General features: G+C 33.8%; 3 protein-coding genes across 5 annotated transcripts in view; 1 reads left to right on the forward strand and 2 right to left on the reverse strand.

Moving 5' to 3' along the window:
* Positions 1–2,784, reverse strand: part of LOC145260319 (mitochondrial ribonuclease P catalytic subunit-like) — a 47,743-nt gene extending 44,959 nt beyond the window's left edge. Inside the window, exon 1 of one of the 2 annotated variants that reach the window (XM_080118207.1) lies at positions 2,654–2,784. The gene's annotated coding sequence lies outside the window, so the exon portion shown is untranslated. The remainder of the gene's footprint in view (positions 1–2,653) is intronic. The other variant, XM_080118208.1, reaches the window with a different exon arrangement.
* Positions 2,785–6,602: 3,818 nt separating this feature from the next.
* LOC145260322 (ESF1 homolog) lies at positions 6,603–55,236 on the reverse strand. Of its 2 annotated transcripts, none has more exons than XM_080118210.1 (15): positions 55,204–55,236; positions 52,369–52,967; positions 46,706–46,828; positions 43,549–43,626; positions 36,776–36,972; positions 32,380–32,515; positions 31,483–31,642; positions 26,207–26,324; positions 25,219–25,363; positions 20,125–20,289; positions 18,851–18,972; positions 17,086–17,209; positions 14,048–14,160; positions 11,523–11,663; positions 6,603–7,013 (listed from the first exon to the last, which is right to left on the reverse strand). In XM_080118210.1, exons 2-15 carry the CDS (start codon positions 52,937–52,939, stop codon positions 6,675–6,677), a joined length of 2,532 nt encoding a protein of 843 aa, XP_079974336.1. In that variant the 5' UTR covers positions 52,940–52,967; positions 55,204–55,236; the 3' UTR covers positions 6,603–6,674. The 2 variants fall into 2 exon arrangements, with proteins under 2 accessions (XP_079974336.1, XP_079974337.1); XM_080118211.1 differs by lacking the exon at positions 55,204–55,236 and adding an exon at positions 55,002–55,117.
* Positions 55,237–65,280: 10,044 nt separating this feature from the next.
* Positions 65,281–72,089, forward strand: part of LOC145260323 (GRIP and coiled-coil domain-containing protein 1-like) — a 49,265-nt gene continuing 42,456 nt past the window's right edge. Inside the window, exon 1 of the mRNA XM_080118212.1 lies at positions 65,281–65,353. The gene's annotated coding sequence lies outside the window, so the exon portion shown is untranslated. The remainder of the gene's footprint in view (positions 65,354–72,089) is intronic.

The following is a 72,089-nucleotide window of genomic DNA, read 5'->3' on the forward strand; positions in this document are numbered from 1 at the left end:
GTAGTAAAAGGCACATCGGCTCCGGCGTCAAAATGGCCGTCGTATTTTTTATTTGTGTTTGTTTCTCGTGCTTTAATGGATTGTAGAGAATTATCTGTTTGGTGTGTGTATGCATGTGTTATATCGATTTAAAGCTGAGAAAGTTGTGAATGTAACCTAGTCGGTGTCGTATTGTTGGGGTGTTTTGTGGAATCATTATTTGCGTTTTTATGCTATCTGAGTTGCGTTTACGGTAGTGTCTGTGATTTTTTATTTAGGTTTTTCTTTGCTGTGCAACTTTCTCTGGAGGTTTTCTATGTTGAAGTAAGGTGCGAGTTATTTTAATGATGTGTGTATTTAAAGAGATGGGATTTGAAATTGTCCTGTGTATTTATTGTGTTTGACTACGTTGTAACGGCGAACAGATTTGTCTTAGGGTCGCCATTGTTGCTGCCATCATTGCCTTGCTGATTTCCGGTTTATTCATGGAAATGTGGAGAGATATGCGAATATAACACTGTTAATATCATCGATTACAAACTTAAGTTTCCGATTATAAAAAAATTGAAAAAAAAAAATGTTTTTTTCATAACTTTGCATGTGGGGGTTCAGTTTTCAATTATAACGTTTTACTAAATTTAACATGGACTTTGTGATCACGATGAAAAAAAAAAATGGCAACTATGTGACCTGAAGGTGGGGTTAAAACGGAGGGGTTAAAAAAAGAAAAGGAAGATTTCTTTACTCCTCCTCTTCCCTCCTCCCACTCTCATCTATGTATCTATCTATTCCTCGTGGTCACAAAGTTCGTGTTCAACTTAGTACAACGTTATAATTGAAAACTGAACCCCCACGTGAAAAGTTATAAAAATTTATTTTTTCAATCTTTTTTTTATAATTTGAAACTTAAGTCTGTAATCGATGATATTAACAGAAAAAAAAGTAAAAAGAAAGTGAAAATTGTGGAATTTAGAGGGGGGGCACTCTCGACAACGTCCGCCATCCAAAATACTGGTAGAACATTACATTTTCGAACGAATAGTGACATTTATTAGGTGGGTTTCTACTAATATTTTGTTTAATTTTCAATTTTTGAGCAATTATCGAGGGTCCAAAGGAACATAGCAAGATCACCATTTTTTTCTCTAATTGACACAACTTTTGGTTTCAAGGTAAATAAACGCTTTAAAACAAGGGTACTACTACTTCTACAGTTTATCGCCGAAAATGGAGACGCCATTTTTTTTCGGGCACATGTCGTCAAACTAGGAATCAGAGAAATAAATAACAAAAAAATTAGCGCTTCTTCGCCGCTTCTACACTAATTTCGGAAATCGTAATACTGAATTTCACATGAAAACAATGGTTTCTATGTATTCCTCGTATTTTTCACATGATTATATCTAAAAATTACGAAAATCGATAAGGTAGAAAATTATTTATTAAAAACAAACAAAAACAAAATTGATGAAAACGATCGTAAGACAAAGGGAGGTAATTTTCCGTTTCGATTTAAACAAGATGGCCGTAATTTTTCACCTACTAACACGATTAAAGTTTTTTTTTTTTTTTTTAATAATTCAGTAATATTCCGGTAATTTCGACTGCGTAATTTGGAAGCTACTATTGTAAGTTATTTGAATTGACAAAAAAAAATCAGTTGAAACCATTGTTTTTTTTGTTTTTTTTTTATCTGAAAACTCCATATATCGACTACAAAATTTCGTCCCAATAGTGTATAAGCGGCAAAAATTAACTAGATTATTACTTCCGGAAATAACTAATTACTACGTGCCTCAGCGTAGTATAAACACCCTCAACTTCCCCACCTTAAGAAGGGGTTTCGGAATAAACACCCCTGAACATTGAAAGCCGTTCTTAACATGCGGAGGTTGAGGGGCGTTTACACTACGCTGTAGTAAATAGTTCTTTCCGGAAGTAATCATTATCTAGTTTAATTTTTTTTGTTATTAATTTCATGCTTTCGGTCATAGTTTGAAAAACTGATTTCTCCCTCTCATTTTGAGGACAGGTGCCCGAAAAAAATGGCGTCTCCAGGTACTCATCATGCAGAGAGTGATCCGTGCTGAAATAATAACGCCATTCTTAACATGGTGAGGGGAGGGTGTTTTGTACCTATTCTGTACTTTAACCTTACAATTGAATAAAAAAAAACATAAAACTTTAATTAAACTTGGAAATACGATTTAAAAAATAGCGCGGATCCGGATCAGTAAAGTGTACTAGCACCAGTTTTTTTTTTTTTTGTTTTGTTTTTGTTATTATTGTTTCGTTAACTATTGTTAAAAAAAAAAAAAGAAAAAAAAGCCAATATTTTTTTAAGGCGCCGAGTAAGTAGAGATAATGCTATATAATTAGAAAATAATTTCCAGTCACGAATTTGACAAAATTAGAAACATTTTTTACTAATTACGAGTAGTTTTGCTACGTTGAGAAAACCAGATTAGACAGACTCTCTTTCTCCGTCGGTCGCTAATCACAAGGTTTTATTTTTATTTTCGAATTAACTAAAGTGAGTCAAAGTTATAAGTAACAGTTTAACCTTTACGCCAGTAATTGTACGTTTTGTTTGCTTTCTTTAAGAGTAAGCTGGTCTGATTAACTAATAATCAATGCTTAAGTAAAAAAACGCAAAAAGAGGAAATGTACATACATGTGCTCCTTGGAAGGAGGACGCCATTTACGAACGGTTTTATTAAAGGGAGATAATTTTAATACTTTTTGTCGACACTAACAATGAATGTGTATCCAACGGAAACGTTACCTTAAGCGTTTAGCGATGTGGTGACCTTTAAAGGTCACTGTGGTGTTCTAGGTGTATCAGGATTTTTGTAGGAATTTTTGACACCCCTAACACGAAACTGCGAATAAAATATAAAAATCTCGTAATTTCTCTGTTAAAAGTGGGTTATTTATTTTCTTTATAGATTATACTTCCAAAATAAACTATTAAAGTTGTTTTAAAAGTGATAGAAATATTTTTTTTTGTTTTTTAAAACAGTAATGAATTTTCCGCACTCAATATTTTTCAATTTTTAAACTTTAAAAATCTATCAAAATTTTTCTATTGATTCTATTTTTACGATATTTTCAGTGTCAATGTGAAATTTTATGTTCTTTCCAATAAACTGAATATAATATTTTAGACAAACGTTTTTGTTTTTTTTAATTCACGCCCCCCCCCCATTTTCAAGTGTCTATTAAAAAGTAAATAATTAATTTACTCACCGAAAAGTAAATAATTAATTTACTCACAAATTGAAGAGAAAAGGTCACTAAATAATATATTCAAATTTAAAACAAAAAAAAAAAACGTAGTGTTTTTTTGAATTTTACCTGTAAAGTTTGAAGTTTAAAACTTTTTTTAAAACGACGTTATTTGTCTTTTCTTTTTTTTTAATGGAACCTTGGTCCTTGCTCCTTTAATTGAAAAAAAATTAGGGCTTGAATTACATTTTTCGAGGAGTTATAAGCTTGGAAAGATGGCGGGTGGAATTATTCAATATTTTCACGAAATTTCTGACACACCTAGTGGTGTTCACATGCGTTAACATTTCTCGACTCTGAAAATACATCTGAGCAGAGGAAAATGTTAAAAAATAAATAAATAATATTAATAATAATTAGAGCTGTGACAACAGAATATTCTTTTCATTCTTTGGACACTCGGGTATATATCCCACACAGTTAGACGCACTTAATCAACCGAGAACCACATCAGCCTATATAAAAACATATAAGATATTAATGGATATATATTCAAGAGTCAAAACAGTGAAAAGAATATGCTGTTGTCACAGCCCTAATAATAATACCTCCCTGAGAATTCTTCCTTCAAACTCCTTGGCCTAACATTCACAGGCAATATGAACTGAAACAAATATATTGAAGACATTGCAAAGGCTGCTGAAAAGAAGGTGGGTTCCCTCTATTGAGCTAGAAGACCATTCACACCTGAGAGTATCCTGTATCTTTCAAAGCCACCATTTGCCATGGAGTATTGTTGCAACATCTGGGCTGGTGCATCTACCACTAGTCTCTCCCTCTTGAATAGGGTTCAAAAAAAAAAGTTTTTCAATCTAATAGGTCCCACTTTGTCAACTAAGCTCCAACCCCTGTCCCATCGCCGCAATTTTGCATCTCTGCCTGTTTTACAAATATTTTAATGGAATGTGCTCTGATGAACTTGTTGTACTTGTGCCCCCTTGACATATATATCCCTAACAAACCTATTTAGCAACAAAATCTCACCCCTTCACTGTTAAGGTCCCTAAATGCCAGAAAGCTTTCTATTCTAATAGTTTCTTCCCTTAAACAGCTAGACTTTGGAATTCTCTTCTTGCTACCTCCTTTCCTGATTGTACTGATATGCAGATGTTTAAATGTAATGTAAACAAACATCTTGTTAATCTATCCTAGACATGATTCCAAAGTGGCGATATGCCTTGTTGGTGGTGAACGTGAATAAAAAATAAATAAATAAAAATAATAAAAACTTTGTCACTAGAAATTGGACACTAGACAAAACACTGGACAAAACAGAGGAGGGTAGAGCGGTAGCCCTCGATATATCTAAGGCTTTTGACAGGGTATGGCATGATGGTCTTCTATGGAGAATTAGATCATGTGGTATCACTGGAAGAATTCATAATGTAACTAAATCCTTCTTAAGTAAGAGAAAAATCCAAGTTATCCTCAACGGTCGTACATATAAACAATATGATATAAATGCAGGAGTACCTCCGGGGTTTATCCTTGGACCTTTATTATTCCGGATATTCATAAATGACCTCCCTGATAAAATTGTTTCGGAAATGGTTATATTTGCTGATGACACCACTCTCTATAACAGGCATGAGGGGAAAACAAATGAACACATATCTAAGGACATGGTAGAAACACTAGAGGATGACCTCCAATCTATAGTGGATTGGGGACATAAATGGATGGTCACATTCAATGCTGCCAAGACTAAACTCGTTTCCTTCAATTACAAGAAACCTTCTCTACCACCAATAGCAATGGTCAAGAATACATTACCTGAAAGTACTTCTTTTAAACTCCTCGGCCTAACGTTTACAGGGAACATGAACTAGAATAGATACATTGAGAGCATTGCCAAGGCTGCTGCAAAGGTGGGCTCTCTCTATCGTGCTAGAAAATTACTTACGCCTGAAAGTATCCTGTACCTCTATAAGGCCACCATTCGCCCATGTATGGAGTATTGCTGTCACATTTGGACTGGTGCATCTGCTGCTTGTCTCTCACTCCTGGACAGGGTTCAAAAGAGAGTCGCCAACCTGATAAGTCCTGAACTGTCATCTAGGCTTCAGCCTCTGTCCCATCGACGAAATGTTGCATCACTCTACCTGTTCTACAAATACTTTAATGGTGACTGCTCTGACAAACTACAAGCACTTGTACCTCCTCGACGTGACTACCCTTGACAAACCTGACAAGCAACTAAGTCCCACTCCTTTACAGTGGAGATCCCTAGGTGTAAGAAAGCCTTTTACTCCAATAGTTTCTTCCCCAGAACTACTAGACACTGTCCTCAAGTGTCTGAGGTCTCTATGTACAGAGGATTGTCAGGGCAATCTGGTATGAGGAAATTTTCCCTACAAGTAAACCGTGACTAAATATTCAAAATCACAAAGTATTTGCAACCCAAATAAGATCTCTTTGCTATGACTTATCCACTCTGGCTTTTACGAGGAATGGTGCACCTTCTCCAAGTGATGTTACCTAAAGTATCAACATGAAGATGGATACTCCACTAGATTAGATGAATTCTTGTCCTGGAATCCAGTAAAACCAAGAGACCACAAGAAAGATATACTACAACGTATAAAAATGGTTAATTGGGGAGAGGAAAATTATGTTCTCAACTTCTTTATTAACTCAGTGTTTGAGAGGTGAAAGAGAACTTTCATGGAATTTTTGAATATTTACGGATTTCATACAGAGATCAAGTATTAGCCTCAGGAAGGGAGCAACTTAGTTTCTGAGAACTTCAACTGAAGGAAACGAAAGCAAAAGTGTAAAAATCTGTTTGGAATTTTATTTTATTTTGATTCGTTCGACTATTGTTCTCATCTTGGGTTTTATCTTGGGTTTTATTCGCACAATGTTTCGGTTGATGTAACCTCTGACTTTCTTCAGGTATATTTTGTTGAACTTGGGAATGTTTTTGTCAAACTCAGGAATTTGGACAGAATTTTGAATGGAACCCTTTATTTATTTCACAGGGGTAGCATATTCTTTGTTTCATCAACCATGACTGGATAAAGGTCCTAAGTAATTTACACTTGTATTTTTGGGTTACCCATACTGAGATTTCAACGATCAGGAGAATATCACTTTTACAATTGTTTTTTCCAAGTACTCTTAACCACTGCACTAGGGGTCCTTGCGGACAATTCTAGTGAAGATTTTGGGAGCCTTAAAAATACCCTTGAAGATTGTCAGAGGTTACATTGACCGAAATGTGTAAATGACACTCAAGATGAGAACAGTAGTCTGATGAATCCAAATACGAATTTCATTTTACTTGTCTGTAATTCAATAGAAAAATAAAAAAAATAAAAATGAAAAACAATCAATTAAAACATGTCGACCATCTTTATTCAGTTTCATTTTTATTTTTCATTAAAATAGAAAATATTTTGTTTTTATCATAAATCTTTTGGCAATTTTTTCCAAATCTGACTTTTTATATTTGGTTTTGTTTTGGAAAAATTAAAATTTTTTGTCTTTGTTTTGATCGAACGGACAAGACTATTTACAGACTGATCGACACTTGTTGACGGCCGAGAAGCGACCGGCTCGTCAACAGGCAATTTTGAAGATTTCGGTTCTTTCTCTGGAAATTCTTTCTCAATGTAGCGGCGACGCAGTTTTTCTTCAATCAGAGCTTCCATTGCTGCACTCTTTTTGTATTCAGGAGCCGAGCGATCGATGTTGAATGCACTTGACGTATAAATAGAACTGAAACGTTCATCATTCAACTCGAGCTGAAAAAAAAATGAAAGAAATATTTTCATTCCAATGCAAGAAAAAAAAAAACAAGTGCTTATTTAGAATCATACTTATTTAAAAAACAAAAAAAATGACCGAAGGTGTTGCCATGCCGAAAAAAATACAGATGCTTTCATAATACCATACATGTGTATATGATTAGAAAAATAAATTAGTTATTAATTGTAAAATATTATTTTTTAATTTATTTTATATTTATTATTTTATTAATTATTAAATGTTTATTATTTTTTAATTAAAATTTTTTATTTATTATTTTATTAATCATAAAATGTTTATTATTTTTCATTTATTTTTATATTTATTATTATATTTATTGTAGAATTTTTATTATTTTATATTTATTATTTTTTTTATTGTAAAATGTTTTTTGATGCTTATTATATTCCAAAATTCAAGTAAATTGATCAAGAAGATTTTTTTATAACTAAAAAGACAAATTTTACTACTAAACGAATCATAGTTTTTATTGGCCATGATAAAATAAATAACGGTGGACAACTCAATTCGAAGTATCAAGATCAAATTCAGTCTTATACTTAATACAGTTTAGTATTTACATTGTTAAACTTCATAAAATCTGATTTTCTTAGTTAAAAAAACTACTTGATCAATTTATGTAATTTTTGGAATATGACATCTTCATTCCGTGACAAGTACGTACATCATAAAGATTTTTCTGTATTTTTATTTTTTTTAAATAAATGTAATTTTAAATAAGCACCAAAAAACATTTTCCAGTTAATATAAAAATAAATATAAAAATAATAAACATTTTACAATTAATAAATAATTTATTTTTCTAAGAGAATGGTGTTGTACTTTGCTTGAAGCATTGCGTGTAGTGAGAAAACATTTGTATTTGCAATTCGTAGGAAACACCGTGGACATGAGTTTGCATATAAAAGAATAATGGCAATATTAGAAGAAATTTTCAATAATTTTCAATTATATTATGTTTATTTACAAACATAATGTGCTGTACAAGATGGTAGGTGTTGACGTCCCTAATTTTCGAGAGTAGTATCTCTTCTTTTGAGGGGAAAAGGAAAAGAAATGAATGTAACTGTTTGGTGAATAAAATTGTCTCCAAGACGGGTATATTTGCTGATGACACCACGCTCTATAGCAGGCACGTGGGGACAACTAATGAGCACATATCTAAGGTAATGGATGAAACCCTAGAGGAAGACCTTCAGTCTGTAGTGGAATGGGGTATAAATGGATGGTAATGTTCAACGCTGCCAAGACAAAGCTCGTTTCCTTTAATAATTACATGAAACCTTACCAACCATCAATAGTTATGGCTAGAGATACTTTACCTGAGAGCACTTCGTTCAGGCTCCTTGGCTTAACGTTCACAGGAAACATGAGTTGGAATAGATACATCGAGATCATTACTAAGGCTGCTGCAAAGAAGGTGAGCTTTCTCTACCGTGTTAGAAAACTACTTACACCTGAAAGTAGCCTGTACCTCTACAAAGCCACCATTCGCCCATGTATGAAGTACTGCTGTCGCATGTGGGCTGATGCATCTGCTACAAGTCTCTCGCTCCTCAACAGGGTCCAAAAGAGAGTTGCCAACCTAATAGGTCCCAAACTGTCATCTAAACTTCAGCCCCTGTCCTACTGACGAAATGTTGCATCCCTCTGCCTGTTTTACAAGTATTTTAATGGTGGATGCTCTGACAAACTACAAGACCTTGTACCCCCTCAACGAAAATACTCCCGACAAACCTGACAAGCAGCGAAGTCCCACCCCTATACAGTTGAGATCCCTAGATGTAAGAAAGCCTTTTACTCTAATAGTTTCTTTCTCAGAACTGCAGGACTTTGGAATTCTCTTCTGGTTTCCTGCTTCCCCAATTGTACTGACATGCAGAAGTTCAAGTGTAATGTAAACAAACATCTTGCTGCTAAACTCCCTACATAGTATCCCTACAACATAGGTCCCGGATAATAGCCCCCTACATCAAAGTGGCAATGTGCCTTGTTTGGGGTGAAAATGTGATAAAAACAAAAAAACACTTTCTTTGTTTTATTTATTTCCGGAAATCAGTGTCGCAAACTGACTGTCAAATCAATTTTCCAGGATACGAGTTGTGATGAATATTAAGTATTGTTGGAAATTATTGTAGTTTTCTTTTTTTTTTAATGTATATAAATAATTAATTATTTTTCTAATTTTGTTTTAATTTTCTTATCACTTTGTTTTTGCTGGGGATGGAGCATTCTACTGGATGCTAAAAATTCTCCCATTAGTTTAGTTACTCCAACCGAAAGATCTCTTTAAGATTCTAACCGCCCCTTTAAGTGTATTTGTTTGTATTTCTCTTGCACTTGGTTCACTGGGTGTACTCACCAGATAGTTTTTGAAATTCTTTTTCATTAGCCTGGTTGTTCCTATAACAACTCGTATGATTGATATCTTCTGAAGATTCCAGTTTCTTTTCATGTCGTACATAAGCCCTTGGTGTTTTGTTATTTTCTCCCTCTCTGCTCTGTTAAGGCCAGCATCATTAGGGACGCTTACTAATTATATGCACATGTGCGGTACTATGAAAGCATCTTTGTTTTTTACGACATGGAAACTCCTTGGGTCATTTTATGCCAAGTACTTATGAGTTCAGGGCAAAGCAATCCTTAATACAGGCATACACATTTATTTTCTGACTGAAGGCAAATGTTATTTTTGATATTCTGTTACACTCAACGTGATTTTTGAAATTTAAAAAAAAATTTGTCTAAATTTTTTTTTTTAAATTTGTCTAAAAATTTTTTTTTAAATTTGTCTAAAAATTTTTTTTTTAAATTTGTCTAAAAATATATTTTAAATTTGTCTAAAATTTGTGCATTTAGTTCTTTTATATTCTCGTTTTTTTTTATTTTTACATTTGTCTTTATAGAAATAAATCACTAATTGTAAGCGACTTCCTAATATGTATAGCTGATAATTAACTAATTACTGGAAATTAATAAGAAATTCTGGTGCTTCTTTGTTATAATAGCAAGATTCGAAAATCGAAATACTGAATTTCAAGTAAAACCAATAAAATGCAGTAATAAACAAATCCAAAAAAATAAAACACAGAAAAAATCCAAAAACATTACAAAAAAAAGATAAGGTAGAAAATTAATTATTAATGAAAACAGTTTTCGAAGACAGTTAGCGAAAATTAAGTTTTGCTATATTGGACAAAGATTTTGAGTTTTCAGAAAATAATTACCTCCCTTGCTATGGTTAGAATTCCCTAGTTTCTATTTTTAGCAAAACTCAATTTTAAGCTTCAGCCTCTGTCCCATCGATGAAATTTGTATCCCTCTTCTGCCTGTTCTACAAGTACTTTATTGGTGAATGCTCTGACGAACTACAAGCACTTGTACCCCCTCGACATGAATACCCCCAACAAACCTGACAAGCAACTAAATCCCACCCCTTCACAGTAGAAATCCTTAGGTGTAAGAAACCATTCTACGTCAATAATTTCTTCCCCAGAACTGCTAGACTTTGGAACTCCCTTACGGGATTCTGCTTTCCCAACTGTACTGACATGCAGAAGTTCAAGTGTAATGTGAACAAACATCTTGCTACTCATCTCCCCTCATAATACCTCTGCAACTTGTGTCCCCGATAGTAGCCCCCCACTTCAAAGTGGCACTGTGCCTGGTTTGGGGTGAAAATTGAATAAAAGAGTAAAAATAAAAAATTGTCGTTGAAAACTATTTTCATTGACAATTAATTTTCTACCTTATTATTTTTCGTAATTTTTGGATATGTTCATTACTGTGACATGACAATTGAGTAGATACTTCATTTGGTTTTATTTGAAATTCGATATTTCGATTTTTAAATTCCGCTATTAAAACGAAGAAGCACCAAAATATTTTACTAAAACTTTTCTCCGTAATTATTATTTTGTAAATGAAAAATCCTAGGACTGTATAGATGCACAGAATAATTAAGAGTCTATGTGAGAAAGGCATGTCTACAAGAAATGGTGGAAGAGTGCAGAAAAAGAGATTTTGCCACGATGGCATATAATCTGAAACTTTCCCATCGATCATCAATCAGATAAACAAAGTAGCGAAACTGTTATGGGTTTTAATATGTGGATTGTCTATGAAATAACCACATAAAAAATGATACAAGAATTAAGTGAAACGTTTAACAGATTTATTTAACAAGTTATGATGGAAATTTTGATAACTTTAACCATTGGATGACCGATAATAAAAAGTCTCATACTTTGGAGCTGCATGTGTGAATCTCAAAGTGTCATGGCCGACCCTGGACTTTTCAATCCAAGGGCGATCACTTCTTTTTCTGTCCAAGGGATGTAACTATCTTAGGTTAGGATGTTTTGGAAACGATTAAGACATGATAGATCGGATTCTGCAGATGATGATGTTGATTGACAGATGATAGTCACTAAAATAAGAGTAGGGGGAGGAAGGAGAGGGACAAATAGAGAAGGAAGACTAACCTTAAAATCATCTTTCTCTTTTGCAGCCTTTATATTTTTCTTTGACTTCTTTTTGTTTTCTTTTTTCATGATTTTCTCATAATCAAAGTGAGCCTTCGGATTAATATCATCCTCGTCGGCCATCAGCAGAGCCAGCTCCGCCTGAAAAACAAAAACACAAAAAGGTAAATCAGAGCCCCCCCAAAAAAAAAAAAAAAAAAAGAAACTAGGCTTAGATGAGCAAATTTTTTCAACTTAAAAATAAATGAAAAAGGTAAAGTAAAACTCGTTATTCTTCCTTAATCTATAAAAATTAAAATAAAACTCAACTATCCAAGGTCCACCATAACTAATCATCACGGTTTTGTCTCACAGTGTACCCGATGCTAATCAACCTTTATCATTGAATGGCTTTTGGGTTTTGATAAGCAGTGACTCCCAATCCCCTCTCACCTAGTTAAAAAAAAAGAAAAAAAAAAGAAAAAAGAACTAGGCTTAGATTCCTAAAATTCATAGTGTACAAAGTACTTGGGAAAATTCAGTTGTGACAAAAGTCTTGTTGAAGGTTTCTGATTCAATCCTCTGTGATACTATAAAGCGGATCCGAGGTGGACTTGAGTCACGAAGTGCTGAGAGGGGGGGAGGCAATAGACAATGAAATAGGAAGTAGCAAACAATGAATCTGTAGGTATTTTTAGATCGAGCCTTTTTAGATTTGACAATGACAATAGAAACCTACAGATAAAACAGCTTCCAGTAGCCAGAGTGCGGTGGGGTGGACTTCAGATACAAACGCAGAGGCGACAGTTAGTTGACAACTAGATGCCGTTCATGGTGGATGGGAGTTGATAATGACAACAGTTTGACAGTTTTTAGAGTTGACTGCAAAACAGAAATAGAGACGAATTGCGATCGACAGATGAACATAACATGTATAGAACGGGGAGAAGACACAACCGTCAAATATACGTGAAACATTGGCGTTTGTGTTTTTCCTTTGTTTCACGATTTATTTTATTTCTACTTTTGTGAACCCACATGCATTCCCATCAACAGTCACCAGCGAGAAAATGACGATCCGGCCATAAGAGGAATAGTTGAACGAAAAATCCACGGCATACGACGTTGGGAATCGGCGATCTGTCGGGGCCGCACATGTCAGGGTACACCTCAATGCATGCAATACTTAGAATAAAATTGAGAATTACTTAAGACTTATACTCAATCATATTTAAATTCCTGAGTTTGACAGAAAGATCCCTGAGCTTGACAAAAGAGACCTAAAGAAGGTTACATCGACTGAAACGTTGAAAAAATGACAAGATGAGAACAGTAGTCCAAAGAATGAAAAGAATACATTCGATGCCTCTGTTCAGTCTCGAAAAACAAAGGATACCCCCTGTAGGGGCAGTTGCGCGTGTAATTGTGAGGAAAGGTTGCACAATCTTCAACCACACCTGAATCGGCATCGTTTTGAATTCGGTGGCAAGGAGAAGTCCAGGATGACTGGAAACAATGCCGAGATAAGCAGAGAGCATATACAACAACTGTAATTCCCAAATGGTCACCCATTTTAGTACTGACCAGGTTCAACATTGCTTAACTTTTGTGATCCATCAGGAACCGGTGTGTCAACGTGAATATGCTGTACAACGTTACATAGGTCTCTACTTACGTCAGAATAGAATACATAAAATCCAATAAATTAGTCAACTTTAACTCTTATCTTAGTCTTTGGGTTTTGATAAGTGGTTCCACTATTATTATCTGACCGACACTAATTACGCTCATCCTAGAGTAGCCTTTGGCCTTTGATAAGCAGTGATTTCCTCACCATCAGATAAAAAAAAAATAAAAATAGTCTTAGACTCCACAAATTCATGGTGTAACAGAAAAGTAGGTACTTGTACAGTTTAGTCAAGACATTAAAAAATGAAAATATCGAAAATAGGTTATATTGCACGTATCCTTATGGAACGAAGTTCTCCGAAAAAAAAATTTCACTTAATTTCATCAAGTAGTTTTTATTTTTTTTTTTTTTTTTACAGTGAAAAAACAATTTGTTATGATACCGAGCAAAAGGTTCGATTTTTAGGAAGAAAAGCTAGTATTAAAGATGGGGAGGGAGTGTCGGCGCTTTACATTGAGTTATCTCCCCCTAGCGTGTTGTTCAGCTTCACCAAATTTCACAATGGCTGACTTCAACGCACTCTTATAAGAACGTGTTTTTCCGCTGTAAAAAAAAACCTACTCGATCAAATTAAATGAATTTTTTTTGGGGGGATCTTCAGTCCAAAACGGATATGTACAATATAACCTTTTTTTGATATTTTCATTTTTGAATGTCTTCACTAAACTGTACAAGTGCTGAAAAGTAATTGTCAAAAATTCTTTGGAAAGTTGTAGCGCCACATCTGCATTTTTGATGCTCACATAAATTAAGTCTGTAACAAATCGCAATTCCTTCTCATGCATGTGCGATCTAGAAATAAAATGAAGAATATTTTTTCAAATAAAAAAAATAAAAATAAGAAATTTTTTTTTACCATTTCTTGTTTTCTCCGTTCTTTTTCTTCTGTTGTCAAACCAGAATCGGTTTCTCCTTTTAGTTTCTTTAAACGCTTTGCTTTCTTTTCTTTCTTTTTCTGTGTTTTTGATTCTGAAAAAAATTTTTTAAATAAATTTTTTTTATAAATTATATTAAAATACATTTTCTTACAAATCATATTTTGTGTGTTATGATCTTGTACTAAATAAATTGTTGACATTGATTCTTTTTTTTACACGTAAATAACTGCTTGACATACATAATTTTGTCAGAAAACATAACAAAGCAAAGGCCTAAACTAGTATTCGAGATGTTGTTACTAGTAGAAACTATGTAACGTTGACTGGGAACCAACACATTGTGGCCTCAGTCGCAAAGCAGACAAAGAACAGAAAAGAACTTCAACTTGCTTTTTTTTTGTTGTACAGCAACATTTATTTCCTCATTCTTTTGTTACTGCTGTGATTGCGTTCTCGGACGTCATCCACGCCTCGAACGTGATCTTGAACATTTATCCCTGTCTCTAACGTGATCTATTTTTACAAATCTATTATTTTTCCCTAATAGTGGCATCATTTCGCACGCATTTGTCTACATGCGTCTACACCAGTAAGTAGTAATTAAGTTAGCTTAGTGTGAATTTTAGTAAGGGTCATTGTTAGTGGATGTCGAGATAACTTAGATCTGTAAAACAGAACCATTTTCAAGGTTGAACAAAAGATGACAAAACAAGGACAATGATCAAACTTCATAAAGAAAGTTGAATGATGAGATGACATCACGTTTTCAAAAAACAAAAGGTTTAAGTTCTGTCTTCCTCAGAAAGTAATACGAACAGGAAGTGATACAAACGAGACACGTTCAAACAATGACTTCAACTGAACATTACTGATGTCGGTTGCATCAGTCATTTCTTAAGTTTGTAAAATAAATAATTTATTATATAATCTCTCCCTCTCTCTCTCCATGAAGCCATTCTCTCCAATAAAACCTTGAATAAATCAGCAAATGTCTTTCTTGTGTATTTTTCCTACTATTATCTACGTAAAAAACAGACAAGGCAATCAATAACAATAAGATGCCACAGTCATACATGAAATGACGATAAGAAGTGACTATAAAAAAGAAACTTACTAAAAACACTGCACCTATCTTAACATAAGTAAACATATCTAGAAAAAGATTTTTATTTCATTTGGATTGAACTCATCACACTTATGCCCCTGTGACATACATACTCCCGATTAACCTAACAGCAGCAAAATCCTACCCCTTCACTGTTGAGGTCCCTAGATGTCGGAAAGCTTTCTACTCTAATAGTTTCTTCCCTCTAACTGCTAGACTTTGGAATTCCCCCCTGTTTCCTGCTTCTCTAACTGGCCTAATCTGCAGAAGTTTAAATGTGATGTGAACAGGCATCACGCTACTCAACTCCCCACAGTCTCACAATCCCAAATAATTGCCCCTTACATTCCATGTGGCAATGCGCCTTGTTTGAGGAGAAAAAGAGTAAAAGAGGCAAAATAAAAATGAAAATTTTTTTATTTTGTATAAAAAATATATAAACATCATCATCATCAGTTTAACATCTGTTTTATACGTTGGCATGTGTTGGACGACTTTTAGAAATTAATTTCCAAACTAACCTATCTCTGGCCAGATCTTTATTTATCCCTCTTTCTCTCTAGTTCGTTTTTATCACTTACACAAAGGTTTTCTTTATTTCTTTCTCTGTAATCTGAACCTGCTACCTCAACTGTTTTACATTTACTAAGCTAAACTCTCATTTCATTTTTTCAACAGTGAACACATTCATATGTAATATATTGATGTTGGCATTCTGTAGATGTTCAGTGTAAACGGAGATGCCTTTTTTGTTAAAACTGCAAAAGTATTTATCTAAGCTAGCACAAACACCCGGCAAAGACCGGTCGTATAATACACCTAAATATGATATTTTAATTCTTGCTGATTTTGTATATATTATTATAGAGTTAATGTTCTATCGATTTTTATATCTTATAAAGTTGCGATTTCAAAAATAAAAAAATATATCCATATGACTTGGGTGCATCAGCTTGAATCCAAACCGAAACCAAAACTTATGAAGAATTCTTGATTGAATTATTTATTACAAGAAATGAAAGTACATAACAATTAAACGACTCGGATGTAAGCGTGATACAGAAAATAAGACACACGCTATCGTATTAATATATAGATAATAAATTAATGAGAAATAGATGAACCATAATCGAAGGTTAAAAAAATAATAATAGTAATATTTCTATAATAATAACTAATGGTAGGAGGGGGCTTTGCCCGGACGTAAAATATGCTTAAATATATTTTAATTTGTCCAGAATTTGTATACATTATTATAGAGTTGTGATTTCAAAAGTTTATAATAAAAAAAAAAAAAAAAAAAAAAAACATTTCGGTGCCATCAGCTAGAATCGAAACTGAAACTGTAGCATCCAAAGCTGGTGACGTTAACACTATAATGCAAACTGATTAAAAATGAAAAATAAACTAAATGTTTAACGATTTTTACAATTTTTACCCATTTTTGACCCTTTAAAACTATTTTAAAAACGGCTAAAGACCCATAAAAGAACGGTCTGTAAAAAATACAATCATCTGAGACCCCTAGCGCCGCTTTGCGACTTTTAGTTTCAGAAAGATAGAGTTTGAAAATATAGAAACAGACCAACCGACAGACAGAGACATAAAACCGTTTATATATTAGATTATAATAAAGTGAGTATAAAAATAAGAGCCATTATTTTTGGTCGTTAGTTACTTGCCACCCCACGAGGGCAGAGTAGGACAAAAGGTCATTTTTTAAGGTTGGGAAAATTTAGCTTGTCAAAAAGTCATAAATCAGGCAAGCAGAATGTCTTAAAAGTATACCATAGTTTAATAATTTTCAAAGGAAATAAAAGCAGAACAAATAGTAGTAATTGTTCTGACCCAATGGGTCATGGGCACATCTTATACATTTATATATTAGATAATAAAGAAAAGGATAATTACTTTGATTTGGATCCGATATTAATTCACTTTTAAAATATGGATCATTGAAGTCAACATCTGATGGAATGTCATCGTCACTGAATGTTGGTTGAGGTTCTTGCGATTCAGCATTTTTCTTTAAGGCCTGGAAAAACAAAAGCAAAAAAATAAATAAATAAATGAATAAATACATAAGTAAACCTGTTAGATGAAACAGATTCTATGTACGAAATAATATTTTTAGTTATTTTATATTAAAAGGGAAATAATTCTCCCTGTAGCAAAACAGCATTTTGGAAAACAGTTATCTGCCCATTATTTGCCAGCTGGCAATGAGAAAATACAATTCAATGAGCGTTTTTTTCAAACATAGAAAGTACAATTCTACATTTTTTTTTTTAACTCAATATTTTAACATTTATTCAAACAAGCCAAGCATGCAAGGTCCCCTCTCCACAAGTGAAAAATTTACTTTTATCATGACTAATGTTTGTGCAAAATTTTTAAAAAATCCAAGGCGTTTTTTATTGAGAAAAATGCAAACGGATGAACAATTTGAGGGCAATTTTACCCCAATAATGGCCCCTAGAAGGGGGGGGGGCAACCACAGTTATCCCGGAAAATCCGTTCTGGTAAATACTTACATTCACCATGACTAATGTTTGCGCAAAATCTTTTAAAAATCCAAGGTGTGGTTATTGAGAAAAGTGCGAACAGACGAACAAGAGTGAATTACTAGGTCCAATCCCTTCTTTGTCGGACGACCAAAAATTATTTTTATACAAAAAAGAACCATCAAATGTTATTTATCCCTTTTGCTTAAAAATGACCTTTGCTCGTTCAGCGATACAACTCTGATGACAAATACCGCACGATTATACTAGATAATGCGAAGTGACTGATAATCTGACATAATGAGATTCTTCAATATTTTCGATCTTTATCAAGATGATAACTTTTTCATGAGCAGATACCAGATAACCCGCTTTAGAACTCAGGAAACAGTCAAAGTTGAGAACATCACCACGAAGGGGAGAAGTAGGGTACATTCATAGTATGTAGTTTGGTTGTTTCTTAGAGGAAAAATTTGTTGTTTTTGTTTTTGACTTTGCAGAACATAATTGAGGTTTTCAAAGAGAAAAAAAAATATTAATGTTTGGTGAATTTAAGTCAGGAGGCCGATATATTCAGATCGTCTGATTTATTAGCACCTAAGCCCAAGATTGAATGCCAGTCTCCCGTCCCATTAGCAAACACTAACCATTATGACAAATACCAAGGGAGATAATAAATAACAAATCAAAAACTTTTTTACAAAACATTTGATTCCTCTTCATCATTGTAGCAAAATTCAAAAATGGAAATATTGAATTTCAAGTCAAATCAATGGTATCTACTGAATTGTCATATCACAGTAATGAACATATCCAAAAATTATGAAAAACGATGAGGCAGAAAATTAATTTTTAATGAAAATAGTTTTCAAAGACAATTAATGAAAATTTAGTTTTGCAAGAAAAAAAAACGGGAGAGTTCGATTGATAACCAAAATATTTTCTGAAAACTGAAAATCTTTGACCAGTTTAGTAAAACTTAATTTTTGCTAATTGTTTTCGAAAACTGTTTTTATTAATAATTAATTTTCTACCTTAACGTTTTTCGGAATTTTTGGATATTTTCATTACTGCAATAACAAGGAAAAACCAAAAATTAAAAAAATTATTTTATTTAAACATTGTTGTCTGATATTGTATTAAAGAAAAACAAAAAAAAAATGTGATTATACCTTCACTTTTGCTTTCCGTTTCTTCTTCTTTTCTTTCACTTTGTCCAAAAACTCATTCCAAGGTGAAGCACTTTTCTTTTTCTCTTTAGTTTTAAGAGCTTCTTCAGTTTTCTCTTTCAAACCTACAAATGCAAATGAAAGTTGAGGAGTTCGAATGAGCAAATTTATATTTTATTCAACAGTAATGCAAAAAGCTCTAATCAAGATGAATTTCTCGTGTTTGGGACGGGGGGGGGGTTGAAGCTAGGTCATGAGCTCCTTTGGTTGTGTATGTGTGTTGGTGTGGAGAGAGCAGTGTAAAAAAAACAACTAAAAACAATTTAGGCCCATCATCTGATACAAACATTATTTTTGAAAAAACTAAAATGGATTATAATCAGAGCATAGAACCTTGTATCCAAGCAAACATTATTATTTCAAAATGTCAATCAATTGCTTGGTAATCTCTTTTTCCACAAAGGCCTGCCATCTGTAGCATGCATATATGCACCCAATTAAACGTGCATGTGCAACACTGCGCATGTTTATACAAGCAGAGCCGCCTTTTATTTTGAAGTTAAACATCTTGGTAACTGGTCATGCCCAAATTGTGAAAAGAGATTGGATTGTGGGGGTGGGAGTCATCTGGGATGATTGTAACTTTCCAAAAGTCTCAAATGGATTATAACCACAGCATGCAAATTAGGCACGGCCAAAAAAAAAAATGGAAGAAAAACCAAGTTGTTTTTTTTTAAAAACAAGTTAAAATCCATTAAAATCCATTTTTAAATTTTTATTTATTTGTTTGTTATCTACAATCCTCACCCTCCCCACGGTACAATATATTTTGTTCAGTTTCGGCTGATTATTTTAAGCATATTTGTAACCACAAATAAAGGGGGTTTGTAGGCAAAAAAAAGGAAATATATATATATATATATATATATATAAATCAATTACGAAAAAAAAAAAGTACACTGTTAAAAAGTTCATTCTTCACTTAATAATCAGTGAAAATTTCGTATTGATTGGATAATTGATTTTTGGTAGATTTTTAAAGAAAGACTCCATCAAAAAATACTTACTTCATCCTTCCATTTTGGCCGTCCCTAATGTAAATCTAAGAAGATATTATTCTAGAGAACCAGTTGATTTTCTGGGTAGTCTCTCTTCTTATAAGTAAATATTTTTCACTCTACCGTCCATAGCATGCACCTATGCACCCGATTAAACATGTTTTCATGATTGTGCAGATCTTTGGAGATTTTAAGATGAAAAAAAGAAGTTTTTCTTACCAATATCCCACGTTACTTCTAACTGTTTATCTTCTTTTTTTCTTTCAGTCTCTTCAATCCCTTCAAGTAATTTTTTGTATTTGTTAATTGATTTGACACCTTCATCATTACTGTCGCCATCCTCATCACTGAGTTCGCTGTCAGAAATCAAAGAAGCATCTGATCCTTTGAAAACAAAATAAAAATAATAAATCAATACGTAGATATTTTGAAATTGATTCAATGTGAAGAAGCTTACCTGTAGAAAGGTAGGGAAAGTAATTCTTCTACTACTACTAATGATAGTAATGATATTAATTTGGAGCAGCTATGAAGATTAAGCCGAGTCCTTGCTTTATTATTATTACTAGTGAGGGGTACCCAGCGTTGCCCGGGTGTTTGGAGGTGTGTGTGGAAACTCCGGGGGTGGGGAAAAAAAAAAAAAAAAAAAAGTCAGTATGAAGATCGAACCCGAACCATTGAGGCAAAGTTGTAAATTAAAGTGTGAAAAAAAAAAAACGTGCGATGTTAACGATTGCCTCACCGCGAGATGCTAACGGAAACACGTTTGAATTTATTTAATTACTTGGATTTGGCAGGTGCCCGTTTTAATGAGGTCAAGTTTGACTGTGGGATAGTATTTCATTTACTGTGGAACGCTTTTTTTTTCCCCCAAGATGTTATAGGAAAAAGACTAACCCACATGCGGCGAACGACAAATGTTGAATATTTATCTTCTCGAAATCGAGCAAATTAAATAGACAGACGAGCTTCGTTGTTAACTGTGAGATATTACGATTTATATGTGATATAAAAAGTTTTAAAAAGTTGTGAAGCGACCGACCGCTCCTCTGAAAAAAAGCCTTTTGTAAACATACAGAAAAAGCGAACACACATACAAACATACATACATTTTCGCTTTTATATTTATAGATTATAAGTGGAAATAAAGGGAAATAACTCTTCAAAAGTAGGATTGTGACCCCTTGCATCAAGCAGACATTATTAACATCTATAATATAAATCTCACCTGTCTGTTTAAAGTTCTGTTTAAATGTCTGTTTGTATGTATGTATGTTTGTTTGTTGTATGCATATATACACATACATGCATACATGATGATGGCAACGTCTTATCAGACGAGTGCCATTCCCTCAGACACTTAAAGTCCATAAGCCCAAACATGAATTTTCTTCTTTTTTTTTTAGTCCTACCGGCGAATTCACACGCTCAAGCAGACATGACACTGAAGACGGCCATTGCTATATATACATATATATACATATATATGCATATATATACATATATATGCATACATGCACACACATATAAACATGCATACATACAAATATAAACACACACATATACAAATACAAACACACATACATATATATGCATTTATACACATACATACACATACAAACATATATATATACACAAACATATATACATACATATATACACACACACAAACATATATACATACATACACATACACACACATACATATATACACACACATACATACCTACATATACACACACACACAAACATATATACATACATACATACATATATACGCACACACACAAACATATATACATACATATATATATATATATACACACATAGATATATGTACATATGTATGTATATATATAAACATACATGCACATGTACATATATAAACATACATACATACATACACACAGATACATATAATGATGGCAGATCAATTATTACATGCTTCCAGTATTTCAAGCCTACACGCGTCACAACTTTTCCATTGCTATAGGACTATTTTTTATGATGATGTTACAGAGTTTTAGTTTTGTACGACAGCTAAATCTCTCTCTCGGTTCAAAATGTTGAAATCCAGCAACAAGCAAGAGCAAGATAGACAGCAACAAGTTAAACTGCAGACCAGCTTAGTGCGGGTACTGGTCTCCCGCTATATGGTTTTTTAAATCAGAGATTTGCTTCTCCTAGAGGGGTTGCCTTCACCACAGCTTACAGAAGCCCTCTCCACTCCACATACACATGGAAATAAACACATGCATGCACACATACGTGCATACAAACATACACACATAGAGGGATGTACTTACATATGAATACGTACACATACATATACATGTAAAATACACATGAACGAGCGTTCCAAAAGTCATATATCCTCAATGATCAGGATGAAGATGATGGGTACAATTCAATGAGTTTGACATTAAAAAAAAAAAATTCTAGGATACTTCAATAAAAATTCAAATATGAACAGGTAAAATTATTAAAAAAAAATACTAGGATACTTCAATAAAAATTCAAATATGAACAGGTAAAATTATAAAAAAAAAAAATACTAGGATACTTCAATAAAAATTCAAATATGAACAGGTAAAATTAAAAAAAAAAATACTAGGATACTTCAATAAAAATTCAAATATGAACAGGTAAAATTAAAAAAAAAAAAATACTAGGATACTTCAATAAAAATTCAAATATGAGCAGGTAAAATTATATATATAAAAAAAAACAATTTGTAAAAGAGACAGTCACTTGTTGAAGAGTTTGTGCAACTTTACAAAGGAATGGATGTAGGAATCAGATGAGAACAAAATCCAACAGATCAGTACTAAAACGCCTGGACATTTTTTTTTTTAAATAAAATGTTTGTACACAAAAACTCACAAGGGCAGACAACGATGACGATCTTCACACATTACTTTACAACTAAATATATACATACATTTTTCCGAATTACAAAATAGTGGAAAATTCATATCCCTGTATAAATACAAAGTTACTTGTGCAGTTTACACACCATGCTGAAATAATAACATTATTTAGAAACACATTCTTAAAACAAGGAGGGCAGGGCATTTTGTAACCTTTATTTTCACGTAACAACTTAATAAATAAAAGATACAGTTAAACTTTAACTTGAACATCACACCCCAACTGAAATGAATAGCTCTCGTATTGGGGAAGCTCCATGTCTTGACCTTCACTCCTGATCTGAAATGGAACACATATATCAAATCTGTTGCTAAGATCACTGGAAAAATGGTTGGATCACTCTTACTGCCAATGCAATCCTCTATCCGTATAAGAGCCAGGTATGCCCTAAAATGGAATATTGTTGTCACATCTGGGCAGGAAGTGCTCGGCATATCCTATCCAGCATTGATAACGTTCAAAACTGGCTTCGAAATCTAGTAGGTGATGCCCTTTTCTCTTGCTGCAACCTCTTTCTCACAGAAGTGACATTGCGAGCCAGTCTGCTCTATCGTTATTTTCATTGCACATGCTCAATTGAACTCCAATTTATGGTTCCTCCTTGCCAAACTTTCACAAAAACTCAACTAGCTACAACCACTATAAACAATTTTCCCCCACTCTCTATCTGTGCCTAAATCTAAACGCAGATTCCATGAACAACGCTTCTTTTCCCGAACTACCTGCCTATGGAAAACTGTCCTGCTGACTTGCTTCCTGGTTGCATACAACATGGTATCTTTCAAATTCAATGTAAACAAGTTCTTGTTGAATCTTCCCCATAAATAATCAAATGCTACCAAATTTATACCATTAATGATTATTACACTGCCACCTTAAATTCATTAACCCTTATCCTCGAGTGGCCTTCAGGCCTTGATAAGTGGTGACTTCCAAATAAAAAAAAAAATCCCATCAAAAAAATAGCATGATCTGTAAATTGCATAAGTGGATAAATCTCTTTAAAGCCACAATTAGCCGATGTATGGAGTATTGTTGCCACATCTGGGCTGGTGCATCTACCACTAGTTTCTCTCTCTCTTAGGGTTCAAATAAAGAGTCTTAAAATCTAATAGGTCCCGCACTATCGGCCAAGCTCCAATCACTATCCCAATGTTGCCTGTTTACAAGTATTTTAACAGAAAGTACTCTGATGAACTCATAACACTTGTGCCCCTCGACATACATACTCTTGACTCACGTGACAAGCAGCAAAATTGTATTCCTTCACTGTAGAGATACCTAGATACCGGAAAGTCTTTTATTGTAATAGTTTCTTCCCTTGGTCTGCTAGACTCTGGAATTCCCTCCCTATTTCCTTCCTCCCTCATTGTACAAACATGCTGAAGCTTAAATGAACAGATATCTCATTGCTCCACTTCCTACAGTCACCCGTAGACATGATCCCAAATAGTACCGCTCTTGGCATAGAAGTATATAATAATTCATTAATTATAATTTTGCACAACTGGGCAACCTCATCAGCACATAGAAAAATAATTTGTCAAAAAATTAACATTCCATGAACAGGAATCTCTTATTAACATTGCAGGTATTCAGTCTTTTTTTTCCCCCACAACATACAGGGTGAGTCACAGGAAGCGGATGTTTTTAGAATGCTCCTTGCCATCTTTGAGTGTGAGGAAGGTACTCTTTAAACCTACTTGAGATGCTGTGTAGTTTGTTGTTATTTGTCTTTTATGTTAAATTTTGTTTTAGTCATTGATTTTGAATTGCTTTTCTTCTCAGTTCATTGCCCTCATGCTACCGTGGAGTCGTGAACAGTGTGTTTGCTTATGACACTTACGTAAAAAGTGGTGAATCAGTGACAAAAACCCAACGTCTCTTCAAACCAAGATTCAATATTGGTCGTCACAGTAATGCAGCAAGCCGCAATACCATTTGTTTTTGAAATCACACATCTATACTGGGAAACCTTGCACACTTGGAGCATTGAAGATTGCAATATATGTAAATATCCAAAAAAAAATAGGTGAGGAAACTTCAGTGAAAATGGAGGCTAACTTTAAAAAGTGAAAATGGAGGCTAACTTTAAAAAGCGGCTTCAAATTGTTGCTTGTGAAAATGCCCATCATTTGTCAGACATAATTTTTCGCTTCTAAATATTCCATAATGGTACAGTAAATGTTTTTTATGTACATTATAAAATTTTTGTTGAAATATTCACAAAGTTTTGTTTTCCTTAAAAACATCCGTTTCCCGTGACTAACTTTGTATATCTAATGCATTAAGCAGACATTATTAGCAAATGGCAATGTCTTATTTGGGACAAAAAAAAAAAAAGAGTTAAAAAAAGAAAAAAAAAAAAGAAATTATACATACCATTTTTTTCTGCATCTTCTTCCTCTTCAGAACTTAACGCTAAATAATCTTTGAAATCTTCTAATTTAATTTCACTTTTCTTGTTATAATTTTTTGTCGTTGTTTCCAAACGCTTCTTGTCTGTTTCATCCCAAGTAAGAGCAACCTGGAAGAAGGGGAGGGAAAAAAAGTAACAGAAGTTAATAGCCAATAGATTATCTACTTTCAAAATGCTTTAAAAGACAATTAATGATAGCATATTTGCATTTATTTACAGAGAAATAGAGAAAAAGGTGATTACACATGAATGGATAGTCTGGTGGAAGATAAATATTCCAGTGATGATAATATATATATATATATACATATATATATATATATATATATATATATATATATATATATATATTGTGATGAAAATTATTTTCAGTAAGAATAGCTGAAACTTTAGCACTTACTCAATAGCAATATCACCTGAAGAGGTTTCTAATTACTTGTAACTGGCTGACTAAAACATGCTAATGAATGTCTCGTGATATATTAATATGCAAAAGAAATAAAAAGTATATCTTGCCCTACTTCGGTATTGAGCACTTTTGTATTAACCTTGTTAAAGCTTCATTTTTTACTTTGCTTCTGGAAAATATTAACCTGGAAATATATATATATATATATATATAGGGAGAGAGAGAGAGAGAGAGAGAGACATCGAACAACATACTGTGAGAGAGAGTGAGAGTAATAGGCATCCTATAGGTGAGTTATTTGCAAATTAAAAACTAATTCAAACTATTTTTTCTTAAATATAATTCAATCCCGAAACTGAGAAATATTTTAACAAGTATTTTGCGTGATTAAAATATATAAGGTAAAAACCTTAAAGAAACAAACATTGATTAACTAAACTTAAGCATAATAGACATTTTAATTCACTATTTAAACATTTGACAATAATTATAAATATTTCCCATAATTTCACCAGTTTGAATGCAAGTCAAATGGTTTTTACCTCAGCTTCACTCAATGCCGTATTGAGAAATTGATTCGGTTTATACAAGTCTTTGCTGGGTAATTGTGTACAAATGTCTTTGGCTTCGTCTTCAAATTCCATATCATCTGGAATAAATCTGCAAATAAAACAAAAACAAATCATAAGAGACTTTTATTCATTACTTTTAGATGTACTAGTGAACTGGTGTTGCCCAGGAGCCATTACATTCAAATTTGTTTTGCAAATATTTATATGCGCTATGATGGCCTCTCCCATCGATTTTGACGTAGAAGGTTTTACCACAACAACTAAGTTGCTCAGAAATTCACACAGATGATTTATTTATAGTGGTGTAGGCTTTATGTAGAACCAACCACACTTTTTGGTATTATTGCTAACCTTTGTCAGTGCAGATGACTGGCACAGGACAGAATAAACAGTAAACTGCAGGCTTTTACATCACAGTATGCGCTTCAATCACACTTTATTTGTTAAGTTCCGTGCTGAAGCTAAATAGCAAATAAAGGACCCTAACTCTTACTAAAAGAATAAGTATTATTCCCGTTAGTCGATCTTCTTTTTGAAGGGCTTAAGAAAGTTTTGATATTAACAAACTGCCAAATCAGATAAACTAATATCTTTATAAATTGTAGTGAAGTACATTAGTTTATTGCCAATAACATAGTACAATAATGACAAATGAAAATTGGCTAGTTAGAATCAAATTTTGATCTGTCAGCTTAAATGCTATTTAGGTCTAACTTTTAAAATACAGCTGACATAATTTTATATATTAAATGTATAGATTGTATTTTTTCTTTTGCAAATATATTTATAAATTCTAAAGATACAGAAAACAAATATTTTCTAAAATAAAAAAGGTATTCCAATATTTTTAGTTTTTCTATCTATAGTTTTTTTCTTGCTCTGACATTTATATTAAAAGCCTACTTTTTTCTATTTAAAAATTATTACAACATGCTTCTTAATATACTCAGTCATGGATATGCAAGTGACTACATGAAGGTTAACTCATTTTCATATTTCTTTGAAAAACCAACATTAATTAATTATTCATTTTTCATGTTTTCTCATTAAATGATTGGTTTAATTTAACTATTTCACTTAATTCTATTTATGCATAGTTTCTACAGTCTGCATAATTGCATAGAATTTAAGATGAAAATGTTCTAGCACATGGAACTGTTTTTATATATACCTATATATAGAGAAATAAAATGGAACAAACCGTATTATGTGTTCATCAATGTTTCGTCTTTATTTCTAGACTTCTAGACTAATACTATTTCCATTATTTTCATCATACCTATATATATATATATATATATATATATATATATTTAAAAATTATTTTATCAGTGTGTGTGTGCAAAAAGTCTCTATCAAACTTCTCTCTGAATATTTGGTCTACAGACTTGAAACTTGATATAAAGGATATTTGGACCTGCAGCGCACTTTTGATTTGGTTCTTAAGTAAAAATTGCTGCTAAAGAGGTCAAATTTAAAAACAAAACAGCCGACCTTCACAGGAGTAGTCGACTAAAGCTGTTTACATGCATAAATTTGCAATCATTATTTTTTAATGATTTTTATGTGTATGGGTGTGGCTCAAAGGCTCAGAAATAAGTCTGGAGAGTCATATGTTTTGGGTTCAATTCCAGCCAATGGTACCCAAGTCATTCTTTTTTTATTTTCAAAATCACTACGATATATTGGATATAATACAATAATTGATAGAGAATTATCTGTATAATAATGAATATGAAAATTGCATAAATTGAAATATCATATTTAAGTGTATTTTATGACCGGGCAATGCTGGGTAGCCTGCTAGTGTTCTTCTTTAAAATCTTCTATTGCATTTATTTATTTTTTTGTCACAAGTGTGAATTGCACATCAAGATCTCATAACAAGTTAATCAAAATTTGGGATAAAATATGTAAAAATATGAACGTTTAGAAATTATCAAAAAAAGAAATTATTTGTACATTTAAAATCACCCCCCTCAATGAGATTCTACTTTTTTAAGCAATTATATGTGAATACACTAAAAAAGAAAACAAATAATTATTGTAGAATTCAGAGTGAGTTCAGTTGCACATATAAATCTAGCGTAAAACTATCCCCCTTTTCTGGACCATTCTAACTTTTAGGGCAGTTAACCAAATTTTTTACCCCTTATCTTAAGTCTGACTGACTGTGTTATAAAATCACTCGTATTTGCTTTATTTTTCACATTACCACCCAGACTTAAGGTTAGTACTATGAAAAAAGGCATATTTTGTATAACTATTCGCAATGACATATTTTATACGAAATTTTGATCAGGAATATTAACATGACTAAGATTTTAAAATGAACAAAACTGACTACATCCTTAAAACGTTGCCTGGTCTGAAAGAGCGATCATTTTCCGCTAAACTTTATATTTAAAACAGATTTTTGTTGTTTTCTTTATTTTTATTTTTTCAGGCCATTTACATGTAATCGCCTGAAAAACGAAGAATCACATTTTTATTTTCTCGTGGATTAGTAGAATTCTAATGAGAACTTTATTTCTCTCAAAACAAAATGTCATAATTGCAAATTTGGCAAAAGAAAAAAAAAAAAAAAGAAAGAAAAAAGAAAACAAGTTGCAATAATTCGCTCAAAGTTTTCAAAGTAATCCCCTAAAAAAAAATTCACTGTAATCGCCTAAAAAAAGTATAATCTTATTTTTTGGGGGTGGGCTAAAGATTTTAACCTACACATTTGCTATCATTATTATCATTATTATTATTGTCATCATTATTATTAGTAGTAGTAGTAGCATTTCTGCATTATGTTTTTCTTTTACAGTAAAACAAATGAACGTAATAACCAATTAAATTTAATAATTAGGATAAGAAATATAAACATTTTTTGACAGAGAGAAATCACAGAATCGTTCGCCCCAACCCCACCTCGAAATTCCCATGTTAAGAATGGTTTTCTAGGAAATTATTTTAATAGGGAAAGAAGGATTTTGTAAACTATTCTCTGTTTACACTGTCCTCTAATTATGCATAAAAATCGTCGACTATTTTCAATTATGAAAAACATTTAAATAACATTAGAACAAACCTTGTAGACCAGCTTTGTTTTAAAAGAAATATAAATCTTTGTTTCTCGTAACTTTCAATCCATTACAATGAAAACATTTGAGAAAAATATTTAGAGAGATTTACCCATGTAATATATTAAATTATATTTTAAAGTAATCACTTAAAAAGTAGAATCTTATTTTTTGAGGTGGGCTTTTAAAGTAATCACCTAAAAAGTAGAATCTTATTTTTTGAGGTGGGCTTTTAAAGTAATCACCTAAAAAGTAGAATCTTATTTTTTGAGGTGGGCTTTTAAAGTAATCACCTAAAAAGTAGAATCTTATTTTTTGAGGTGGGCTTTTAAAGTAATCACTTAAAAAGTAGAATCTTATTTTTTGAGGTGGGCTTTTAAAGTAATCACCTAAAAAGTAGAATCTTATTTTTTGAGGTGGGCTTTTAAAGTAATCACCTAAAAAGTAGAATCTTATTTTTTGAGGTGGGCTTTTAAAGTAATCACCTAAAAAGTAGAATCTTATTTTTTGAGATGGGCTTTTAAAGTAATCACCTAAAAAGTAGAATCTTATTTTTTGAGGTGGGCTTTTAAAGTAATCACCTAAAAAGTAGAATCTTATTTTTTGAGGTGGGCTTTTAAAGTAATCACCTAAAAAGTAGAATCTTATTTTTTGAGGTGGGCTTTTAAAGTAATCACCTAAAAAGTAGAATCTTATTTTTTGAGGTGGGCTTTTAAAGTAATCACCTAAAAAGTAGAATCTTATTTTTTGAGGTGGGCTTTTAAAGTAATTACCTAAAAAGTAGAATCTTATTTTTTAGAGTGATCTTAATCTACACATTTGCTATTAGTAGTAGTAGTAGCATTTCTGCATTATGTTTTTCTTTTACAGTAAAACAAATGAACGTAATAACCAATTAAATTTAATAATTAGGATAAGAAATATAAACATTTTTTGACAGAGAGAAATCACAGAATAGTTCGCCCCAACCCCACCTCGAAATTCCCATGTTAAGAATGGTTTTCTAGGAAATTATTTTAATAGGGGAAGAAGGTTGATTGGTTGTTTTTGTTTTATGGCATATCAACCCTTTTCGGGTTATTTAATGCCGAATCCAAAGATTTTGAAGAAAAATTTTTTTAATAGAATATATTTGTTGTTTTCACATTGGTTTCTATTTAACCCATAGTTGGGACCCTAACAGGTACTACCACTCCGGGTCAGAGTGAACCTGGGAGCAATGGTAATTAAAGGGTGGCTCCACACTCCCCAAAACCCACAAGCTGGGGCCTCATCATTGGATATAGATTAAGGTCATATCCAGGATCCCCATTGAGGGACTTTTACCCTCTGCAAGGGGGCAGTCAGTGTATTCGAATGCCGCACCGACAGGGCCATTGTGTGTGTATATATATATATATATATATATATATATATACACACACAATAATAGGGACGAAAGATTCTCTTTTTACACTGTCCTCTAATTGTGCATAAAAATCGTCGACTATTTTCAATTATGAAAAAATTCAAATAACATTAAGAAAACTAGCTTTGTTTTAAAAGAAATATAAATCTTTGTGCCTCATAACTTTCAATCAATTACAAGAGAAACATTTGAGAAAAATATGTAATATATGCCCCCCCCCACCACCACCACCACCTACCCCAGTGTACATTTTATATTTTATAAAAATAAATACGGACATTACACAGGATTTTACAGCAATTAAACACCATTTTTATTTCAAGCAACAAATCTTTAATTGGATATTGAGAAAGTTTAAAAGAATCAGTATTCGTATTGGAATCGGGAATTTAGAACAGAATCGGTAATTATATTGGAATGAAGAAAAAAGAATTTGGAATTGTCCCATCACTAAAATATACAAATATTTTTTTTAAATAAAAACATGTTATCCAATATTTTTTTAGTTTTTCTATTTGATACAAAACTAAATACAAAAAGACATTTTTGCCTCAAAATAAATCAATAATGAAACATTCACATTTCTGGGTTGGATTCCTAAAAGTCTACAAGCTTAAAAAAATAAAAACAAACAACGTAAACGAGATTAGGTCTTTTTAATGTTCAGATTCCTGAAAAATGTTAAAAAAAAAACCCAAAAAAACAAAATAAAATCAAACAAACAAACAATGGGAGTAAATTATAATGACAAGATTAGGAAAGAAACTGACCGTAAGTCGAAACAGGTCTTACTACTTTCATACTCGGCACCATCAAGTTCACTGTAAATCCGATTGGCTGTTTCTACCGTATCACATTCTATAACAGCGTAATAATACTTCATACGTTTCAGTTGGTATTCGCGCAATTTCTCATTGTGAAAGCTGTTGCCTAGAACAGAAAAACAAAATTTAATCAGTTTGAAAAAAAGAAAAAAAAAATCAATAATGTCCGCTTTATTTGTTAATACTATGTCAACAATGACCCAAGAATTATTGGACTGACCAACTGCGCTTGTGATATTTAATATTATCCTGCCATCAGAAAGGACGATGTGATGAGCATCAAAATAAAGTTGATAACTTTGAATTTCATCATCATATTTAGTTTAACATTTGTTTGGATATGTGTTTAACGGGCTTAAGAAATTGATTTTTTTTTTTTTTTTTACAAAGGAGTCACCACTTACCAAGGCCCAGAAGCCACTCGACACAATAAGCTAATGATTACACTCTGACATGATCATAGTTGAAATCGATGTCTCTGTTCAGTCTTAAGAAACAATGGATACACTCTGTAAGGTTAAGCTTCGTGATTAATTGGGAGACAATGGTTGCGCAATTCCCAACCACACCTCTCCTGAATCGGCACTGTTTGAGTCCAGTGGCAAGGAGAAGTGCTACTAGACGACTGAAAACAATGCTGAGATAAGTGGAGAGTACATACACACCTGGAGTTCCCAAATAGTCATTCATTTTAGTACTAACCAGACTCAACGTTGCTTAACTTTGGTGGTCTAACGGGAACCGGTGTGTCAACATGATTATGTCATATATTGGTCAGATACTTATAGTATGCGGTCATGATGATACAAAGACTAAAAAAGTTGAGAAGTCAAACAGATTTACCTTCACTATTTTCCTCATTTGCTCGGGTTTCATCTTCAATAAACGCGTCATCATTTTGGGCAATTTGGGCCAATTCTGCGGGTCCTTTTGAGATTTCTTCTTCCAATCTTTCCTTACCAAAATCGGAGAGAAAAATCTAAAAATAAGTGGAAATCATTATTTTTAAGAAACATTTTAACCTTTCATAACCAGCCATATTTTTTTTTTGAAGCTTCACTTAATAAATGATTAATTTGGAGTGTTTTTTTTTTCTTGATTGGATATGAACACTGTAAAACGGAGAGAAAAGACATGAAAAAATTCAACACGGACTTTTTATGTACAAAAAAAAAAAAAATTAAATAAGGTTTCATTTTGAATTTTGAGTGAAAAACAAATATGTACATATTAAAATAATGTATTGTAATTCTTTTTTTTTTAGTCTGACTATAGAATTTTATGCACTGATGAAGCCTCCTCATTATATTTATATATTTACTAGCAGGACCTGTGGAAATTTCACCGCAGACTCTTTCATCTATAAATATAAAAGCGAAAATGTATGTATGTATGTATGTATGTTCGCTTTTCCTCGATGTCCACGAAAGGCTTCTTTCAAAGAAGCGCTTGCTCGCTTCACAACTTTTTAAAACTTTTTATATCATCTGTAAATTGTAATATCTATGAATTATCCACGGAGCTCGCCTCTCTATTTAATTTTATTCACTTTCAAACGTTAATTATTCCACATTTCCCGCATCGGCACGCGTTACATTCGGTTTTCAGTATAAAAAAAGCGAACCTTGACTCTAATCACAGGCCCAGAGCCAGTTTGGTCAATGTCGACTTCGTCATATCAGACTGTAGCTTTCATTTCGCTCATCCTAATAAACAGGGAGTGGATTTTTAAAAACAAACAAACCGATTTATCCCGCACAAAATCGTAACTGCTAAATACCTATCACCGTCACGTCAATCAAAAACACGCACCTGTTTTTTTAAAAACACTTTACTATTTTCCAACTGCGCGTCCTCAACGCTTCGGGTTTTTTTCACATACCCCGAAAAACACCCGGGCAATGCCGGGTACCCCTCGCTAGTCTATAATATAAATCTCACTTGTCTGTTTAAATGTATGTATGTATGTATGTATGTATGTATGTCTACCTAAAACTTTTGACAGAAGCGACGGATTTTCACAAGATCAGTATCATTTTGAAGCTCAACGTCTCGGATGACAAATATCGAAAAATTGTCCAAAAACATTAATTCCTTCACCTACAACTGGGCAGGAGTTGAGTTTTTGCGAGCCATTTTTGCAAGTCATCATAACGGTTGGATTAACTTTGCTTAATTTTAACATTCCGAACTTCCGGTCGTGTCATAGAGTAGAGGTAAGACGTCAAATTTTTTTTTTCTTTTTTTTCCGCTTTCGCGTCACAGGTTCAAGCCTGCCTACTACCACTTTTTTTTTTTTTGTTTAACACACATTTCCAAACACCCGGGCAACGCTGGGCACTCAGGCTAGTATATAATATATTGATGTTGGCATTCTGTGGATGTTCAGCATAAATGGAGATGCCCTCATATTATTGTAGCTCTTTTGTTAAAACTGGAAAAGTATATTTACCTACGCTAACAGTGATGCTTGACATAGCCCAATCGTAAAATACGCTTAAATATGATATTTTAATTTATGCAGATTTCATATATACTATTATTATAGAGTTAATGTTCTATCGATTCTTACATATTATAAAGTTGTGATTTAAAAAATACAAACATATATCCATATGACTTGGGTGCATCAGCTTGAATCTAAACTTATGAAAAAAAAATATATGTATATATATATTAGTGATGGGGCAATTCCAATATTTTTCCTGATTCCGATACAATTACCGATTCTGATACTGATTCCTTAAAAATTTCTAAATATTTAACAATAAAATTGTCATTTTGTCCCGATTACCATAAAAGCATATGTTAAATGTGCATGTATTTTCTCAATCGTAAAAGTACGCTTGTGGGGGGGGGGGGGTGATTTACAGATTTTAGTTTTATTAACAGTTTAAAATCAATAAATATTTATTATTCTTTTATTACTACCATAAGTGGACGATTTTGTTTTAAACAAAATCAAATAAAAAATAATAATTAAAGGAATCATTTTGGCACAAATTTTTAGATTCCAATACCGATTCTAATAACCTGAAAAGTACCAAGTTTTTAATTCCGATTAATCTCAACACTCATTTATATATAATTTGAGTTCCTTCAGCTATAATCCAAACCAAAACCAAAACCAAAACTTATGAAGAATTCTTGGTAAAATTATTTATTACAAAAAAATGGAACATCATAACAATTAAAGTCACTCGGAAGAAAGAAGATGTAATCGTGACACAGAAAATAACACACTATCGTATTAATAATAAGATGGTATTAAAAATCATTTGAAGTGACAATATTTCAGATGAAATTTTTAAAAGAAATTTCTTTTTCCCCTCTCTCTGGCTTTCTTTTTTTCACTATCTCTTCCTGGAGCCCCCCCCCCCTCATTCTCTCTGGTTTTCCACCCCCCCCTTCTCCCTCTTTGGCTCTTTCTCTCTCTCTCTCTCTCTCTCTCTCTCTCTCTCTCTCTATCTATCTCCATCTCCTTTGCTATAATCATCTTTCATTCTTTTTAGCATCTTACATCAAGTGTCTTCATGCCTTGTCTGAAGTGATTTCTATAAAAAAAAAAAAGTCATTGAAAATCCATCAAAGTTTTAAATTTTCTTAAAAAAATTATTCACTTCACATTGCAAAGTTAGGCATAAAGTAAATTTATGCAAGAGAAAAAAACCTGCTCCGTCATAGAGCACTCTGGAAATAGCCAAGAACGAATCTGTCAGCATTTCTCAGTATTATACTTGAACTTACAATTTGATCTGTGTGCCTCTCAGAGAGAAATGACCTTTTAGGTTCTAAACAGTGAGACTTGTGTTTTGATTAAACCATTATACACCTGAAGAAGGAGGTAAAACCTGGGAGAGTGCACTTTCTAGGGTTGAGATGGACGATACTTCATCCCAACAAGAGATCTGATCCCCATCTGGCATCAATTGGGATGGATGGCTCTCGTCTGGGAGAGGCCCCTTGTTTTGACAAGCTTCTGGGTTTGACCTTTACTCCTGATCTGAAATGGAACACGTACATCAAGTCTGTTGCCAAGATCGTTGGAAAGATGGTGGGATCCTTCTACTGCTCCAGAAGATATCTCACTGCTGATGCAATTCTCTATCTGTATAAAAGCCAAGTACGTCCAAGGATGGAATACTGCTGCCATATCTAAAAACAGCCTATCCTGCCTAGACAGAGTACAAAATAGACTTCGTGGCTTAGTGGGGGATGCCCTTTTCTCTACCTTGCAACCTCTCTCCCACAGAAGAGACGTTGCGAGCCTATCCTTGTTTTATCGTTATTTCCATGGCAGGTGCTCGTCTGAACTCCAATCTCTGGTCCCCCCCCCCCTTGCCAATCTTTCACGAAAAACACCCGTCTAGCTGAATCCAGTGAAAAATTCCCCTCACTCTTTATCTGTGCCTAAATCAAAACGTGGATTCCATGAACAAAGCTTCTTTCTTAGAACTGCACGCTTGTGGAACTCTGTTCCGTCTGCCTGCTTCCCACCTGACTACAACCTGGATGTTTTCAAGTCCAACGTTAACAAATTCCTAATGAACAGCCCCCTTAAGTAAACACTTCACCAAATCTCCACACTAACGTACTGTACTTGCAATAACCTTTATCCCTGAGCGGCTTCCGGGCCTTGATAAGTGGTGAACACTATGTAAAAAAATAAAAAATAAAGATCAAAACTAGTTTTGAAACCTAGTAGGTGATGCCCTTTTCTTCTTCCTGGAGCCTTTTTCGCACAGAAGACACGTTGTGAGCATGTGTCTGCTCTATCGTTATTTTCAGAGTAACTGCTCAACTGAGCTCCAATCTATGGTCCCTCCTTGCCAAACTTTCACAAAAAAAAAAAAAAAAAAAAAAAAAAAACTTAGCTGGCCACAACCACTAGCAATATTTTCCCCCCCACTCTATCTGTATCTAAATCTGAATGCAAATTCCATGATCAAAACTTATTTCCGAGAACTACCCACCTGCTTTCCTACTAACTACAGCATGGTCATCTTCAAGTCTAATGTAAACAAGTTCTTGTTGAGTCATTCCCTTAAATAATCAAATTCTACCCAATTCCCACCACTAACGATTACTACGTTGTTGTCTCGATTACCACCATACACTCATTAACCCTTATCCTTGAGTGGCTTTCGGGCCTTGATAAGTGATGACTTCCTTATAAAAAAAAAAAAAAAAGGATCCAAGGAATGAGATAAAATAAAGAAAAACATTCTCTTTTACTCACCTTGATGGAAAGAAGTACACCTTCAGGTGGTTTAAAGGAATTAACGACCACAAAAATGTCTTCCGCTGTGAGGTTATCCCAGTCCATGTTACACGCAGCCAAGCGTCGAGTCAGATCCGACGTTAAAGGTACGTCTTTGTCAAATTCTCCCCAGTCATGAACAATCTCTTCAACCGCAGCAGGAGCAGTCTCATCATCTACAAAATGACATCATCATTTTTTTATTTTTGGAGAGAGGGGGAGAGGTAGTGCCCATTTTATTGTCACAAGATCATCTTCCCAGGCATTATCTCTTTCTTTTTTGGGGAGAGTAATGATAAATGATGTAACAGAACACAATCCATGTGTGGCGATCAATTGTAGTTTAGGAACTGTTGAAAACTTCTTTTTTTTTTTTAATGTGCAATCATTTATATAGATTTGAAACCACATGAATTTAAAACCAGTTGATGCAAAATAAACAACCTATTGATGTCGACTTACAATTATAGCAACCATCAGGTGAAATAATTCCATTTTACTAAAAAAATAATTTAATAATAACATTATTAATAACTGAAAAGAAAAAACGACTATCGGTGAGAAAAACTTTTTCTCAGAGTTCAAATCTATAGGCTTTGAAAGCAAAGTACATTTTTATTTCAGCAGAAAACTATCATCAAAGTAAGATGATCGATCCTGAAACTTGATTTAAAAATTAATAAACTTGTCTGAATTTCTGATACTTTTTAAAGAACACCAACATGAGTGTTATACAAAAGAACTTTGTATTATTTAGCGGCCATCTAGTGTTACGCAGCAGGGGCGTATTTTATGTGCGTAACGGGTGTATATGTATTCTCTATGTATATAAGCGTTGTATCAAATTATGTGGATGTTATGCTGTTGGTGGCAGGCCAACTCTTATAGATGTATAACTTGTGTTATGATGTTGACATGAAATGATGACGTGGACGTATTGACAAGATATTTACAAAGAGGGAGAGACAAACTCGTACAACCGAATGCTTGTACATGACAATAAGAGGGAGACGAGTTCTTTAATGAATGATGAAGAGAATATATATAATACACCCGTCTGTGCATTTAAGATGTCGGATGATGATGGTATGTTCAACAGTGGACAGTACATTTAAAACAATTCATTTTAAACAACAAATAAACACATACCTAGTTGTTCAAAGACGACATGACACAATAGTTATCTTTATATAGAACGGCATTTATTCACTGGTTCCAGACGGACATTTTTACAGATTACAACGTTCTATTCACATTTTGGCTATTTTGTAATATGCCGCTTTCTAGCATCATAAGAGACTTCTTCTCTCGACTTCTAAGTCCCGTCTGGATTATCAGATGTCTCCTCTACAACTCCTCTCTCAACTAACTAGCAGGGACGCCCGGTGTAGCCCGATCGTAAAATATGCTTAAATATAATATTTTAATTTATGCAAATTTCATATATCTATAAAAGTGAATGTCTGTCTGTCTGTCTGTGTACATTTCCCTACACAATAACTCTCTCAATTTTCAGTCTACAGACTCGAAATTTGATATACAGGGTACTGAGATTTGGGGAAATCTATGTGATCAGTGTTCGGCCAGAAATTTGGCTGTTAAAGCGTCAAAGTTCAACAATTTGACCTTTGAGAACTCTACCAAACTCCTCCGACAATTTTGTGTCTAAACACTTGAAATTTTAGATATAGGTTCGTTGGACATGGATCTAACTTAATAACTTGATTTGAGCCCAAAACAATAAATGTTAAGGGGTCATAATAGGGGGTCAAAGTTTTTTAAAAAATTGACCGTTTTTTTTGTTTTTTTTTTTTGCTCAGCATACACCCTCAAACACCCAGGCAACGCCAGGCACCCATGCTAGTATCATTATAGAATCAATTTTCTATCGATTCTTATATATTATAAAGTTGTAATTTAAAACATAAAAAATATATTCATATGACTTGGGTCCATTAGCTTGAAATGAAACCAAGACCAAAACTTATGAAGAATTATTGGTAAAATTATTTATTACAAGAAATGAAAGGTCATAACAATTAAACGAAAATCACTCAGAAGAAAAAAGATGTAAGCGTGACACACAGAATAACACACACGCTATCGTATTAATATATAGATAATTATAATAATAATATCGTATTAATATATAGATAATTATAATAATAATATCGTATTAATATATAGATAATTATAATAATAATATCGTATTAATATATAGATAATTATAATAATAATAATAATATTAATATCGTATTAATATATAGATAATTATAATAATAATATTGTATTAATATATAGATAATTATAATAATAATATCGTATTAATATATAGATAATTATAATAATATTGTTGTATTAATATATAGATAATTATAATAATAATATTGTATTAATATATAGATCTTACAATCAACTATTAGGAGGGCATCAACTATTAGGAGGGCATTTTTCATTTTTAATACATAAAACTAGTGGAATCAGAATTTGTTCAGCTATGGGTTCCTTACTCTGTGATTTGATGGAGGATGTTATAATTTTCTGACATCATGCATTGTGTTATAATAGATCATAGACTCTCAACCTGGGGGCCATGGCCCCCAAGGGGGCCATGGCAATAATTTAGGGGGGCCATGGTGGAATTTTCTTTTTTAATTGATTAAGTTGACAATAAAATTTTGTTACCTACATAATATTGTTACGAATGTGTGTGTACGTGTGTATGTATGTATGTGTGTATGTATGTGGGAGAGAGGTGATCGAATTATCTCAGTGTGGCCTTGGATATCAGCACGTAAACATGTGGGTATAATTGATTCTGAACCATACTGTATACTGTTTTACTTATTTTGTTCGACAATTATAAATGCGGTCGCTGTTTTCGTGTGTGAAATATTTGTGCACTTCCTTTATTATTTTCTTATTTTTTGGTATCATTGTATTCATGCTCATTCCCTACTCAGGTATTCCTGCTTTTTTTTTTTAGTGCTAATATTGATGTGACTCGCTATTCTTCTCATAATTTCAATTGGGGCAGTGCTTGTCAAAGGAGGTGTGTTCTTGCTGTAGAAAGTACATTTCAGCTTGCTAGGTTGAGTATGAATGTTTATCATCTTTACTCTCTCTGTGTATGTTTGTGTATGACTGTGTGTGTGCTTAATGTGTGAGTCCATGGATGTATTATGTATGTGGATATTTGTGTGTTTGTCATTTTATCACTTGTCCTATTTATCTGTCCTTCATTATCATTCTTTTGTCTTATCACTTAATGTTTGTTCTGATGGTCTGTCTTCTTTATTTTCCCTAGATTTGCGATGGCTACTAGTGTTACTAAGAAGCGGAAGTACAGTGAAGAGTACATTAGCTACGGATTTACATCAATTCTCGCTGATGGCATCGAGAAACCTCAGTGTGTACTGTGCTTCAAAGTGTTGGGGAACGATTCTATGAGGCCTAGTAAGTTGAAGCATCATTTGCAGACCATCCATCCACAGTATGCTGAAAAAGACCCCGATTTCTTCAGGCGCCATGAAAGTAGTTTCGGAAAACAGAAACTGGATGCAACTGGTGCTTTCCAACAACAGACCTCAAGTGTAGTTGAGGCATCATACGAGGTTGCCCTTGAAATAGCGAAGCAAAAGAAGCCCCACACAATTGGTGAAACCTTAATTAAGCCATGTACTTTAAAGATGGTCAAGCGTGTTCTTGGAGATGCAAATGAACGTAAAATTCAACAAATTTCCTTGTCAAACGACACAGTGAAGCGGAGAATTAATGAAATGTCAGATGACATAAAGGAAAAAGTGATACAGGAGATCAAATCGTCTCCAGCTGGTATGTTTGCAATACAACTGGATGAGTCAACGGATGTGAGTTCGTGTGCACAGCTACTCGTGTTTGTTAGGTATATTTTCTTGTGTGATATCAAGGAAGAATATCTGTTATGTACACAGCTTGAGACCACCACAACAGCTGAAGATGTGATGGAAAAGCTATCTTCTTTCTTCAAAGCTAACAGGATCCCATGGGAAAATTGTTGTGGAGTCTGTACAGACGGGGCTCCAGCGATGCTGGGATCAAAATCAGGGTTCCAGAAGCGTGTCAAGGAAGTAGCTCCGAATGCCAAGGGGGTTCATTGTATGATCCATCGTTTTGCACTGGCGTCGAAAACCCTCCCTGATGAACTTTGCAAGATCCTGGAGGCAGTGGTCAAATGCGTCAACTTTGTAAAAGCTGGAGCTCTGAACTCTCGCCTTTTCCAGAACCTCTGTAGAGACATGGATTCGGAGCATGAAGCTCTCCTCTTTTACTCCAAAGTGCGCTGGCTTTCCAAGGGCAATGTTGTGAATCGAGTGTTTGAACTTCGGGGGGAGCTAAAATTGTTCCTGGAAATGCAAGGGAAAGATGATCTGTTGAGTCACTTCAATGAGGTTTTGTGGGAGCCACGTCTTGCATATTTAGCAGATATATTTGAGCAGCTAAATAGGTTGAATCTGAAACTACAGGGCAAGGAAAGAAATGTGTTTCACCTGATGGACTGTCTTCGTGGATTTCTTGCCAAGCTCCAGAATTGGCAAAGGAAAGTCGGTGCCGGGAATGTTGCCATGTTTGAAAACCTTTCAGCTGTCCTTGACGAGAATGAAGAAGATAGTCTGCTTGACCCATTACTTAAAACTGAAATCACCCAGCATCTGAGATCCTTGGAAAGTGAACTTAATATGTACTTCCCAGAATTCGAGGAGGAAGAAGGGAAGTTGGTAAGGAATCCATTCTCTGGCACTCTTGATATTACTACCATTCCCAGTGATGTTCAGGACGAGTTCCTTGATCTCAAACATGATTCTGCTGCCAAAGATCTCTATGAAGAAAAATCTCTGAATGTATTCTGGTGTTCGATGCATCAGTCATATCCAAAAGTCAGTGAGATTGCACTTCGACTACTCTTGCCTTTTTCAACTACCTATTTATGTGAGTCTGGTTTCTCCACCCTTCTACAAATCAAGAATAAGAGCCGCAACCGATTGGATGTGGACCCCGACATGAGATGTGCATTGTCAGTGACACAACCTCGGATTCGTCAACTGACTGAAAAGAAACAATATCAGCCTTCCCACTGATGTGTGATAAAGTATGCAGAGGTTAATTGAACTTTCTCCCATCCAAATCAAATTTGCTATTGTCTGCTAGTCTTTTGTAGTCTAGTGATGTAAGTTAAGCATATCACAGAAATCTATCAATATAAGATAATTATGACTGTAAACTTTGTAATAAAGCAAGGGTGTTCTCTTCATCAACATTTTATTTATTCTTTTTTTTCTGCGCCTTTTTTGGCAGGGTGGGATTTGGGAGAAAAATGAAGGGGAGCCACACGAATGTTGAGAATTCATGAAGGGGGGAATGGAGTGAAAAAGGTTGAGAACCACTGTAATAGATGATAACATCATTTTGATGACGTCATGCAATGTGCACGGAGACAAACAAAATAGCAAATAAGATCCATGGTGGAATTCTAGTAAGATATATAGATAGATATCATTAGTTTAGTTTGTTTTATTGCATATGAATAATTTTTGGAGGCACAATTTCGGTTGATGTTGCTCATATAAGGGAGATAACTCATGTTGAATTTTTATAAGGGAGATAACTCATGTTGAATAAAATGTTTTGGTGCAGCTACACTATAATAGCAAAATTAAAAAAAAAAAAAATTGATTAAAAAAACAAAACAATTGTATCTACAGAATATATCTAACATGTTTCCTATCTTTATCGTGAAAAAAACCCTCGCCATATTGTTTTGAGAACATGACATAACAAGGCAAGTAACTCATATTTATGATTGTTAAGGCGCAATTTATTAAAAAATTGGCAATAGTTACACACTATTTACCTCCCCTTGGAACTCTCCAGTGTTTTTTTAGCTAAACATTTTATTTCCGCTAATTTTTGTCAAAAAACATTTTTCTTTAATAATTTTAATAGTTGAAAGATATGACGATATGATGATGTCCAGCGAAGAATTTGCCACGTTCTGAACGAATGCTGACCATGCCAGATGGTTTACCGCAATATCAGAGGCAAGTGTTATCCAATCATGGTTTCAGTGGTGAACCTCCTACAGGCAAGGTTTCAGTGGATCAGCTTGCTATCATGCTTCACTGTTCTGAACCAGGTTTTCAGCTGACCTCCACATCGTTTTTTCCTTGTGGAGAAACTGATTCAATGACTTTGTAGATGGGTGATGACGAAGAATGTGACTGAACCAGCAAAGATGTCTTGAGATGAACCGCAACCAACAAACACGATGGATGCAATGCAAACAGTCGTAATTGAACACCTCCAGCTTTCATAGGTCCCTCGTTCCCATCGGCTACATTTCACAGCCGTACAATAGAATAGTGCAACTTGATATACGCAGATTTGTTTTAGTCTCTGTATGCCTAACATCAGATGTACTTCCCATGGACAGAGTTTCTTTCCAAGTATTTCCAATCTGTCAAACACATTACCACAAGACTGCTTTCCTACAGACTGCAACATGGTCGTCTTCAAACCTAGTCTTGAATTTTGTTCATCCCATTCATTGTTTTTAATACTCTCATAATATTCTGCATCATTCAACTGACAAGCCATATTATTGACCTTTATCCTTGAGTGGCTTTTAGCCTTGCTAAGCAGGCACTTAATTAGTAAGTTAAAAAAAGAAAAAAAAAAAAAAAAAAGGATTCATTTGATATGAAAACTAAACTCACCGCTTTCCGAGTCAGAATCCTCACTTGAGGTTGTTTCATTTCCAATTCCTCGAGCAAGATCAGGACCGCTTCCTAAACCTGTAAAAAAAAAAAAAAAAAAAAAAAAAAAGCAATAAATACTTCTATTCTATACATAAACATAAATATCACAGGAAATAAACACAACATAAGTAATAGACATGAGGTAAGATGAATGCACACATATGCCAATCAATGGCAGAAACTTTGGAAAACGACCTTCTTTCTCAATGTGTAAATACATAGTAACATTTAATGCTACTAAGACTAAGCTTCTTTCCTTCAACAGCTACAAAAAAACCTTCTCAACCACTGATTACCATGACTAATAATACACTACCTGAAAGCTCTTCATTCAAACTCCTTGATTAAACATTCACCGGCAACATGAATTGGAACAAATACATCGAGGACATTGCCAAGGTTGCTGCAAAGAAGGTGGGTTCTCTCTACCATGCTAGAAAATTACTCACACTTTAGAGTATCCGATATCTCTACCATTTGCCCATGTGATATGTAATCTATCCCGGGTTACGTAGAAAGAAAGAAAGAAAGGGAGAGAGAGAACATGAAAAAAAGAGAGGAAGATATCTTTACTCTTGCATACAAGTTAGTCTGGTTTCTGATTTTGGGCAGAGCAGACGCATCAAGATTGGCGCAAAAATGGGTTGGAAAAAAAAAAACGCTAAAAAAGTCTGAGTCAACAATAAGAGAGGTCACTCAGTTCAATTGTAGACGAAATAAAGTTATTTATTGCAAGAAAATCAGCATCATATTTTCGTCTTAGATATTCCTTACAGCTCATCAACCAGTGACGGGAAGAATCGATCCGAGAAGACCAAAACACAGAAGAAAAAGGTATGGTGAACTTTATCACATATATATATATATGCATACACACTAGATGCATTACGATTACACACATAGACACACGTAATACACGCAACCCTCCCCCCCCACTACACTACCCACGCATGGAGTATTGTTGCCACATCTGAGCTAGTGCATCAGCCACTAGTCTCTTGCTCTTCGTCAAGGTTCCAAAAAAGAGTCTCCAACCTAACAGGTCCCGCACTATAAACCAAACTCCAACCTCTGTCCCATCACTGAAATGTTGCATCCTGTTTTACAAGTATCTTAATGGAATGTGCTCCAACGAATTCAAGACACTTGTACCCCTTTGACATAAATACCCCTGACTAACGCAACAAGTAGCAAAATCCCACCCTACACTGTAGAGATCCCTAAATGCAGGGAAAGCCTTCTATTCTAACAGTTTCTTTTCCCTGAACTACTACCTGCTTTCTTGACTGTACTGGCATGCAAAAGTTCAAGTGTAATGTGCACAGACATCTCGTTGCTCAACTCCCTACATAGTATTACTGTAGATTTGGATTAGATAGCCCATGATGTCCAACTTAAATTGTGTTTTGTTTGGAATGAAAAAAACAGTTCAAAAAAGATCATTGTCGTAATATTCAGTTTAGCATTTGTTTTATATGCTGGCATGTGTTGGTCGGCTTTTAAGGATGGATTTTCAAATGAGGATAACTCTGGCCAGGTCTATTTATCATTCCTCGTATCCCTAAGCCTGTTTGAATGTGCTCCGATGAACTTACTGCACTTGTAATCATCCTCCAACATAAACAGCTCCAAACCACCCAACTAGCAATAAAATCACATTCCATTATTTTCTAGCGATCTTTAGATGTCTGAGATTTTTTAACTTTAATAATATCTGTCATAGTAGTGGCAATGTCTCGCTTAGGGGGAAAAAAAAAAAAAAAAAAAAGGATCCATGATGTAATAATTTATTGTTGAAATGTATTAGAGACTTTCTAAGAGAATTTAATTTCCAAATCTGTTAAATCAGAGTTTTTCTTAGCAAAAATCAGGGCCTTGTTTAAGAAGATAGGAGAAATTCATTGGTAATAATTGTTGATGCCAAGGGTTATAAAATTGAGGATATGTTTATGTTTTAGAGTAAGAAACCAATTAATTACAGAGTCTGAGTTTTGCCAGAGAGGGAGGCTAACTTTTTCTTTAATAGAGGGGATAATTCTATCTAAGATTTTCTTACTATATACATATACTTGTAGGGCGGAACGATAAAATTGTCGACCTAGAAAAGATGACATGATTCCATTTCCGTTTGATGAAAACCAGTTTTCTTTTTTTGTTGCGGACCATCTTTTAGTTGACCAGTTATGTACAAATCCCAAGAGCGATAGGAGCCTTCTATCGCGTCTGAAAGTGACACAATGTTGAACTAGCAAAATCGGAGATGTGCCGCTGTACAACTCATGCTCTCTACCGATCCAAGTTATGACAACAGGACCATTGCCAGCACCCTCAAAATGCATCGCTGGATTGACACAAATAATAGAAACATGCCCAGGGTGATAAAAACAAAGTTTCCAGCCACGGTTATGGTCTTTGGTGTGGTTTCAAGTGAGGACCACATCATGCCACCTCACATCTTTGAAGTTGGCTTGAAAGTCAACACCAAAGTTTATCTGGATTTGATGAAGAGTATGGTGATCCCTTGGTGCAATCAGCTGGCAGACCTTAGGTGTGGCAGCAGGACCACAAGTCCAAAGAGACCCAGGTTTGGCGTGAGAAGGAATTCTATGACTTTGTCACTGACCGCTTTCCTCCCCTGACCTGAACCTGCTAGATTACTTCGTTTGGTCATTCGAGAACATCAACATTAACTCCCACAACACCAAAGCCAGCGTGATCACCACGATCAGTTGAGTATCCGCCGACCTCCTGCCAATTCTTGTCGATGTCAGCTCGACTACATAATCAAGTTAATTGATTTTTTCAATAAAAGTTTTCAAATAAAGCTGCAGTGTTGTTTTCTTTAGGGCGACAACTTTTATTGTTCCATCCTGTACATAGTCATGGCTGATGGAACAAGAATATGTTGCCCACGTGGATTAAATAAAAGATTCCCTTTGAAAGTTAATACAGATTCCAGAGTTTGGCAGAAAGATTTCCATGTTTGGTAAGATACACCTGAAGAAGGTCGAAGGTTACATTGACGAAAAAGTTGTGAGAATTATACACAAGATGAGAAAAATCCAAATAAACAATCCTCATCTCAAAAATTAGAAAAAGAAAATAAAAAAAATACCAGATTCTGAGTCCTCAGATTCTTCATCTTCAGAAACATCCTCCTCTTCTTCATCCTTTTCATCTTCTTCCTCATCGTCTACTTCATCATCATTTTCCTCTTCCTCCTCCTCTTTTTCTTCAGCTAAAAGACAAAAAAATTATGAGTTATAATTTTTATTTTTGTAATACTTTTTATTTGGTAATACAATTGTTTGATATTTCTGAAACAATTGGATGCAGGGTCACAAGTAGAACTGTAAGCCTGAAATTAAAGAGAAACATATCACATGTAAAATAGAAGGAATCTAAAAAAATAGATAATGACGGGACTATCAATCTGGGTGTGCCAAGTCCAAATCTTGTCAGTCCCATTGCACTACTGTAACCCTGATTGTTGGTAACCTGTAAGTACTTAATTCTAGAAAAAAAATCAGGGAAACAATGCATTAATTTTCAAGTTAAAAAGTTAAACTTACTCAAAAAAATAATCTAAACCTACATATCTTTTTGTTAAGCCATTTGCAATGTTAAATAAAATTGATATAAATCCTATTGATTATTTCTGTTTTATCTAATGATATAAAAAAATTTGTAATTCATCTAATGGTATCAAAAATTTGGAATTCATCTAATGATATAAAAAATTTGGAATTCATCTAATGATATAAAAAATTTGGAATTCATCTAATGATATAAAAAATTTGGAATTCATCTAATGATATAAAAAATTTGGAATTCATCTAATGATATAAAAAATTTGGAATTCATCTAATGATATAAAAAATTTGGAATTCATCTAATGATATAAAAAATTTGGAATTCATCTAAAGATATAAAAAATTTGGAATTCATCTAATGATATAAAAAATTTGGAATTCATCTAATGATATAAAAAATTTGGAATTCATCTAATGATATAAAAAGTTTGGAATTCATCTAAAGATATAAAAAATTTGGAATTCATCTAAAGATATAAAAAATTTGGAATTCATCTAATGATATAAAAAATTTGGAATTCATCTAATGATATAAAAAATTTGGAATTCATCTAAAGATATAAAAAATTTGGAATTCATCTAATGATATAAAAAATTTGGAATTCATCTAATGATATAAAAAATTTGTAATTTATCTAATGATATAAAAAAATTTGGAATTCATCTAATGGTATCAAAAATTTGGAATTCATCTAATGATATAAAAAATTTGGAATTCATCTAATGATATAAAAAATTTGGAATTCATCCAATGATATAAAAAATTTGTAATTTATCTAATGATATAAAAAAATTGTAACTTATAGAAATCAAATTTTCTAAAATCAAATTTCTGTAAAAAAAATTGATTCACTAAAGTTTTCTACTTGGAAAATATTTGTTTTGGAAAATTAACTTAAAATTTTATACTTTGCCTACCAAATTGAAGAAATACCTTTTTTTATAAGATGGAACGATTTTTCAAAGTGAATTTAATTGACAGTGTGAATGGCGCAGACATTAAAAAAACAAGACTAAAAATTTGTTGTTGAAAAAAGCAAAATCTTTTTCATTAAAATGGTTACTTAATTCAAATCTACCTGCAAACGAAAAACAAACAAACAAATTAATCATTGTACAAGAAAAATAAGATATTATTAGAAAGAGAAAAAGATTAAAATTTATTTACATACTAATTTTGTATATATATATACAACTGATGATCCCTTAAAAAATATAAAAATTGGTATTATAGTAAATTTGAGAGTTGATGCAGTGATTGCAGGTGATTAAATGACTTACTGACTAGATTTTTTTTTTTTTTTTTTTTTTTTTTTTTTTAATGAATGATAAAAAATAATTTTTTGTGTGGTTTCAAATGTTAAAAACTTCAAAGACTATATATATATATATATATATATATATATATATATATATATATATATATGAAAATGTGTTTCAGGGTAAACAACTGATGATCCCTGAAAACTTAGGACTATTGTGAGTTTGTAAAAGTTGATTTTGTGATTGCAGAAGATTAAATGATTTACTGACAAAACAATTTTCCTACAAAGGACTAAAAACTAAATTAAAATAAATTTTTTTATGTAGGTTTTAGGATTAAAAGACTTCCAAGACTATATATATTATTAGAAAATATATATCGTTAGTAAACATTCCAAAACCAGAAATATATTTATATAACATTCAAATTATTTTATTGTTAAAAAAAAAAATGAATTTTTTTATAGATTTATAAGGGTTTCTGAGTTATTTGGTCAATCTATACCATTCAAAGAAACATGTGTAAGACGTACCATCGCAACAAAAAAATATTATAAATGTTATATAAATATATTTGTAATTTAGGAATGTTTACTAACGATATATATATCTGAAAGTGCAAATCGATTTTTATTAAGCCTAATTAAATGTGGCAATTTTAAAATGACTTTATTGAATACTAGCAAGGTGACCCAACGTTGTTCGGGATTCAATGATAATCAACAAATGTTTCACACACCCATATTTTTATTGTCATCAAAATCGATGAAATAGCCCATTTTTCAATCAAATCGATTGATTGCTTCCTCTAACTGGGAACCCATCACAGTGCACCGAGAGGAAGCTTCACATGCCTCTCACAGTGACTTGGTTCACAATATATTCTTGTCTATATTGCACTGTAGAGAACCCACTGTTGATTTTATAAAATAATTATGGCTTGCATTAAAGTTAAAAATGCAAAAGCCAAGTATCATGCTTCAATTGTGCTCTAAACAGAAATATTCATTTTGAATGTGACCTCGTCATATCAAAGAACTTACTGTTGATTTTATGTCTTGCCTTACTACTTGTGTGGTGATAATGGCTTGAATTTAAGTTTAAAATGAAAAAAATCAAGTACCATTGTGAAACATTCATTTTGACCGCGCCCTTGTCATATCAAAGAACTTAGTGCTGATTTTATATGCTGGGCCTTTTGAATTGTGCTATAATAAAACTTCTTAAATGCACTTGTGATGTTAGGCTGTGTAAGGTGTTAACTTTGGTCAAAATCACCTATTCCTTCATCGGATTTTTTCAATTATCGATACTTATCAAAGACATTCCAACACAGAACCTATCTAAGAACACTACCAGGCACATAAAGTACCTTTGTGTGAAATTTCATAAAAATTGACCCAACCGTTTTCGAGTCCATAGGGAATGAACTCAGACACACAGACAAAGTTCCTTTATTATATTTATTTATTATATATTATATTATATATTTATTATTCGTTATATCATTTATTTATTATATTATATTAGTAGAGATATACATTGATATTCACTGATTTTCAATGATTTTTTAAATTTTACAAAAATTCACTGATTTTAACTATTTTTGCTGCATAAAAACAAGCAAGTTTGGGATACTTACAATAAAAAAAATAATTAAATGGTTAAAAAATTCAAAACTTAAGTCCTTGTACCCCCTTCAACGTAAATAACCCCGACAAGCAGCAAAGTCCCACCCCTACACAGTAGAGATCCCTAAATGTAAGAAAGCCTTCTACTCTAATAGTTTCTTCCCCAGAACTGTTAGACTCTGGAACTCCCTTCCAGGTTCCTGCTTCCCCAACTGTACTAACATTCAAAAGTTCAAGTGTAATGTGAACAGACATCTTGCTGCTCAACTCCCTACATAATATCCATGCAATTTATGTCCCTGATAGTAGCCCCCTACATCAAAGTGGTACTGTGTCTTGTTTGAGGTGAAAATGGAATTTAAAAAAAATAAAAATTAAAAAAAAAAGAATATATATTTTTCTTTTAGTTACTTGATTTTACTAAATTCCAGGACAAAAATTCATTTAGTCTGGTGGAACGTTCAGGTTAACGTTGTTACTACAGACAATATTACTTAGATAATGTGAACGATCAATGTGTGCTCGCCATATGGAGGAAATTTTCTTTTGGCTTCAAATACTGTTATTTTGATTGGTTCTGTTTGTTTTATGGCATATCAACCCTTTTCAGGTTATTTAATGCCGAATCCAGTGATTTTGAAGAAAATTTTTTTTAATAGGATATATTTTTTTTCAAGTCGGTTTCTATTTGACTCATAGTTGGGACCCTAACGTATTACCACTTCGGGTCAGAGCAATGGCAATTAAAGGATGGCTCCACATTCCCCAAAGCCCTCAAGCTGGGGCCTCACCATCGGATATAGTTTAAGGTCATATTCAGGACCATGTTATTTTGAATATTTAGTCAAGGACATTTTGTAGGGTGAAATATCCTCATGCCAGGTTGTCCTGGCAAACCTTAGACATTCGAGGACAGTGTCTAGTAGGCATTGAAGTTTAGTCATTGACATTTTTACTACATTTTTTAAATTAATAAAAAAATTTTGTATTACTTGAAATTTTCATTAAAGGTTATGTGATCTGGAGATTTCTTTTAAGGCTAAAAATGAGCCACAATGGAAAAAAAAAGTTCAGAAGCATTCGTTTAAAGCATATTATTAGAGATCAAGCTATTTATTTTTTTATACAGTAAATCAATAGAAAAGCTTTAATTTAGACCGCATAAAATATACAGAAACACAACTTGTTTGATATTTAGTAATATAGACGACAAAACAAAAAATTAAGTAAATCCCATTGATTTTATTTGAAATTCAATTTTTTGATTTTGAAATTTCGCTATCATAACAACATTTTTACATTTTTTTTTTAATCACAGGGAAATAACTCTATATGAACAAATATGTTTTTTCAAGATGTTGGCTATTGGAAACCTTACAAACATCAACATCCCAAGTCAGAAAGCCTTCTACTCTAATAGTTTCTTTCCTAGGACTGCTAGACTTTGGAATTCCCTTCCAGGTTCCTGCTTCCCCAACTGTACTGACATGCCAAAGTTCAAGTGTAATGTGAACAGACATCTCGCTGCTCAACTCCCTACATAATATCCATGCAATTATTAAAGATCAAGCTATTTATTTTTATACAGCAAATCAATACAAAAGCTCCAATTTAGACCGCATAAAATATACAGAAACACAACTTGTTTGGCATTTAGTAGTATAGACAACAAAACACAAAAGTTGTCAAAAACAAACAAATCGAAAAAAAAAAAGAAAAAAAAAATTGTTACCAAAGGCAAGATAAGTTACTCTTCTACTTATCTGGATAAGTTTTTTTGTGTTTTAATTTTGTTTAAAGTGTTTATTTACCCCAAAGCAATGTTTCTTAATGCGGGCCCCCAGACCCACAAGTGCGCCTGGGGAATTTTGAAATAGTAAACAATAATTATTAGATGAAACCAATTTCTAAAGAGTAGGAAAAATTCCATTATCTCTTGGGCAAAAAAATGTACAAAGATGCACAACTGACTTTTCATACAAGATTCATTTCAACAGTTAACACATTGAATCTTCTTCATATGATTCATAGCACAGTAGAATTTAAGCTAGAATTTTCTTTTAATAAATTTAATCAATAAAATAAAAAATGAAATTAGAAGCATGTGAAAACAGATAGCAACATAATTTGATATCTTCAAAAACTGTTTTCATTAAATTCATTTAAATTAATATTGACTTTGTAGGAAGAAAGCTATTGATGACAAAGAAACAATAAACAGACTGGCTTTACTTCTTATATTAGATTAACCATGTGAGAGCAACATTTTATGTGCATATAAATATACGTACCGTCAATAACTTCTTCGACAATCTTTTTTTTAGATTTTTTTTTTATTTTCTTACTACTTGTTAACAATGCATCTTCTGTGTTTGATAATTTTCTCTTTCGTTGAGTATTATCAATTATTTTCTTCGTCAAACCTGTTCCCGTATTTTTGTTTTCTATCAAAGAATCATCGGCACTTTTTTCAGCGTCTAAAACGATTCCTGCATCAGTTTTACTGTCAGCACCATTACTGATCGATTTCTTAGCTTTTTTTTCTATTTCCTTTTTTGTATTCTTCTTCAATTGTTTTTCTTTCTTTTTTGACTTCTTTTCATCTTCGCTTGAAGATGAAGTGTCCTCATCCTCATCCGTTTCACTATCTTCGTCCTCGTCAGAAAGTTGGTAGTATTTCTGAAGGTTTTCACTTGTACTGCTTTTGATTGGACGCCCTCTTTTATCCACGGTGTATTTCAGAGAGAAGCGCTTGTCCTTAAACATTCCCTTGAATCTTTTGTCAATTTTCAATTTCCGTTCCTTAACTGGGACCCGCTGAAAACGAGGGTCCTTGAAGACGTGAGAAAATCGATCATCCATGTTTAGTCTTTTTTTTTTTTTTAGAAATCTGGAAAAAAAAAAGAAAAAAAAAAAGAAATAATAAAAGTACAAAAAAATAACTAAAATACGAAAACAATATAATTATTGGAACTCTGCACATAATGCCAATCCTCATGTTTTTAAGCGATCACATGTAAACAGTTTAAACAAGTAGATGGTAAAAAAAAATTTTTTCCACTGTGTTTTCTTTATTTGAGTGTAAAGCAGTGCATTAATGTGTACGGGTGTGTTTTGCATAGGTGTTTGTTATATGTCGATTTTTTTTCGCTTTAACAGCAAACGAAAAAAGAAAACATTAACTCTTGATTTTTTCAAAATATTTAATAACTGCAAATGTTTGATTTCAAGCCAATTTGAACATAAACGCAATCAATATACATCCGAAACTCTTTTGATTGTGACAAATTCAGTTGGAAATTAATTCTAATCATTTGTTTGTTTATTAAGATCGATGCCTGTTGTACCAACCCTTTCCCATAAAAACAGCGCTTCTGCATCCAAAAAAGATTTAACTTGGCTTGAGAGCAGGATGCTTCCTGGATGTGATTTTGATGGTGCCAGTCAACGAGCCCAGCAGCCAAAAGACCTCAATAGTAACGATAGTTCATATTTTTTCAACAAACTACTTGTATGCAAACCACAAACTACTTATATGCAACTAATACTGGCTGCCTGCTTCCTGAGACTACAAATATCAAACTCCGGTCACTCCTACGGCTTCCAGCACCTCCTGCAGCCCTCAGTAGCATTCCAGTGCCTGTAGCCACCAGGCTACCCATTTCAGTGCCAGTCAACGTCAGGTTACCCATTCCAAAGCCTATCAACGTCTGGCTACCCATACCAGTGCCTAGTGTCGTCTATCAGCCCCGTTCCAGTACCCACTGTCATCCTCCAGTGTGTACTGATGTCCAGCAGCCCTCTGTTCCAGTATCCAATGTCATTTGATTACCTCCTCCAGTAACGTTCCAGTGCCTGTAGCCGTCATGCTACAAGTTAAGGTTCTCTAGAAGCAAATGTCATCAGAACTTCTCAAAGCGTCCTAGAAGAAACACTTTTACCCACCTAGGAAGTTTAACTTATTTTTCTCACAATCCCTTAGAGTTGTACAGTCGATTGGTGCACCTGCACCTCTGTACCAGTGTACCACTGTACCACCCTAATGCAACACATACATCATACATATTTTTCTTTCTCCCCCCCCCCCAGAGAAAAGTGGATTAATTGGCAGATTTACCGTTTAATTGTACAAATAGTCTCGAAGCATTTTATATTTTATTCGCAGTTTCGTGTTAGGGGTGTCAACAATTCCTACAAAAATTCTGATACACCTAATATGTTACCGTGATATATATTCAGTGGGTTTCTAATAGTGTTCGTTCCGATCCCTACTGTACTCAAATATAAACAAACTTCTGTTTACATTAAGCGAGTTTTACTTATAAAATAAAACATATTTAACCATTTTGAACCCTCATCGTGCATTATTTCGTTTTTTTTATTATTTGTTAAACAACGTGGCTAATTTCAATTAAATTTTACGTAAACAAACTTCTGTTTACATTAAACGCTTTACTAGTGTCGATCGGAGAAGTCCCTTTTAGTGATTACATGTTTCGATGCTATTTGTACAACTAAACGGCAAATCTGCCGATTAATTCATAATCCAAAAATCACGTAAATTGATCAAATAGTTTTTGTTTTTTAACTAAGAAAATCACATTTTACGACTAAGTGAGTTGAGTTGCCGTGTTTTCATCGGCCATGAAATAAGGGAGAAACAACTCAATTCGAAGTATATAGACCAAAATCAGCCTTATACCGAATACAGTTTGGTATTAAAATCGTAAATTTTGATTTTTTTTAGTAAAAAAAAAAAAAAAAAGCTACTAGATCAATTTACGTAATTTTTGGAATATGACAAGTTCGTTCTATGACAAGTACATACACCATAAAGATTTTTCTGTGTGCGTGTTTTTAATAAGTGTCGTTCTAAATAAGTAATGAAATAAGTAAAAAAGTATAAAATGTATACAATGTTTACGTTCGACAAGAAAGTAAATATGCCCAATCTCAAAAAAGGGTTGATTTCATCTTGTTAAAAACAAGTTATTTCTGTTGTTGGTGATAATTATTACTTAAAAGATAAATTATAGGTAATAAATATTTGAAACAATCTCACAATATTCAAAGAAAACAATTAAAATCAAAAGAAAACCGTCAGAGAAAAAAAAAATTAACCTTACCACGTGCTTGATAGAATACTATAATACGAAACTGTGGAAAGATTACAAGTTTATATATTCTTTATCTATTTAATAATCAGAAAATTAAATTATTTAAAAAAAAAATGTAACTATTTTTTGTCATGAATTTATACTTTAGATATATGTTATTTTTCTTTCTTCTCAAAAATAATCATGATACTTTTATTTTCGTATTCACACAAACCCAAACAGACCCAAATACAACCTGTTCTGTGCAATAATTATTTTGGATTCAGCACATTGTAAAGCTGTATCCATGAGGAAAATTTTAAGCTAAATCCTAAAAAAGTCCAAAAAGAATTTTTGAAGGTTAAACTGCTTTTAAAAAAGGCTAAATTGGAAATTTGGCCTAAAAACATCGAATGGTGATCATTTTACTAGAACGGTACATTAGAAACTGAGCACCCCTATAAATAATTAGATATTGACTTAATATTTTATTTTTTTTTATATATAATTTGGTAGACTAGTGTCTATTCAATAATACACCACTGAAAAATTGAAAAAAGACGATAGAGTCAGAGAAAGAGAGAGGGGGGGGTACTCTTCCATATGTGCGCCTGCGCCAGTGCGCCACCACTGCAGTCTTATTTGTAGTCACCACAATACCACATTCACTCTGTGGGCTGCTCTACATAAAATGACTCCCAGCGTTTTAGAATTTCATTTATTCATTTAAGAATTCATTGACTGATGAAGGTAGGAAGTTACTTGAATAAACATACAAAAGAAAACGGTGCTTGCCCTCCCGCCCCAGTAGGTTTATTTTTAAATAAGAAAAAGAAATCTTATGGTTAAACCACGAGCAACGATCTTGCGACGTCATCTTGAAAATTGTCTGAAGGAAAAAAGGGAGATAACTCCAAATAATTCAAACTTGCGAGATTTTAGGAAGCCATTCGTGACATGGGGAGGGAAGGCATCAGAAAAACTGAAATTTGTTTAAAAATGATTTTTTTTTTTGTAAAAATAAAACTACTTGAACAATTCACGCGATTTTTGGTGTATATTATTTTCTTTGCATCATGGTTACATATATTATACAGATTTTTCATTGTTTTTGCTTTCTTTCATGGAGAGAGGGGGGAGTTCTGGACACGTGCCAAAACACATTTGAAATAAAAGGGTGAGTGGGTTGGTGAAGTCCTTCTAATCCAATCTAGCGGTAGAACACCTACTATTTTCTGGCTAAAGACCCAAAGCAAGCAGATCAATACCTAATGGGAATGAGGTTTTTAAGTAAGACCAAATGAAATGCATTCTCCTGTTCTTCCATGATAAATAACGAGTGGGGAGTAAGAATCTTTGGGAAGATGTAGGGGAAAAATCATGGGGAAGGGATTCATTCTTTGTTGTGTGAAAGTTTGAACAAAGTCCTGCTTATATTCTGATTTCCACAATCATCAAAAAGTCTCAAAATATAATGACTAGAGGAACAGAGCTGCACGTCTCCAATCAACACTACCTCGAACAAGGTCTGTTATCACAAACTAGCAGGGAGATCTGACGTTAACCAGGATTGAATGAAGCTCAAGTCTTTTCTAGTCGCACACAAACACACGCGTTCACATTTGAAGCCACTTTTCTTGTCATACACATACGCGCACACAAACATACGCGCGCACATACACACACTGACATATATTCACGTTCACGTACATACACTCACATTCATGTGCATACACATACACGCTAATGTACACACATGTACGTGCACATGTATGCACACATGGGCAACGTCACTTCCCTTTAAAGGAAATCCACACATGCGCAAAAGACCATCGGAAACAACTACAAAAGCAAGAGACCTATGCTTTTTCCTTCTTTTTGATTCGACTTCTGACCTGAGTGGTCAATGGACCTACTGCTCCCTTCGGGGCGCACTTACGCTTCATGTCCCCTGCTACTATGTGTGGGGCAAGAGCCAACAGATAGTACATACACCTTACACGCTTTCTCTCTCCATGGTCTGGATTGACTTTCTCACTCTCTCTCTCAACAACAATAGACTTTTCTTCTCACCAGCTAACAGCGAGAGACGCACGCCAAACTAAACACGTGCTGTACCCTTTCTTTTATTTGTTTCTTCATGAAATAAATTCTAGTTCGTTTATTTCAATTTAACACGTTGTTTGTTTATTTCTTAATTCAATTCATTTTTCCTATTTTGTACGACTAGGGGATATATATAATATACCACCAGTCCGCTACAAACTGGTGACATCTGAACGTGAGATGAACACGCATTTGCTTCTATACCACAACAAATGTTTCACACTGACATATTTTTATTGTCGTCGAAATTAGTGAAATTGCTCATTTTTCAATCAAATTGATTGATTGCCTACTCTAGTTGGGAACCCATCGTGGTGCACCAGGAGGAAGCTTCACATGCCTCCCCGCAGTGACTTAGTCCACAATACATTGTTGTCTACATTGCACTGTAGAGAACCTAACGTTGATTTTATAAAATTATTTTTATATATAATGACTTGAATTAAAGTTTAAAGTCAAGTATCATGGTTCAGTTGTGCTCTAAACAGAAACATTCATTTCAAACACGCCCCTGTCATATCAAAGAACTTACTGTTAATTTTATATGCCTGGCCTTTCTGATTATGTGGTAATAAAACTTCTCAAATGCACTTGCAATGTTAAACTGTATAAGGCGTTAACTTTGGTCCAAATTGCCTGTTCCTTCTTTCATTGGACTTTTTTGATTATCTATACTTATCATAGACATTCCGATACAAAACCTATCTAAGAACACTGCCAAGTATATTTGTGTGAAATTTCATAAAAATCAGCCCAGCTGTTTCAAAGTCCATAAGTAACAAACTCACACGCAAACATACACACAGACGCGCGCACACACACACACACACACACACACACACACACACATCTATGTTTGTCTCATGTGTATGCTTGTGTGTGTGTCTACACACACAAGCATACACATGAGACAAACATAGATACACACACACAGACACACACGCTGACATACAAACAGACACAGAGACACATGCAGACATACACAGACATACATGCACACACACACACACACACACACACACACAACAGTTTCTTTTATATAATAGTAGCGATAACCCTGTCGCAACAAATCTACAAACTAACAAACAAGCATATGGGATATTGTGATAAGGGCCAGATTTATAAGAGGTCAACCTCAATGGGGGCTTCAGATCAGTTTGACAGTATTTCAGTTTTTAATATTTTTTTTACTAGAAAAATCATCATTTATTAAGGCATAAAACAAAAATCTACTTGCGGATGAAGGTACATAAGTGTCGGGTGAGACAACTTGTGATGATCCATAATGATGGAAGTTGAGCAGAATTTGATTAGGCGGATAGCTCAACAGAAACCTATTTACATTGGACTTGAAAACCAATATGTTATAGTCAGCTGGGAAGCATCCCTGCAGTATTGTGTTCCATGGAAATTTTGTTTGGTTTTAGTCACAGATAGAGAGTGAGGGAAATCGTTGACAGTGGTTGTAGCTAGACGAGTGTTTTTTTGGAGAGATAACATATGAAGGAAAACTCTAGAGAAAGAAAAACAAAAAAAAATTCAGTCATCACAAAGTAATCTCCCCTTTGATTTTAACTACCACTACTATTACTACTACTACTACTACTAGTAGTAGAAATGAAATCTTTTCTTGGAATAGCACATCGTGATGACAGTGGTTAACAACACGGACTACAACCTGAGTGTTCCAAGTTCGAATCCAGTTCATTCCACAACAATCACTTTCACTTAGGATGTTAGTAACCTCCACGTGGTCCTTCGCGCAAGTAACCATTATCTTTCTAGAAAGAATTCTGACTAGAAAAATATTGGGGGAAACCTATACGAACAATCTTTGGATTCATACGATATGATGGTGATGAGTGTATGGTAAGCCAAACTCTGTTTTTCCGTGGAACTAAAAAAAGTCAAAATAAAAAAAATATGTAATTTTTATTATTTCTTTGTTCTGTAATCGTAATGTTGCGATTGAAAGTCACGTTTCAGTAGAGAAAAACAGAAAGAAAGAAAAAAATGTTTAAGGCATTAACCTGTTGCAATGCAAGGATTTTATTTATGGCGCCAACGATTCTTTATGATATATCCTTGGGGGAATATAATCAGTATAAATTAATCAAATAAAATGGAACTCAACACATAGAATAAGTTATAACAAGTTTATTGTACAAAGGTACAAAGGTACACTCTATCAAATAAGAGACTGACACTCGACTGTCTCTTGAATGCCAAAATATCAAGATTAGCTTACTCTCTCCTAGCGTCTTTTATAGACTGACTAATCCATTCTCAGGGGTGTCAGGATCTTCCACTATATCATTTTATCATTTACTTCAGAAGGATCAGTTTTAGCTTCTGAAGGATCATTTCTGCTAGTTACGACTCAATTTTAACTGAAAAGAAATCTTGGTGAACTTGGGCCGTATCTGTCATGTTCAAGAAGGCAACAAAACTTGACATTTTTATTCATCTTTTATCAAACTATGAAAAGCAATCTTTTCCTATCACAGCCGTTTTTAACCTTAAGCTGATACTTAAAGAATAAATAACACCTGGATGAGAAAAAGAGACATCTCCATAGAATTCCTTCTGTTGCATTCTCCATATGACCAGGATTGCCACAAACACCATTTGTTTCACTCTGAACCGTGATTGGTTAATATTGCCTACAACATGTACAAGATTCAGCAGAAATGTTCAGCAACGATGTGAGTTGTCATCTCCTTGATTTAACTCCAAAACTGCTGCACAGTAGAAGAAGTCATGCTTGTCCATTTCTTCACCAATTACTTCGTGAACAATTGGACATCTCAACTGAGTTTCTTCTGTATACTACATGATAAAGAGGTAAAGTATTCTAAATGAATCGCGAGGTTAGGGAGGACTCAGAGTTTTTTGTTTTTTTTACATATCTCAAACCTGGCACCCATTTAAATTGAGAGTGGTTCTCCTCCCTCCAACCAAGGTCCTGGTTATGACCTTAAACTATATCCGATGGTGAGGCCTCAGCTTGTGGGCTTTGGAGAGTGTAGAGCCACCCTTTAATTGCTATTGCTCCCAGAGTGGTAGTACCTGTTAGGGTCCCAACTATGGGTTAAATAGAAACCGACTTGAAAAAAAATATATATATTCTATTAAAAAATTTTTCTTCAAAATAACTGGATTCGGCATTAAATAACCTGAAAAGGGTTGATATGCCGTAAAACAAAAACAACCAACTAACCAACCAACCAGCCACACAAGCTGCCCCTTGAGCAGATCCAAAGCTGAACCCATCACTAAATCTATATCTAGTATCTTTCTGAAAAGGAAAATGAATGAACACATATGTAAGAAAATGGCTAAAACATTAGAGAAAGACCTCCAATCTGTAGTGGAACGGATCCATAAGTGGATGGTCATGTTCAGTGCTGCCAAGACTAAGCTTCGTTCCTTTAATAACGACAAGAAACTTTCTCAACCACTGATCGCTATGGCTAATGATACACTGCTTAAAAGTACTTCATTCAAACTCTTAGGCTTAACATTCACAGACAACATGAATTGGAACCAATACAACCTGCTGCATGAAAGGTGAGCTCTCTCTATCGTGACTAAGCAGCTACTCACACCTGAGAGTATGCTGTATCTCTATCTCAGTTGTCCATCTGGCTTACAAGTAAAGTTCTTGTCTAGTAACATTTAAAAAGGTAGAGCTGGGAGAGAGGGAAAGAAAGAGAGAAAGAAAGAGAGAAGGGGCATTCACTTACTGAAAGAAGTTCATGATTTGTATTAATCCTTTATAGAAAGAGTATGATTTCCCTTTTTATACAGTTTTCGGTACTTGTGCATTTAACGAACCAGACATAACTCAGCATTTGCTCGGCTTTGTCCGACGCATGACGTCAACAGCCGGATATAACCGAGCATTGCCGATTAAGCAGACGAGAATTTCGCTATCAATTGGAAGAGTGTCACAACTCAAACGCTTATTTGAAGAGTTAAAAAAATTGTTTTAAAAAGATAACTAACGAAATAATAATGAATATTACAAACCTTGCGGACCAGCTCCAGACCCCAGAGGCTGCACTAAACTTCTGCCAGCAACGGAAATTGTTGGCAGAGAGAAAAGGTGTTTACATTTTGGCCAGGATTGTGTACTTGCAAAGAGAACAAGCCTTTCCGACGGTTACAGTTGGAGTTGTAGAAGTGTAACATGTCGTCGATGGACCTCCATTAGGATTGGGACCTTCTCAAAATCCCGACTAACCATCGCAAAAATCGCATGTATAATAAAAATAATATACTTATGGGCGTTTGAGATGGCATCTACAAAAAATCTCCATCGCGAATGTGGGTTACGTTCTCGCCACACAATTGTGGATTGGAAATTTTCCTGCGTGATATAAGCAGGGACTATTTTCTTAGGAATCCCCGGCAGATTGGAGGCCCAGGCCATACAATAGAAATCGTTTTTAACCGCAGAAAACACAACGTCCGCAGACTTCTGACATCGGTGGCGGTGGTGGTCTGGGTCTTCGGTGGATACGACCCCCGCCGAAAAGGAGGGTTTCTTGGTCACTGTTCCAAATAGGAACGCCGAAACCCTCCTTCCACTAATAAATAATAATAAAAAAGTCCTTGTTTCTGGCGAAAAAAATGTACAAATAATCCTTGTTCCTGCCCCCCCCCAAATGCTTTTTATTGCCCTTTTTTTTTAGGCTTTTTCCATTTGACATAAAGAGTTGCAAAAAAAAAAAAAAAAATTGTTTTACGTGTTTAAGACATAGACAATGTCTTTTTACGTTAAAAATTGAAAAAAAAAAAAAACAGTTCAGACAAAAAAAATGTTTCCTATTAACAAAAAAACCTTGTTTTATATGTATTTATTTTGAAAACAGAAAACAATTTCAAACAATATTAATAAAAAAAAAACAAATGAACGGTAGGTTTTTGCTTTTTACTTATTTAATTTTTTTATGTTTCTACATTTTACAATTTCATTGTACAGTTATTTTTTTGTAGCGTTGTTTTTATTTTATCGCCAACGCTCGGTTTTATCCGGCTGTTGGCGTCATGCGCTGGACAAAGCCGAGCAAATGCTGAGTTACGTCTGGTTTGTTAAATGCACAAGTACCCAGTTTTCTTTTAGAAACAATAGTCTTCATCTCCTTGTTTTAAAACATGTCTATTCTCCATTAAATCCATCAGCTTCATCAGTTATAGTTATTCCTTGGAAGTATTTTCGTATGTGTGATCACTAGATGAATAATCCTTTGATAAGAAAGTCGTGTTCGAACATGTTTTCCCTCACATATACACACCCGCATGTACACATGCACATACGCACACACACTCACATTCATGCGCATACACACACCCGAGCTGTGACGTCACTTCCTTTTAAGTGAAAACCCAGAACACTAACTCCAGTATAAAAGTCAACAAAACCTGTCAACTTCCTTTTTTTCGTCCGGACCAGCGTTTGACCTGTTGAGTCGACGAACTGACCGCGCGCCCTAATGTCACTTTCCCTGCTACTGTAATGTGGGATAACCGCACGTACACTTTATACGCTTTCTCTCTCCATGAACTGAATTGACTTTCTCACTCTAGCTCCCCTTCGGCTTTGGTCCATCAACACAGACATGTGCGCGACTCTCCACTGAGCTTAACCCTCTCTTTCTACAGGCCGGCTTGCCACTTTGCGTTTCTCTATTGCATTCCCCTTTCCTTCCACGCGCGTAGTCATCAACGGCCGAATGAACACGTGTACACCCAAGACTTTCATTTCTCAACATAAAATAAACGACATGTTTATTTTATTCCAGCATTTTCTTTGTTTCCTTCATTCAATTCGTTTCATTATTTTTTCTTGTAGCGAGTTAGGGTATTTTATATCCTGGTCCGCAACAGTCGATAAAAAGTTCACATTATTAGATATCTGATACTAGAACCTCCACGACATATCCTGCGTTTCTCTTTTATCCTAAGATATTTAATTTCGTTAGATTTGTCACATATTTCAACCGTTTAAAGGCCAGTTAAAACTAAAAAGCTGGTTCGCTCTCGAATTTCCTTCATCTAGAATTTGCTCTAGACACATTCCAAAAGTCAGATACCTTGATTTAAAAGTCCCTTTATCTTCTGGGGGAATTAGCAATTCTTTTCTTTTGATTATTTTACTGCCAGGACAGAGCAACCGTACACAAACCATTAGGTCGATTAAACATGTTGGTTAACCTTGACACATTTAACCCTTTCTTCTTGCCGTTTGAACCGCAACTTCCTTCCTCCACAGAGGGGAGGAAGGATGAAACATAGAGAGGAGGAACAAAGAAGAAAAGAGAGAAAGAAAGGGACAAAATAAAATAGTGGAAATACACTTTCCACAAAGGGAAATGTAACCGACTGTTATATCGCAAGATCCCCATACAGTTACATAAACGAAGCACGGAACGAGGAGAAACTATGGAACAACAATGGCGGCGTGGAGACAAATGTTCAGAGCCGTATTAAATACACATCGAGGTGTCAAAACACATCCACTCCCACACCCACATCAACAGCATAACCCGCAAATCATCCGGGCGGGAAACACATTAACGGCATCAACTAAATTAAGAGTGAAAATATTAATAATACACCTGACAACCCCTCAAACACAAATATGTAGGTCACGGAGTACGGTCGTGATGTGATTCCTACATAAACTGATTCACAATGTTTACAGCTATGATTGGATATATACAATTGAATATACCTCCAAATAAGCGAATCCCCGGTGTGTGGTTAATTACAAAAAACTAACACAAATAAAAAATATGACGCCCATTTTGACTCCGGAGCCGCTATGCTTCCTACTACGCCCGCACTCGCTGTATAAATAAGCCGACCGTCAGAGAAAAAAGTCAGTTACCAGTAGATTGACGACCAGAGCGGATCGCATCGCTAATGGTATCATCAGCAGCAGCAGCCACGCCAGTCCTCTTCAGCTCTTTCCAGCAGCAGCAGCCACAGCCGTTCCCCTCAGCTCTTTCCAGCAGCAGCAGCCACAGCTGACCCCCTCAACTCTTTGCAGCAGCAGCAGCAGCCACAGCCGTTCCCCTCAACTCTTTCCAGCAGCAGCAGCGGCAGCTCCCCTTTCGGCGACAGCAGTTGATTCAAAAGTGCCTAGTCACCTATCACTGTTTGTTCCCTTGAGGAATACCACCAGCGAACCCCAACTCGTCCCAGCGACTCCTTAGTGGCAACAGTCCGGGTCATCATCACTAGACCGTACCAGCATCTAGGCCCCTCCTGTACCTGTCAGATCCTGATCAGGCCAAGACTCCAACCTCTCTAACACCTGGATCCCTATTCCGGCCTTCCTAATGCCTAGCTGACCGTATATACCTATTCACCTTGACCCTCAATAAAGGTTTAAACTAAATTACTTTGTTTGTTCTCCTTGCTTCCATACGTTCATGTTATTATATAACACGACTGAATAAAGAAAGAAATCTACTACAAGATGCTGTCCTGGTGATCACTGTAAAATCATTAACCCATTAACCCTTATCCTCGAGTGGTCTGCGGGTCTTGATAACTGATGACCTCTCCCCTGGTAAAAAAAAAGAAAAGAAAAGTAATAAGTGGAATGAAACGATGTATGTAAATAATTTAAAAAAAAACGAAGAAAGAAAAGAGGACAAAGAAGAGAGAAATAAAATGGGGGGGCATTCTAATATCACAATGTATTCTGACTTCATGAAATCCTTTAATTTTGTAATGGAATGATAGTTAGTTAAAAGAGAGAGAGAGAGAGGGAGAAAGGTGGAGTCTATAACGTATTCGAATTTTGTAAAAACATGGTAAAAACATGATTAGCAACCAATATCAAAGTTAATAAATTATATAATAAATAATAATTATAACTAATAAAGACCCAACGGGCCACAGGTAGTCTAGTATAATGTTTAAAAAAAAATTATTTTTTTATTTTTATTTTTTTATTTATATTTCAAACCGGAAGTCTGTCCAAGTGTTCTAATGACGTCATAAGATTTCTACCGGAAGTTAAGTTTTACACACTCAAAAGTCAACTTACGACGACGTGGTGAGTTATGTTTTTTTTGTTTTGTTTACATTTTTATTTATTCCAGAATAAATTCCTTCGCGAAAAGAGGTTAAATTTTTAACACCATCACTAAATCGATCGTTTAGATAATTTAGTTTCTAATTAATGACTACTAAAATTAATTGGCGAGGAAAATTTTAAATCGACAATTAGTGTGATCGATATGTGTCACTGAAATGTCATGTCGAATCGGAGTTAGTTAAAAGAAAGATTACTTACGCAGTATAAAGGCTGTACTATATATGAGATAGGATTTCCAAGTTAAATTCAAGTTTTACGATATCTTTTGTTTATTAAATTGTTAGGTGAAAGTACAGAATAGTTTAAAAAAAAGACCCCCCCCCATGTTAATAATGGGTTTCTAAATAATGTTATTATTTCAGCATGGTCCGTACCGTACACACACACACACACACATATATATATATATATATATATATATATATATATAACTCCAGGAAAAATCCTGAGAGCTTTTAAATATCTATTGGTGCCTCCTTAGCAGTGTCAGAAATTTCGTGAAAATAGTGAATAATTCCACCCCATCTTTCCAAGCTTATAACTCCTCGAAAAATGTAATTCAAGCCCTAATTTTTTTTTTCAATTAAAGGAGTAAGGACCAAGGTTTTATTTAAAAAAAAAAAAAAAACAAAACAATGTGTTTTTTTTTTTTAAAAAGGTTTTAAACTTCGGACTTTACAGGTAAATTTCTAAAAAACTGATTTTTTTTTTTTGTTTTAAATTTGAATATATTATTTATTGACCTTTTCTCTTCAATTTGTGATATATAAACCTATTAAACATAAATTAATTATTTACTTTTTAATAGACATTTCAAAATGAGAGGCGTAAATTATTCGACCCCCTATCTTTCTAAGCTTATAACTCCTCGAAAAATGTAATTCAAGCCCTAATTTTTTTTTCAATTAAAGGAGCAAGGACCAAGGTTTCATTAAAAAAAAAAAAAAAAAGACAAAAAGAAAAAATGTGTTCTTATAAAATAAGGTTTTAAACTTCGGACTTTACAGGTAAATTTCTAAAAAACTGATTTTTTTTTTTGTTTTAAATTTGAATATATTATTTATTGACCTTTTCTCTTCAATTTGTGATATATAAACCTATTAAACATAAATTAATTATTTACTTTTTAATAGACATTTCAAAATGGGGGGGGGGCGTGAAAATGGGGGGGCGTGAATTTAAAAAAAACGTTTGTCTAAAATATTATATTCGGTTTATTGGAAAGAACATAAAATTTCACATTGACCCTGAAAATATCGTAAAAATAGAATCAATAGAAAAATTTTGATAGATTTTTAAAATTTAAAAATTTAAAAATATTGAGTTTAAAAATTGAAAAATATTGAGTTCGGAAAATTCATTACTGTTTTAAAAAAAAAATAAAAATATTTTTATTACTTTTAAAACAACTGTAATAGTTTATTTTGGAAGTATAATCCATAAAGAAAATAAATAACCCACTTAACAGAGAAATTACGAGATTTTTATATTGTATTCGCAGTTTCGTGTTAGGGGTGTCAAAAATTCCTACAAAAATTCTGATCTCCTAGCCTCCCTCATTCAGTTTTAGGGAGCAATTGAAAACAAAGGCCTATAACAAGATCAATCAGCAGTAAAAATATCAAAGGGATGGAATGGTGCCACTTTGTAATAATATCGTGCACCGTGCAGTCTGCGCGCGCGCACACGCACCGCACCGCACATTCCATTAAGACAAAAGACAGCATTTGTTGATATAATAATGTTATTTATAAAGTCATTCATTTTTAAAGAGTGGGGGGGGGGGTTTTGTAACTATCCTGTACTTTCACCCAACAATTTAATAAAACTGAAAACAAGATATCGTAAAACTTTGATTTAACTTGAAAATACTACTTAAAAAATGGCGCGGTTCAATAAGTGCACACTGCACAACTTGTGCACTTATTGAACCGCACAAGCACCATTAAGTTGTTAGGTGAAAGTACAGAATAGATAAAGGAAGCCACTCCTCGTTCCCCATTCTAAGAAGGGTTTTCCTAAATAATAACGTAATTATTAAAAAAAATTCTTAACACGAGTAAGAGCAACCGGAAATGAAGTGAAAACAGTAATCGTTATGATAAAGATTAAAAGCAATGTTGTTGTGTATATAGAGCCACCACCGTTAACGCGTTACGACATGCGACTATACAAAATGAAACCCGAGTTCCCGAAATGAGACGAAAAAAACACTGATTTATTTACATTGCGCTTTTGATAGTTTGGAATTTTTATAAACTTAGTCTCGTCTTCAAACAGTTTTTATTTATTTATTTATTTTTTTTTTTTTCAAATTGTATTTTTTATAAAATTAGCAAAAGAACGTTGTGAGTCTTTTTTTTTTTTTTTTTTTTTTTTTTTACAAAGGAGTCACCACTTATCAAGGCCAGGAGGCCACTCGAAGATAAGAGTTAATAAGTGTACAGGTGTCAATCGGAAAATATCGTAGTAACCGTTAGTAGTGGATATTTGCTAAATTGGATTACTTACGGGGATGGCTCATCAAGAATTTGTTTATGTTGAACTTGAAGACAACCATATTGTAGTTAGTTGGAAAGCAGAAAAACGGAACAGAGTTCCGTAGGTGTGCATTTCTAAGAAAGAAGCTTTTTTCATGGAATCTACATTTAGTTTTAGGCACAGATAGAGTGAGGGAAATTATTGATAGTGTGGTAATTTTTACTTACAGGAACTCGATGTGGAGGGGTGAAGCAACGGAATTCTGTGTGGCAGTCGTTCAAGCAAAAGGTTTGAAAGTGCTTGGTCGACTGCTTTTAGTATTAGTGTTTGGTTTTTGTCCACTCACGTGGATCGGACTTAACATTTGCATAGAATCGACTAGTGCGTATAAAAACACCCCCTATCATCGATATTGCTGGTTGGTCTTTTTGTTTTAGTCCAGCAGCCTGTTTCATAGTTACTGTTACAAAGACGATCTGTTGTTGTAAGCAATGAGGCAATTCATTGCAACTCCTGTTGACCAAGAAAAGGCGTGAAGGGTTCACCACGCAAGATAAGAGTTTCATTGTTTTTTCCTTCTATGTCGAGTTCTGGTTTAACCTGTTGAGTTGCAGAAACGCCTCCCGCTTTTAGTCGGTTAAAATCCGACAATAGTGGTTTCAGCTAGACGAGTGTTTTTTTGTGTGAAAGGCCTGGGAGAGAGCATAGATTGGAGCTCGGACGAGCACTTGCCATGAAAATAACGATAAAGCAGAGATAGACTCGCAACATCTCTTCTGTGGGAAAGAGGATGCAGGGAAGAAAAACGAGCATCCCCACTAGGCTACAAAGTCTATTTTGAACTCAATCAAGGCAGGATAAGATCTTTTCTAGCAGCATCTGCTCAGATGTGGAAACAATACTCCATCCTTGGATGTACTTGGCTCTTATACAGGTAGAGAATTGTATCAGCAATGAGATATCTACTGGAGTGGTAGAAGGATCCCACCATTTTTCCAGCAGCCTTGGCAACAGATTTGATGTGCATGTTCCATCTCAGATCAGGAGTAAAGGTCAGACCCAAAAGCTTGTCAAAACATGGAACAATTGATGCCAATGCCAGAGCGTTGATTATGTAAAGATAGAAGCTTAGTTTTAGATGCATTAAAATAAACCAGTCACCTATTTCCCCATTGCACCACATGCTCAAGATCAGAGGAGAGAGAATCAGAGAAAACTTGGTCGTTTACGGCCTTTGAAGTGTTGCCATAGATGATAGTGTCGTCAGCATAAATGTCTACGAATGAATGTCTCTGCTCTATTATTATTTTTATGGCAAGTATTTGTCTGAGCTTCAATTTATGCCCTCCCCCCTGCCAAACTTTCACTTTGTATTTTTTTTTGTTTTTTTATATTAAGTGTAATTCTAAATAAGCACTATCGATTTTAATAAATTCAAAAAATATTTTTGTAATAATAAATTTTTAAAAGCAATACGATTTTGGTTCTTTTTGTTTTAAGATTATCACAAGGTGTTAAATTTAATGTCTTATAGAATTAGTTAACATCCAATTCTTCCACCAACAAATATTGATGTTTATAAGATGTTCATGTAGTTTGATTAAAGCATTGTTGAATGTGTATATAAAAGAAATTTAAGTTTATAGGACGAAATACACTATAGAAATGTAATGGATAGATGCAAATTGAAGCAACTTAAGATATAATGATGGAACAGGCTATGCAGTTGCACTTTTATATGCATGTATATATATATATATATATATATATATATATATATATATATATATATATATATTCTATAATATAAAGCTAAACGTCTGTGTGTGTGTCTGGTCACGAATAGGCTCCTATATGGTTAACTATTATAGAAAACTGATCACATATAATGATAGAAAATGTATCGAGACACAGGAATGGGTATGTTTGATCTGGCATAATGATGATTCATTAAAATTGTGGAGTCTGCATACGCGCCTGGTCCACAAAGTATGGAAATAAAAAATTTAAAAATTAAAAAAAAAAAACGTTTACAAGTGTTTTTGATATAGATGTACATAAGAATACTTTGATAAATATGTTTTAACTTAAATAGGGATGGTATAATAAAATTGTGGGGTCTGCATTCGCGTCTGGCCTCCATAGAATGGAAATAGGTACAAACTTTAATAAAGACTTTTCATATCTATCTGCATAAGTATTATTTGATAATTATGTTTCAGTTTGAAGAAATATGGTATAATAAAATTATGGGGTGTTCGTTCGCACCTGACCTCCATAGAATGGAAATATGTCACAAAGTTTAACAAGGTTTTTAAATATAGATCCACAGAATATTGTGATAAGTGTTTCAGTGTGAACAGGTATGGTATAATAAATTATGGAGTTTATCTATTTTATTTCTACTTTCATCATATTTTGCTTTGATTTTGATACCCACAAATTCGAAGCTATCTCTTTACAACCCTTCCTTTTCATAACTTATCATACTTTCATAAATCAGAGTCCATTTTCTGTATGGTGTTTTTGAACTTTGGTTTAATTCTAAATAAGCACTATAATTTCTTTTTCTGTTTATTTAAATTCAATTAAAATAATATTAAAAGGTAGGGTTTTTTGGGTTTTTTTTTTATATGTTTGTTCAAGTGTTACAAGAAAGGTCTCCCTTTTCTTGTAAGAAAAACATTAAATAAGTAAAAATGAGATTAGATAGACCGAGATTCGAACCTTGTAAGCAAGGTTCAGGAATAGGGTCAGAAATGGAATTTTCGCATTGTTCAGTTTTCACATAAAATAGTTTAGATATGTTGTTTGAAAAGGAATTTAATTATTCAAATCTTTTTATGAAAACTGAATTAAAATAAGGTCAGTTAGAAGAACAATAGCAAATTTAAATATGTTGATAAATAAGTTAGGTTGAAAAATAGGTTAGAGAAAATTCATTGTCTACAAAAGTGGTTTGGAAATGTGCCAAACAAAGTATGTTTAGGCCACATGAGTTCTCCGCGAGGTCCAGCATGTTTTGGACATACGTATGACGTCATGGCAGAAATGAATTCTCAATATAGGAGCTAAAATTAGCCAGACGGGAGACAGAGTTGGACACAGGAGGCAGTCGAGTCTGGATCGAGTCAGAGGAGGGTCCCCCTTTGGAAGCGAAGTGTTAGAAAGTTTTAATCATGTAGTCGACTTTTGAATTCCTGGATGTCATCATAATTGCAACCGGCCGAATGTAATAAAAGAACACGTCATATTTTGTAACTGCGTTTTCGTGTTGTGTCATTCTTCAACAATTAAAGGTAATGTGAAACATTCTTTATATGAACATTGTGTTCCTCATCTAAGTAATGTGTTCCACTATCTAAGTAATGACTGTCCCCTCCTGTAGCAGTATCAGAATTTTGGGGACATTCGCAGGCGAAGTCGCCATTTTGAATATACACCTATCTTTCTATCAGATTTTAATAATAGTAAAACGTAATTTAAACCCGTAAATTTTATTTCAATAAAACGAGCAAAGACCAAATTTTAATATCATAAAAGCTTTAATAGAGAAATAAACAATTTTATTTATTTTTCCGTCGATTTCTTCACTTAACATTCGAACAATAACATTACTTGAATCTTACGATAATTATTTTAACGGCAAAATAAAGAACTTACCTGGTTAATGAGTAAGATATGCTTTCTTTTAATCTTCCTGTATGAGAATTTATTCATATTTATGTATTATAATCCATGTATTTTTAAATGGAAGGATTTTTCCAACACACGGCGACGACGGCGTGTCTTTAAAGCAAGTTGTAACGACACCGGAAGTGAAAAATTATCTCTTACTTATGTACGGAGGCCTATAAGTGTAAAAAAAAACCACTAATTCAGAAACCTTAATAATCTCGATATTGGATTATATTCCTTAAAATTTACCACTTTTAAAGGTTTTCGGAGGCGCTGAAAACATAAATAACCATTTATATATACGGCAAACGAAACTAGTAGTTTCCAAGATAAAAAATTTTACAAATGGTCACAAAGTGGGGGGTCACTTTTCTATAATGATGTGACGTCAAATGGGCACCCACTTTATGGCCACATTGCAATGAACAGATTGACGGTAGCAGTACGTTTTTGCCTGACTTAAGGGAGATAACTTGTCCGTTTTTTTTTATTTTTGTGCCTTGACGCTATCGTAGACAAAATCTGATAGTTTTCA

Source organism: Euprymna scolopes, chromosome 36 (assembly GCF_053919585.1).
Source record: "Euprymna scolopes isolate OS-2025 chromosome 36, ASM5391958v1, whole genome shotgun sequence".
Classification (NCBI taxonomy): Eukaryota; Metazoa; Mollusca; class Cephalopoda; order Sepiida; family Sepiolidae; genus Euprymna; species Euprymna scolopes.

What these genes read in the sequence shown, in the direction of transcription:
- LOC145260322 (XM_080118210.1), bottom strand. Translation starts at nt 52,939, where the DNA reads ATGGATGATCGATTTTCTCACGTCTTCAAGGACCCTCGTTTTCAGCGG. An exon ending in GTGTACTTCTTTCCATCAAG is followed by an intron (nt 32,516 to 36,775) that starts GTGAGTAAAAGA and finishes ACTTATTTTTAG; the next exon opens with ATTTTTCTCTCCGATTTTGG. An exon ending in AAGACCTGTTTCGACTTACG is followed by an intron (nt 26,325 to 31,482) that starts GTCAGTTTCTTT and finishes TTTTATTTGCAG; the next exon opens with ATTTATTCCAGATGATATGG.